This window comes from Trachinotus anak, unplaced genomic scaffold, assembly GCF_046630095.1.
Source record: "Trachinotus anak isolate AG129_WGS33_773 ecotype Australia unplaced genomic scaffold, CSIRO_AGI_Tana_v1 ptg000009l, whole genome shotgun sequence".
Taxonomy (NCBI): Eukaryota; Metazoa; Chordata; class Actinopteri; order Carangiformes; family Carangidae; genus Trachinotus; species Trachinotus anak.
Window position 1 is genome coordinate 6,318,417 of NW_027273860.1, and position 60,948 is coordinate 6,379,364.

The window sequence follows — 60,948 nt, forward strand, 5'->3', positions numbered from 1 at the left end:
CATGGGCATTCACATCATACAGAGAGAGACGCATGGAACTGGAACCACAGAAGACAACCTAGTTTTGTTAAAAAAAAAGAAAAAAAAAAAAAACAGGGCTGAGGGCCAGTTCCAAATCTGCCTCTGGCTGTCCTTGACGAACCTCCAGGCTAGATCCTCCTGGGTGGTCTAAGCAGCGTGGAGCTCTGAGAAGATTTATCTGGATGGTTGACAACTTCTGCACCACTCATCCAGGCTGCTGGTGTCCCAATAGAGAGGACATGTCAGTGCCTTAAAAGCAATGCTGGTTGACAATGACATTGCAGGGTTGTTTTTATCTGGTATTCACTTCAGTTTGGAGCTGCTTTGAGGAAGTATGGTTTGGATTTTTACATTTGTTTGCTAAGCTATAGATTCTCCTGTTGAAACTGAGGATTCCCATTTACAAAGTGACAATGGCCAGAAAGTAAATAGCATTATAATTACCAGAACTATTATAATTACACATACTAAAATATTTGTTGAAGTTTGAGTTTTGAGCTGCATAAAATGCCCTACTACCACAGTGAGCCCCCCCCCCCCCCCCATATCCTTTTATTTATGTCTTGTTTTAATGTAATCATTCCTGTGTCTGTTGCTTTTTAATGTACTCTCTGCCTTGACTTGTACAGTATAGTTAAAAAGTGTGGTAATACTTAAATACTTACTTTTTTCTTACAAAATATATGACATCTTTATCAGTATGATATTACAGCAAAAAGCTATCTTTACTATTACCTGGGATCTTCCTGTATCAAGAATTTAAAAGGGGCCATCTCACTCGGATCCGTGCCATCTTTATGGAAATTAAAAAAAAAAACAAAAAAAAAAACTGGCTCATTAGCATTACTGTATCTGTAGCCAACGAATCACCCCTGGGTGACACGACTATAGATAAGAGGTAATGCGGTGGGATGAAAAGCCAGCCAATTAGCACTGACCAGCACATAATTCAACTTACAAAATGTAGAAAATCTGTTAGGTCCGACACTCAACACAAAAAAGGACAACCACTGTAATTGGAGCACATTACTGACCAACTCGTTCTCTGTTAACTTCTGCCTGAACCTGTGCCTGGCTCGCAGTGACAGCAGACAGCAGATGTTGAAAACAGGAAAATTACATTCAGTGGTCTCTGTGAATGTCTTCATGTTGTCTGTTTTCATTAAAATTTCAAAAGACTTCTTTTTTTCTTTTTTCTTTTTTTAAGTGAAGGCATATCAGCACCAAGAGTTCAGTTGCATTTTGAATATGAAAGGAATCAGTTTACAGAAAATAACTGATGCTGTTAATCCAGGAGCTATGGCTTCATACATGTTATGTAGCAGCTGATCACTCTTGGCTTCTTTGTGTTTTCCCACGTGTTCCTCTAGTATTTTGCACGCAGTCGAGAAAATTAAAGACACCTTTCAGCCTAATGCAATAATAATATTTCAGTGCAGCAGCCACAAAACAGCCCTGCGTATTATTACAACCCAGGAGGTTTCTATCAGGAGTATGAACAGAAAGCCCAGAGGGGTTTGTTACACTTGGTTGTTGTGGTCCTTATAAACAGTAATAGCCCTCCAGCGTGATTACTGCTTGTTTTTAAATGTGTTCCTGAGCCATCTCCTATCAACAAGAATATATTTTAAGAGATTAGTTTGCACCTCTGGGTCATTTTATACCAAATAACTGCTCACAATTATGTTTTCCTAATTATGATTATTTCATGATTACATTACAGAGCTCCCTTGTCGAAGAAAACACAACATGGTCTCCAGGCTATTGGGGGAGAGAGGTGACAGTGTCACTGAAAGCAATTAAAAAGCTATCAGAGGGAGCTGAAAAGAAAACATTTCCTATTAGACTGCAAAGTTAACCACTGGCCTGAGCCAAATGCGGCCACAGGAGCACTAAGATGTTATTACTCTCTGCAGGCGCTGTGCTGTTATTCCTCCGTGGTGTTGGATGCTAAAGTGGGCTCAGTAATGACCACTAACAGCACTCTGCTCTGCTGTTCCAAAGGAGGAGCACATCAGGAGCAGTCGTCTCTACTTGACTTGTCATTGTTCACACAAACTCTCAAAGGCAGCTGGTAAATTTTAAATGCATTATTTTTCTCTGGTGCTGTGGGGACGCTGGGGTGAGTGCAGGGAGGGGTGGGACTGTCCTCCCTAGGAATCTGTCACCCAACAATTAAACCCACTCAAAATAAAGTCTTTGTTGTTCTTGTCAGAATAAAATTCTCCTGCTTTTTCTCAAGTTGAAGTCACTGCTACGTTCTTCGTTGTTCATCGTAAAGTTACTTAAGAGCACAACTTAAAACCATCAAAATATCGACATGAGCTGTCGTCAGTGTATGTCAAATTTACGCTGGCGTTAGACATTGTCCTGATGTCACAACCTACATCCAACCAAATATCAACATCTAAAAACACTGGCAGCCTGCTGGGTTAAATATGAGGCTAGAGTCAGGAGACAGTTAGCCGAGCTTAGCTCATCCTAGCGTAAAGACTGGAAGCAAAGGGAAACAGCTAGCCAATTTTTCAGAAGGTTGGAAAATCCTCTAAAGTGTAAAGACATCAAGTTTGGTTTGCTTCAGGAAATCACTGCACCTGGCCAAGAAGTCGTCCGGCACAGTTTCGGGCAGCGCCAGGCTATCTGTTTCCCCCTGCCTTCAGTCTTTATGCTAAGCTAACCATCTCCTGGCCGGTAGCTTCATGTAACAAACATACTACAACAGTATCACTTCTCATGTAATTCTCAGCAAGAAATCAAATAAGTTTATTTGCTGAAATGTCAAACTGTTCCTTTAACTCTCCTTTGGAAGCTTGTCAAGTGCACACAAAGTAATTTGAGACAGGGTGTTTTATGTTATGATTATGTGTCACGCTGAAATAAATCTGGGTTTGTGTTTTGATGTATTTTTGTCTGTCTTCTTGTTTTGTGAATATCTGGTCAAGTCTGTTAGACTTTAGGGCAGAATCACATCAGATCACATCATGTACTAACCAGATAAGAAAACTAACTCTGACACATAAAACACTGCAGCTGCTATAAAAGATAAAAGGGTTGAAATCATCAAACGAGCAGTAAATAATTGAACACACCAGTGTGGGTCCAACCCCCAATTAAACCTATAGCGCAAGTCCAATACACAGTTTCAGCTACAACTACTACTTCTACTCCACAATGAATATGAGATCACTGTCAGAAAATAAACTGATCCAGCTTCATATCCTGCTGTAGTTTATTTATTTAAGCACAACCTCTAAGGGTTTATTTGCTGAGCGGAGTATTGAAAACATATATGTATGAGAATATGATGTGTAGTATACTCTATAACAGGCAGCCCAGAGCTTGTGGCCCCACCCATTCAAAATGTTCTAGACAGGCCCCTGAAAGGATTATAGTGCAAAAGCTCTTAACTTAAATAAATCCCACTTTCTTCACAGAATATTGCACTTAGCTCATGCCCCAGTAGCACCTCCTGAGATATCCAGTTTTTAGGGGTTAAAGGGATTCAGAGACCGTTCCCACAAGTCCTCCCAACTCCGCAGTAAGTTGCCTGAGTAGGAAAAAGTGCTCACATCAACGGTGTGAGTTCATGAGTGTATTTAAGTGTTGTGACTGTACCATCATTAAAACCCAGCTGGCGACAGTCACTATAAGGGGGCTTGGAAGTAAGCTCCAGACCCAGCAGGCGAGTCACGTAACGATCCTGAACATCTGTGTGAAAGGAGCAAGGATCAGATTAAACACAAGCAATCAAGGCTGTGGCACACACACACACACACACACACACATTCTGCAAACACTCATCTATGTGTTGATGAACCTGTTGTGGTCCTTGACTGTGAAAGTTGATTTTTATGCTCTTTGTATAATCAGGCTGGAGGATGGAAATTGCCTGTGGCACCAGTGGGAGTGACGGCATCAGCAGCTGCGCTCAGGCACACGTCACCTCCTCCAGAAACAGTTACGTCTCAGGTACTGTAAGTCACCCTGACCGCCCTGAGGGGACAGGTCCCTTCAGTAAATGATCACGACCCGGGCAACATCATTAGGCAGCTGCTGTGTGGCAGCGGCTGCTTGGCAGAGTGATAAGCAGAAACACTCCACTGGGAAATGCTTACAGTGCACTTAGAGGTGACAGGGATAATATGGGCCGTGCACTTGTTATTCTCAGAGCTGTGCATCATTTGTGCGCTTCAGCTATAAATAAAGATTTTTCACAAACCAAGATACGGACGGTGGATGAGGCGCTGAGCTGCACTTGTCCTGAGTTTAATGATTTATAATTGACCGTTTGCTAAGCCCCTCCCAGGAGCACCACTTCTCCAGGCATAGCTTAGTTTTGGATTTCTCCACATGCGGCTCTAGAAGGGGTCATATGTATGTCTAAGAGTTTGCAGGGTGGTGTCTTTTTAGTTTCTTTCTTTTTTTTTTTTTTTAAACAATAGTGTTAGACAGTTTTCCCCTTTTTTCTTCTTCTGCCATTGAGTTCATTTTTACAGCCTATAGAAGTTTATCCATTTCTAAACCCCTCCTTTGTTATTTATTTATTTCCTCTCTCTCTCTCCTTTCTAAATACAAAACCATGACTTCCAGCGCCTCTCTGTAATACTCCCGAGGTGAAGTACCTTTTTATAAAAGGAATTACAGGTTGTGTAAGGGGCTTGGGCTGATGAGGGTTGGAGGAGTTAAAGTTGCATGTTGTGCTTCTCTTAATATGGACATGTTCTATAAGGTTAACGTAAGTAGGATACAAAGTACAAGTTGTATACTTTGGTAATAAAGTGCTACACTGACATATCCCAGGCACATTTGGTCAAAATCCGAGAAAAACACTTTTTGAGAAGGTTAATTAACAGCAGGGTATAAAAATGCAAAATTAGCACAAAGACAACGTCGTGTCCTCACAGAAAGTGCTTCAGCCACATTTCCAGTCATCCAATGGAATAATATACTTCTACTTCAATTAATTCATCAGTGTCGTCTCCCCTGTGTTCTTTGTGCGTAACCAGTGACTGTGCTCTGTAGGCAACCTTCACTGCCACTACATGTTGCACTAGGCCACAAGCACCCCACACCAACAACCTCCCCCTCCCCCTCCCTTCATGTTCCTTATCAACAAGGTTTTAAGAAGCCAAGTGAAAGCGGCTGATAAACACAAGTGCGAGGTGTACGACTGAACACACAACTCAACACAAAACACAACTTAATACCCCGTTTACACTAGAGCCAAAAGAAAACAATCTAGCCACAACCATTAGCCCATGCTAATTTACTGCCTTGATGTGTTCCACCTGTGCAGTTAGCCAGCTAGTGCTAGCAACATTTGCCAAACAAATATTGGTAACAAGTTAGCCATCGTGCCCACTGCAGCCGGTCACTGATGAAAACATGTAACATCATGTAGCCACAGGTACTTACACATGGAGGAGAAGAAAAAGCCAGTTCTGAGTCAAGGTGGAGCTCTTCAGCAGCTGGAGGCTTCCTCTGTTTGCTCCACAGTTGGACTGGTAAGGAAATTCAGCCTTGGACTGGGCTGCACAGATGACACTGATGGAGCCGGGGAAAACTTCCCCTCCTTCCCCTCGCTGTTGTGTGGCAAAAACCATCCAATGCCACTCTTTATTTTAGCATGCAGAGTCCAAATGAAGGACCCACTGTCACTCAACAGCATGAGGAAAGCTACATAACTGGGGGTGATGCTAGCAAACAGTCAACTGAAAAGCTGTAGGTTTGTGACAAAACGCTATTTGAAGAACAGCTTGAACGTGTGTGTTGTGGTGACCAATGATAATCACAGGGGAGCACCAATAGAGAGCTCGGGGTTAAACACTGCATCAAGACACAAATCACAATTAGAAGTGCAGTAAAATATTCATGATATGAGCTCTCCATTTTGCTCATTAAAATAATGAAGTTCGAATGTTTTGTTTAGATAAGCATTGTTTCCCATGTGCTAGTATCTGTTGTTTTTCAGCGGCAGGGTGCATTTTGACTCTAATGTCTTGTTACTGTGTCTTCTCTTCCGCTGGCAGTCTCTGCAGGGGTATGCCAGCGTGTTGTGGTTGTGTGTGTGCTTTTGATGATTTTTGATGCAGGAGAATTTGTAACAGGTTTCATGGGCAGCAAACGTCTTCGAATGAAGTCGTTTTCACGCGGACCTGAAGAAAAGTTTTCCAAAATGCCTGGCCATTCAGAGGAAAACAACAGCAACGAGCTCCATCTATCGACTGACAAGTTAACAAGCAGCTATTAAAGCCGGTTGAACTGTCGACGTGAAATCGCAGCATTAAGAAAAGTGAGCCAGGGCGATAAGAAATGGAAACAAATTTTAAAAAATTAAAATAAAAAAAAAAACATACAAAAGAGCAGTTCACTGATGGGAAGTGATATCTCAAAAGGGCACAAGCTCCAACAATTTGTTTGGTTGAGTTTTTTTAAATGGCAGAAAACAGATTGATTTAAGCGGCTGCAGCCATCTATCAGCTATAATGGAAAAAAAACAAAAACAAACTGCATTTCTAACAGGATCTGCAAAGACTCAAAGCTAACCAGCCATTTCTCACGAGTGACACAAACTTAGCTCGGGAAAACCTTTGAATTACAAGCCCGAAGAATTAACTAAAATAACCATCTTACCTTGACCCTACACACCACCCTGAACCGTTAAACACCTCCCATGTTAGTCGGAGATGAGATGATTACTATCCTGCCTTAATTTGCCATCTCAACATTAGACAGACGTCAGAATGAGCAGCTAAGTGTAATTGACCTTGTCTGGTGCACAAGATTGTTGGTTCTCTGAGAGAAAAAAAGAGACAGCAGGCCTCCTTCATTTGCCACACGATGAAACTCATTCTCAGAATATATGGCGAGGTAATTGAGCGATGAATTACTTTTTGCATCAGCACCACTCAATGACACCGATTCTGATGTAGTAATATATTATCTCCCCCTTTGTGGTAATTTATCCCCGAAATGACATCCAATGGAAAATGAACGTTCTCCTCCTTTGCCAAACCCGCAAACAACCAATCAAACTTCCCAAAAGCAACAGACTTTTTTTTTTTTTCTAACTCTCATACAATGTGAGGGCCAGGCTTTAAGAAGTATACTGCGACATTGTGCTTTTTCATTATGAAAAGTCACGTTTCTGAGTTTGACTTGTGGGCGCTGTCATTCCCCTAAAGAGAAGAAATAAATGAGTTTCACATCAAGTAATGCAATCAGCCGCGGTTAAACCTACATCTCCAAAAATGTGATTATATCTGCCATAATTGAACAGACACCTCTCCCTAAAATCAGACAAAAAATATATATATAATAATTGGAGATAGATGTAGAAATAGATGTCAAAATGGAAGACAGGCAGGAAACAGAGCTTGTATATCGGACATGACAAACGATACCAGCCAACAAGAAAAAAAGAGGACAATCTTTATTTCAATCTTCCAAACCTGTAATAAAGTGTGACACTCTCAATTCAAACCCAAAGAGGAAGTTTGGCAGAGAATGATAGGCAACTACAAAGACCAGAAGGCAAGACAAGGGTATGGTTTCCTTTAGTGCAGTTTCACAGTAATAATACAGATAAACTCTGTATAAAAGAAAAGAAAAAAAAAAAAAAATAGGTGTGCTTAGGTTGAGGTGCCTAAGTCAATCAAGTTACAAGGTATACTGAGCTGCAAAAGCACAATGAATAAGTAACAGTGAAAAACAAAACCTGAAGCCATCTTATTACATAACTACACTTTATTTAAAAAAAAAAAGGTTATAGAGCAGGGGAAAGGATTATGGTTTACTCAATAACATAAACAGCTCAAAACATTCATAACCATTTGAAAATATCTTAATTCAGGGTCCACTTAGTGGTTTGCTCGGCTGTCACTGCTCCACATGCAGCTGAAAACTGAAAAAAAAGCAAAGCGGACCTCTTGAGTTAAAATTACTCAGTAAACTGTTCCCAAGGTCAAGAATGAACACTGACGCTCATTCATCACCACATATTGATAGTTCCCTTTAGGCATATTCTCTTTTACTCTTTTCAAACTTACACTTCCTTTGGAGCTCTGTACACATCTGTAAATTTATGGAAGTTCTTTTTCGCTTTTTTGCCGAGCCACATTGGAAGATCGACTCCGCTCTCATGTCTGTACAACAAGCAGATTAGCTTTGCTTAGTTTAGCATAAACACTGGAAACAGAGGGTGACAGCTAGCCTGGCTCTCCAAAGTTAGAGAATACACCTTCCAGAACCCTGAACCCTCACTAATTAACATGTTACATCTTGTTTATTTAAAGGGGCTATTTGCAAGTTTTCCCAGTTTTCCCAGCCACTAAATGTGGTTTCCTGCTGGCAGCAGGTGGTTGTGATGGTCACTTGCCAAGAGCTTCAGCTGTCATTGCTTTTACAATATGAGAGGGTATAATACGCCTGCTTCTTCAGGGCAGACAGACACTACAGTGACTCGCTATCAGAAAGTAGCAAGATGGTCCAGCCGGACCAGGCTCAGCTGATTAGCATGCTAACTGTAGCAGAAGAAGTGATAGGAAATAGAAGAAAAACAGTTAAAATTGGCGTTGCTTTCCACTGCTGGAGCTGAGTAAAGAAATGAAATTTGACACTAACCTTGCAACATTTCTTCTAGACTGGTGCATAAAAAGCTGTTAATCCTAACCTTAGCCATGCAGCAATACCAAAACCTACAAATAGCCCCTTTAATCTGAACAAAAACTAAAGAGAAAACCTGATTTGCTATACAGACATGAGAGCGGTGGTAACTTTATCTTCCAATACTCAGCAAGAAAGTGAATAAATGTATTTCCCAAAAATGTTGAACTATTGCTTTAAATTAAATGAACCTCTTAATGTGAGCGACAGGGTCCAGCATGTTTACAGCAGCCAGATATAGAGGCAAGGTGGTTATTTAACACAAAGATTTTTATAGTAATTGTGTTTTGACACTGCTCTTTTCACCACTTTGTATAGGAAAAAAAGGCGATTTCAGGTATTTCTATGTACCAATCAGTAAAATCTAACATTAGCTATTGGGAAATCGGCACAGACATGCCAATGTAAATCAATTCAGAGTTTTTGAATGATGATGATGAATGTTGCTGATGCTGCCATTGAAGCATCACTAGACCCCAAATCCAACTGTGCATTTTTCATAAAAACGGTATTAGGCTCGCTGTAGCAGATATTAGGAGCACTTTTCTCATGAAATAAGTGGCCAGGTAGATTGAGAAAAAAGTAATAACCCTTACTTGATTTCAGCTATTACAAACACTTTAGTCACAAGGGCATGAAAGAAAGATGGGAAGGATTTATAAGCCTGTAGCTAACTGACAATAGTGGATTGTAACAAAAAAAAAAAAAAAAAAGGCAAAACTAGGTAGGAAGACAGTCCTTATATTTTGTGTGCTTAGTATATGTCTCAGTGCATCAGGATGTAAACCTCAACCCGCCGAGTGAATTCAATATAGAAACCAGTGATGGGGGAAAGATTGAAATATGGAAACAGACAGAGCCAGTCTATCTGAGGAATATGAGTTGTTAAGAGCTGCAGGAGCTACTGATGCATGTTATAGGAGCCTGCTATATGGGTACAACCCGTTTGTAAGAATCTTTAGCAGGTTGGTCATGTTGGGTCGAAATGGGTTTTAAAAAAAAAAAAAAATGCATTTGCCATCTTCTGGTATCAGACTGAATGATAACAATTACCGTTCCAGCTTTTTTCCATCAGCTGTCTACATAAATGGACATGACATGAGCAATACGTTGAAATGCATGACTGTCTCGGCACTTAGCACCTCTACAAAAAGAAGAAATATTTTTAGGCAATAACAGACAATAGAAAAAGCACAATTCATTTATGGCAGATTTTCCTTCGTGGGCACTTCCTATGCTTTCTACACACATCAATCACTATATATGATAAGTCTACACTTTGGGTTGGGGGGGTAGAGGTATACAAAATCTAGCAGTGTGTTTATGTTCTATCCACTTTGAAGGCAAGATTTATTGGTTTCTACTACTGTAGGATATTATGGGAAATTAAACCAAAAAAAAAAAAAAGCAGAAGAGACTGGGATATGACAATGAAAAGAAGATATAATGAGGGCATTAAAGTGGTTTCAAAACAATGACCTAACAACGTCCGAGAAAGGGTCACACATCACATGGAATAGACCTCTGGTTGGTTGAATCATAATAAATAAGTGGTATGTTTGGTTCACAGCCATCCCTTCTTCACTCAACATTATCAAGGTTAGTAACTAGAGGTGACAGAGTATTCGCTGCTGAGGCCCCTCGACTTTCAGACAGGCATTTTTATCTTCACAATCTACTTCCTGCCTTTAGCCGTTTCTTGTTGATATTACTTTACAATTACTGTACCTTAATGTTTCTATCCTATGTTTTATTTATTATGACCTGTCGGTATTCCATTGCTCTGTGAAGCACTTTGTAACTTGTAACTTTGCTTTGAAAAGTGCGAAACACAAATAAAGTTATAATTACTTGTCTACGCTCCTTCATTAAAAAGGCTGTTAGTTTTAAACATGATTCGATGGCTTCACTGAGCAGCTGACCTTACACACTGACGCGCACAACTCAGAGATAGAGGAAAATTCTGTGCTAGAGGGGCTTTGATGGGAAGTGAGATGAAAACCAAAGCAGAACAGTAATACATTGATATGTCTTTGAGTTTCATTTCACTGCATTTGACTAGGCCTATCATCCTCTATGCAGAGCCCCTGTGTTAATCTGTTTTCTTCTCTCCAGGATCCTTCTCTCCAGCGTCCTCTTCCTCGTTCTCTCCGTCTTCAGGGCCCTCCAGCTCAGCGGCGCGTTGCCTCTCCTCCTCCTCCTCCTCCTCTTCGTCAGTCAGACCCTCCCTCTTGAGCGCATCTATGTCATCCGAACCGTCATCTGACTCAGCTGTGCAGATGCCATAGCACATCAGGCTAATTACACCCAGCGGTAGGCCGAACAGGAAGCAGCCCAGCAGTGGAGAGCTGCGAAACACTGACTGATGTTGGAAAGCAGACAACAAAAGATGAAAGGAAGACAAAAAAAAAAAAGGGGGGACGAGTGAGGGAGGGAGAGTATGGTGACAAAAGCAAAGTGTGACAGAGAGGAGAGAATCATAGAAATCATGGGGAAATGAGACAGCGAGACGGAAGTGAGAACAATATATGAGCTTTCTTACGTTTGTTTACTCAAACCACTTGAAGAACATGATCTCTACTTTTCTCGCTGTGCTCCTAAGGTAAATATACACACACACACATACAATTAAAAGCATTTTCATCTGCAAACATTGAGCGCTGGATTCACTGTGTGCTAATTTGCTAAAGTGGAAATAAGCTTGATAGTCTACAGAACTAAAGTGTGTACAACTTAAAGAGTAACTTAACACCAGGCTGAAGTGTCTCTGTCACAACTGTAACCACACCCATTAGTGATGTCACAGTGTACTGACCCATCCTGGATTTACCTACCTGTATTATTTCATTAATACTTTGTTTGGTGGTCTACACCTGTCTCTAGCTACATCTCCAGTTTCTTTAGCAATTCAAAGCTAAAGTCTGGCGTCTCACTAATAAAAAAAAAAAAAAACAAAAAAAAAAAAACCAACCAATCAGAGCTTTGTCGGGCCCATTAGGGGGCCGGTCACACCAGTATTTAAGACGACAAGATTTTCCTACAGAATTGATTCATTCCAATATAGTTGCAGCAATCAGGGGACAGGGTTCAACTCTGGTGAACTTTGACCTGCGGATTTGCAGTCCAAAATGGATTTAGCTATCAACGCTTATTAGCTTATTAATTCATTTTTATTTAACCACCTCTGTTGGAGCATAAACTGTCAAACAAAAGAGAAATGGTTTGAAGGCAAATACAACTGTGTGAACTTATTTCCCTCTTGAATAACTTTACAATAAATAATAACAAAAACAACAGTCACCTAACATGAATACAACATCAGGTTGAATCACTGAAGAAAAACAAAATGTAATTCAGTAGATTATATGTCCACTGGTTAGTGTTTAGAGCTCTGGGCAACATCTAATGAAGTTGCCATGTGTACTGTAAACGATGAGCACTTTGAGGAAACAGGAGGCATACACTGCATTCACTGAGAGATAGTGGCCCACAGCTCTAATGAGTCATTTCAACCCTGACCTTATTTTTTAAGTTCACACATTAATCAACAAAACACACTCACAACTCATCTCGATTTCTTTCATTCCTCCAAGCCTGTTTAGTATAACGGAGAAGCTCTGGAGAGAGTATCTGACTATTTAATAAAAGTGTTACATCTCTCTCAACAGCCAGTGTTTGCAATAGTAAAGAACCCCCCCATTAGCTATTATGTACACTAAATTGAAAATCCTGTTTAGAGGGCAGATCAAAAAATATTTGTGGGAAAAACGCAGACAGGCTTTTATGTTTTTAGCAGAGATACTGCGTTTTTATTCATTCATTTATTCATTCATTTGCATTACGCCATTAAGCTCAGCGAGTGTGTTTAGAAGGCAGGTCACAAATCATTTGCAGGAACACGAGCAGGCTGCAGTATCGTGGTATTAATTAAATTTATGTCATGTAATTTTAGGAAGCCTGTATTATGTTATACAGTTTGTGTTCTCTTGTACTCTGCTGTGATGTTTGTTTTCCATTTGGTTTATGCTGATGACCACATTGGAGAGCTTCACTCTTTTATGTACAGTCCTTTGAGTCTCTTGTACTTTTACATTGTGGAGTTTGAACTGAAATAAATAAGGAAATCTCCAACTTCAAACACAAGCACAGGTCCACCTATACGCTAGTCTATCTGAAGATATTTTCTGCATCTATCTTCCTATCATCAGCCTCACCGGCCATGACCACATGCTCACACAGTTAACTCCATCACTTATCGTACCTACATTCATGCAAAGATTGCATGCATACAGATACTTTGAATATTTCTTGTCCATACTTTTATTTACTGCATCTATATTGTGCATATAACTCGCTTTGGCATCAGACCTTTACAAACCCCTCAGGGTCTGCACATGGTGAATGGAAGTGTCTGTATGTGAAATACACTAAATTCACAACACCAACAACTTGTTCTGGAATCAATCTGCTCCCTGGCTGTGATAAAGTTACCTCTCATTCACATCCATGTCCTCAACCTACATATGAAATTGACCATTTCTATGGCATGTACCACTCCATTGCTGCAAAACCCACAGTCCCTCATTTCCTGTGGGCACAGCAGCAGCCGAGTCACTGAAGAACAACTTTATAAGTTCTTTTTAAAATGAGCTTGGTGACAAAGGAGTCATCTGGCCTTAATATAGCAGGATACATCAGAGACAATGTACCTAGAGGCGAGTATTCGGTCACGTCGTCTGTCAGCCATTGAGCTGAGGAGACGAGAAATATTCACGTTCCCTCAAGTCATTGCCACTGGAAGAGGGATGGTAATTGCCGGAGCTCTGTGATGCTAGATGAGGTAGAGATGGGTATGCTATGCTAACACAGCTGGCTATGAGTCATTGGGTCTAATGTGGCTGCTTCCTCATGCTGCTGTCAGACGAGCATTCAGACCGGCTCTCCGGGGGCAAGGTGATGGCTGCTGTCTATCTGCTTTGTATCATATCATGTCACTGTGAGCAAGACTAGCCATGGTGATGCTTGTAGCTCGCTAAATTTAGGAGCACAGGAGGAGAATAGCATTTCCTTTCTCTTACAGGTGTAAGACAAGCCCTTCACGCATGGTTACTTACTTTTAAGAGACGAATAAAAATCCTGCACACTATTTAACAGCTTATTTATATATTTTTTTGTATTAAAACCTTCAGCTATGTCTTACAGGTGTTATTGTTCCTCTCATTTCATTTAAAAACCCAGCTCTTAAAACTTGAATAAAAATATTTCTAAAAGTCTTTTTTAATCCTTTGGGGTTAAGATCCAGAAGTGACTTTACCTTCTTTGTCAGATTAAATTTTCTTTTAGGAGTTCTCTTGAGGGACATTGTTAAGGGCAGGGTTAAGCCTTACCCATGGTTACAGTACAACTGTGTCGACTGAGGAGCGTTACAACACAGCTGTATTTACATTCCTATCACACCCTTGCTAAAATAAACACCAGTTTTCCCAAAAAAACCAACTACTTAGAGTAAAAGTGGGAGGAAAAGCAAGTTCAGTCTCCTGACCCACCTTCTCCTACTCTGCTGCTAGTTTCTCTGTCCCAACACTGTTTTCTGCCTGCGTTGCATATTCTCACTTGTATGCCCGGTCTAGTCCTATGAATACCTGTTTTTCTCCCAGGGGGGACATGCAGGGAGCTCGGGCATTTGTTCTACACTGATCTGGAAATTGCAGAAGGTGGCATATATATAGTATTTAGCTTAAATGGCATATAAAGTCAAGGTGAGATATGTAATAATGAATGATTTGATTACAAAGGTAAAGAGAAACATGTATTTCTGCAGAGCTGGAGCAAAGCTATCTCAGGCTGGCAGCAGGTCAGTGGTGACAAACCCACAGGGAAATAACTGTGGTTTTCTCTCAACTCTACAAAATGTTTTAGCGTTGTTCAGCTCGTTTGAACTGTTCTTGTTCACTCTCACTGCTCTCAACAACAGTGTTTCCAAGCTAAACCCACTATATGCTACCTGTTCAGCACCAAACAGCAGACAGACAAAGGTAGCAACTAGCTGGGAAACATGGTGGAGCATTTAGCAGCTAAAGAGCCAGATATTTCCCTCAGGAAACAGAACTGAAAGCTGTGTGAATATTGAACTAAAAAAAAAATCTATTAATGCAGGTTTAAAGGAGCTATTTGTAAGTTCTGCTATTGCTACGGTTAGCATTAACAGCTCTTTACTTATCACTCTAGAGTTCTGCATCAAACTTCATTCCTTTACTCGCCAAGAACTGTCTCCAGCGGTTAAAGGCAACCTTTTTGTTTTTCTTCCATTTCTGTCACATTTCTTCTTTTCTCCTACTGAAGTTAGCACGCTAACCAGCTAGCTCCGGTTGTTGCGTCCAGGCTGCTCCGAAGAAGTAGCGCTGCTCAGATGAAGTATTATAACCTCTTGTCTTATAAACGCAACAGTGGCTGAACCTCTTGGCAGGACTGGTAAGTAAACAGCTGTTTATGCTAACGTTGGCTATGTAGCAATAGCAAAATTTACAAATAGCTCTTTTAACTAAAGCTACAGTATCATATCTACTTGCAAAAATAACCTCACAAACTAAAACTAAATAAATCTGAACAATTTGGATTTTTGGAGCTCCATTTTAAGGACAACAGCATGAAGCACAACAGGAGAGACTCAATCTTGGTTTTTCACAGTTATGAAGGCAATACCCGGCAGACCGTTTTTCAACAATTTTGCAATTATTTGTTATTAAATGGTTTAAATTTAACCTGATGTGCATTTCATTCGAGCCACCAAATATGACATATTTATATGCCACAATACTATCTGACTATATGGAATCTGGAGCTAATCACCCTTAGGACATTCTGTAGTAGTGTCTACATGCAGCAGCCTAGAAGGAACCCTCAGCCACTTACCATAACGGTGGATCTGGCATCAAAGGCCACACGTTTGATCCTCTGAATGAAGCCATCACCTCCATGTGCCTGCAGGGAGACGGAGCATTTAATGACGACAGAGGAGCTGCTATTTTTAGTCTATCCCAATTTTATATTCACCACCCATGTTGCACATGGGCAGGTTTGATCCATCCTTAAGTTTGCCATCTACAATGTGTTGCAATTACTTGAGGACAATCCCTAAACAAAATAAATGGTTAATAAGTCAATAAAAACTTCTCTGACTGCTTATACAGTACCCACACTGAATAATCTAAGTCTCAGGTATCCAGTTATACGCTCACTACATCCCAGACATTTAAAATATTGTTTCATTAACCGCTTCCCTGCACAAAATTATCTGATATGCTTGACTCTGGTTTGTTCACTGTCCAGTAGTTCTGCTCTGTCTGAGCTCATTTGCTTGCAAAAGCACCTGGGCGGTCAATGAGTGATCTGTCCTGACGCTAATTCATCAGGATGGCCAATTAGTGAGCTCTGGCTAAGCAGGGCTCGTGTGAAGGAGCTGAAGGTGGGTATGAGATGATTTTTGTGGAAGCAGCTGTTGCGCAGACTTGCGCCGTGCAAGGACTGCATAAGCAGTTTGAGAAGTTTTATAAAAACCTTTTCATAGCATGTTGCTGGAGTTCTTTCTTAATTGCAAATGACAGAGGACTTTCTGAAATCTGAAGTTGGCATATGTACCACAAGAGCAGAGAGTAGGGATTTACTTAAACTTCAATTAAAGAAGATTCAACTGTTCCCTAAAAATCTGCTAGAGAGATGCCACAGCCTGTCAACTCTGTCCCCGTCTGGCTGGTTCATGCTTCATGCGTGGCTACACACATCGTCTGTGTACCTTAGTAATGAAAAACACTCGAAAACTCAACAACTTCGGTCATGTGTGGAGAAAAATTCAGCTATACACATTCCACTGTAAAAGAGAAAGAGACAAAAAGAACAGCCTCAAAATCTGCTGTTACTTTTTCGCACTGTCTGCATTATTTTAAATGTAATTCATGGCATGTAACAAACATTACTCTCTGCGTTTCCACATGGAGCACAAACCAGGCTTGAGGCACCTCTTGGCAGACATTAGCAGCATGACGTGAAGAGGATGAAACTCTCCAGGATTTGGCCAGAGCTGGACTGCAGAAAACATGGTGAGGTTTCTGTTGCTGTTTATTTGGTGGGAGGTGGTTTGTTTTGCCAAGCAAAAAATAGCCAAGACCTTTCCTGGAAAAAAACAGGACAGGACCTCTGGCTGTTTGGCTTATGGTTTCATACATCTGGTGACGTTAGTGTAGCGCAGGGTGAGCGATGACATTTCTTTTCCAGATTAGTGTGCTCACTACAATGCAAAGTCATGTAGTAATCTCAGTGTTTGACTTCAAAGACAGAATTATTGTAGATTATCTGTTCAGAGGGGACAGCAATATGAAATCTTAACATGTAAAAGAAGATTGCAAAAATACCTCATCTGGTGAAAATATTTTCCACAAGGGACTTAAAATGCAAGGCAACATGCTTGATAAATGAGGACTACCGGTGTGATTACAATGGTACAACCCCAGGGGATGAGGGAGGGGGGGTGCACTGAGCTGAATCCCTAAACAGGAAGCAGGAGGGGGACAGGAGGGAGGGAAGAGGAGAAGATGTGGACCTGTGCAGAGCCGTTCAAAACGCTGCTGATGAATTGGACCAGCTGCTCCATGGTCTCAATCGGCTCACTGGGCAGGAAGTACTGCTCGTTGGATGTGTTGAGGATGATGACAGAGGGCACCGTCACCTCACTGAGAAGAAGGAAAAAACAGGAAGCACAGCTTTTAATCTCCTCAACCTCAGCGGCGGCTTCGGCCGCCATTATCAAAGTGCATCATTAGATGGGAACAAACTGTGGTTTCTTAAAGAACAAATAGTAACATTATAGCGCGATAAACAAACCCTCTGTGCTGAGAGCACCCTAACTTTTCCCATGGGCCTTCTTTCAAAGAGAGGATCTTTTTTTTTTTTTCCCCAGGAAGGAAAAAGGCAGTGCAGCTTGGCCTATTTCAGAGTGGCATTTCTTCTATCTTTTATGCAAACAGTGTGCAACTCAGGGGCTTTATGGGTCTGTGCCGGTCACATTTAAAGAGACCTTTACAAATTACAGCTGACAAGCAAATCGCATGGAGTCCAGACGAAAGCAACTCTGCATCCATGCTGAGACACATAAAAAACCATATACAAAGCAGATCAGTGGTTCGGTGATCATTTGAGGAGAAAATACAGAAACGGAGGCAAACACACTGTTCATTCTCCAGCCCACTTATTTGGACAAATCAGCTGAGGAATTACAAAACTCGGTGAGATAACAAACAAGGTCACATAAACAAGCAACCCCTCTTCCACATGTTTCACACAACACCAAAGCGTTGCTTAGATAAGGTATCCTAGCGCTTGGATACACACACACACACACACACGTGCACAAACAGTCCATCACGGTGCTGCCACTTCACATCCCCGCCGTGTGACTGAACCCGGCAACAAATTGCACACACATGCACACGTATCCATCACTGTCCCAGTCCACCACCCAGCTGAGATCAGGAGCGCAAACACACAACACCCCACTACTCTTCCCAGCTGAGATTTGCAATTACACATATCCTGTATACACACTCGCACGTTATGAATGTGTACTTCCATCTGACATCCAGCTTATTCCAACAGATGGCACCCATTTAAAATAAATATGGATTAGCCCATTCACCTCTGTGTGCGGGGACTGCTGGGGTTTTGCTGCCCATAATGAAGGGCTATATACTGTACTCTATAGAATTACAACTGGCAGAAGGCACGCATTTCACGCCCTTTCTGCTGCCCAAAACAGCTGCCATATAATTACGGCTAATATTTTTTTTCATTTAAAAACCATACAGGAACTTCATCCGAGCCTAGTTTAGCATTAGCCTAAAATTTAACTTCCACATTTCTTTACAGCAGTGAGACAAGGAGAATGACACCACCCTTTTGAAATAGGTCTATAAAACTCATTCAGTAACTTGTTGTGTCTCTTTTGTTGTCTCAAACGGAAATTTGTGGACTAAGAAGGAAAAAAATTGTGGTTTTAGGGGAAGTTACAAGACAACAATGTCTTGGCGAACGTGCTATTCTAAGCTAACTGTGTGTGGCATCCGCGCACAGACTCGTGCATGGTATCAATCTTCTCATCATCAACTCTGCACAACAAAACAAAGTGTTGGAAATATTAATTTAAAAGCACAGTTTCCATTGCTAACAATCTGCACCGAGTGCTTTTCACCAGCTGCAGCAGTGTGTCTGCTACTGTTTTCACCTTGTGTGTCATCATGGGAAAACGTGGCCCATCACAAGATGCTCTCTGGTTGTTGTTCTTTTTTTTTTTTTTTTTTACTAATTAGGGAGAGTCCAGCTCATTAGCAGCAATTCATTACTTATTTTTCCCAAGTTTTCTTTTCACTTTCTTTAACCAGAAGCCTTTAATTACTGTAAAAAGCACTTAATTAAAAACCTAACTCTAAACTGTGATAATGTATTCACAGTGTGTGCAGGAAAAGGTTTTTGAACACATGGAGACATTAAATCTAGACAATCAGTTGAAACTTTTATCTTTTTAACCTGGTATTTTTACATTAAAAAAAATGAAAAACAACAGAATTGTGGAATTGGCCTTAATTATATATTGAATACTTGGTCCAGAATAAATTTCTCAGAGGTTCCACCAAAGGAATCAAATGACCTCTTGTTTGCATGATAATAATGATCCTTCGATTCATTCACCTCTTGTGATCACAGGTCTTCCCTCCGCACACAGACTTTTCAGTCAACATTGCTTTTAGTTCTTCACAGCCCACGATGCATTTCATATGAGGGGTTAGCAATAATCCTACGTTTAAACAGAGGCAGAGACAGCCTTGGACTTAGAGTGGTGCTCATGTTGTTTGTGTGTGGGTATATATATGTGTATTACTGAGTGTGTGTGTGTGTGTGTGCATATATGTGTGTGTGCCTCTGGTGAAAGCAGGGGCAGCCTTACGCCAGACAGACCGCTGCCAGAACACAGTAATCGCTGTGATGACAGAAAGACGGATAAAAAGCCATCAGATTTATTTCCATGGCCCTCCTAAGGGAGAGGATTAGTGGACATTGACAGGCCAGGATTTCATTCCTCAAAGGAGGGCAATTAATCCTGTGCTGCAACGGCCAAATTCAGTCCTGTAAAACCCTGCGAAATGCATATTGTATGTACTCATACAAAATTAGGAAGGCTAATCACCTCTTTTATCCTTAAATGTAAACAGTGTCTGTCTAATTTCAGCCGTGGAGCAGGGGCATGTTGGCCGAATATGGATTCCAACAAGACTTCTACTGTAGTCACTGACACATTGTTAATTACACAGGACTTGGGACGCCATGTCTGCTATAATCTCTCTCATGCAAACAATAACACGCTCAAATTAAAACAACATCCTGCAGAGCTCGCAGATTCTCAACACAAACATACACACAACATTATACAAAAGACGCACATAATTAGACGCTGCACGTCGGTAGACATAAAACAGACATGCCCACTGCTACAGCCCTCGCTGACTAGCAGGGCTCTGTCTAATTAAAAGTGTAGGATGTCAGTAGCAGGGCCTTTCCGAGCATGACGCCCCAACGGTCGGCCTCAGCCTGGGCTCGGCTGCAGCAGGGTGTTTCTGAATCATTAGCTCTGCTCTTTGGCTGGCTATTAGAAACACACCCCGGCTATAGATTTAATCCGTGCATAGCCTTATCTGTAAATTCCTCACATTTTCTTCTATATCCTGCCCTCACATCCGCAGATTTGCATGAGCTTGTGCATCTTTGCATGTTTTTTTTCCCCCCTCCAAATGCATGTGTGCACGATGGCAGAGGGTTGAAATTGCCAAGAGCTCTAAGAAAAAAAAAAAGAAATGACACTCCCCAACTGTGTAATTGACTTCTCCACAAGAGAGCATCTTTTAATGGCAGAGGGTGGCACTATAAGTCAGCGCGGACCTGGATAAGTAGCAGACAGAAGGTAACATGAAGCAGAGAAAGAGCAGGGCGACATGAGAGGAGATAAGAGAAGGCTGGAGATGAGACACTCACCCCATAATGAGGCTGTTAATGTAGTCATTCCCATCCATGTGGCCAAACTGGAAGTCTCTGGAGATGCAAGACAGAAATCAGTGGCATGAGAAAGCGAAACAACAAAATCAAAAACAATATACAACAGAACAAAATGAGCATGTTTCCCCCCCTCTCAGTGGACTGTATTACCTAGAGCAAACTGGGAGACAAACTTTGCTGAACATTAAGACACAAACATGAAATCACATCGAATGGAATTGCAGGAGGAAACCTGGGATCACTTCTGTCACTGCAGGGGGGGGGGTATCCCCAAAGCTCCATCATATGCCGTCTCCTGCTTCTCCTAATCTTTTCCAGTATAGAAAAGACTCAGGTGATTTATCTAAACGATAAGGCAGGAGGAGGAATTCAATTTGTATCTCATTGTGCTGCACTATGTCTGAGCAGAGTGTATTGTGGGTAGACTCAGGAAGGGGGTTGCACAAGTCCAGGGAAGCCAGTGACTTCCACTGAAATGACTGATTATAGAGGCCTCTACATATATATTATATTCATATTGAATCATGCCTATATCTAGCACATTTGTCCCATGGGGGCTAAACAATACTGCCTGCGCTTCTACCAATGACATGATTATGAAGAGTCTGAACTACAGTATATAATAAATCCAGCAGATGCAGTATGAAATCCTTCTGTGTTGGTGATCATCTTGCTGACAACAGTGGGTCAGACTGGGAATAAAGCTCATCAAAAAGTCACTTTGTAACTTTTGCTCTGAGGGGCTGCAGCGCTGTGAGTTATGGATCAGAAATACTTGGAAAATGATCAACCTAAATATTTACAGATTTTTCCCATGTATGTCCATCTTCCCGCTGCTGGTGACACTTCTTGGCCGCTCCACTGAGCAGGCCGGCCAAAAGAGGGTGAGTAACTGGGTGAGTAACTGACTGAGGAACTTGTATATGTGAGAGGAGGTTTGGAGTGAACTGAGGGCAAGAATGTGTAACTGATTTTCTGGCAAATGCTGTCAGATTTTGCAATAAGGGGAGATTTTTGCTTATGTAGTGAAGTGTTCTCTGTGGAAATGAGTAAGTGCCCCATTTATCTGTTCCACACAATATTTATAAACGCATTTATTGATCTTATTGGTCGCGTCGTATGGTTCTAATGAACAAGAGAATGTTTTTTTGAAGCCACATTCCAACAGAATTAATATTCCAGAGAAAGTGGGCGTATTTTGCTTCCCGCTAACTAAACGCAACTAAATCAACATAACTATAACCATTACCACATTACAGAAGGGGGTTTATATTAGGCGAGAATATTCCACAGTAAAATCCGGCGTCACCAGCAGCTTTTGGCTCTCAGAAGTACTATAAAATACAATGTTTATCGTGGACAGGAATCAAATAATGGACAACCTATGGGCATGACAAAAGCAATGCTGGAACTATAAGTAATACAGGGCTAAGGAGTGAAATATCCATGTATGCACTCAGGACAGGATTTAAATCACTGAGCAGCACATGAAATATTAAAATCTCCAAACATAAAAGCCAGAATAAAGTGAGATGTTATGTGATCATAGCATGTTGTATGTTTTTTATTAGAAGAACGAGACCATCTCAATGAGAAGTGATACAGTATAAACTGCATGTTTATGTTTTTTGCCTCCTTATTAATGGGCAGGGGGCTGAGGTACTAGCATTCACTGCCATTTACCGTGGTGTACTAGTTCATGCTGCCACTGGGGGGCACAAAAAACAAAACTTAACAATTTTTAAATTGACAGTGGCTTTAACCCTTTTAAAACCACGGGGATCACCGGTGACACCGCGGCGCATGTGTATATCAAATTACCGTAGCTAGTTTGAATTAGATTTTTGCAATCTCAGAAATGTTCAATCTGCACTTTTCAAGAATTTATAAAAAGAAAGTTGAAGAAAATTAAATTCCGTTTTTGTACTTTTCTTCTTATAACACACAGTTTTAGGTATTGAATTACATAAGAATGGTAAATACTTGACAGATTTTGAAAGTTCTACTTCTCCTGGAAAAAGGGTGTAAATTATTTACACATAGGGCATTTTTTGACACAATTATTGACAAAAATAGACAAAAAAGACCAGGCGTTTTAATAAATATATCTATTATTATGGTGCTAAAAGGGTTAAAATATTCTTACACCATCACTAATTTATATATTTGGGCCACTAATCCACTTTGAATCTATTTATTTCATTACTTTCATCATTTATCAGTTATTAAGAAATAACTCCAGATCACAGATTCAGCTCAGATCCCTGATCAGATGTTGTTGGGCCCGATGCCAGAAATCCTGTTTGACAGCCACAAAACAAATCAACAATAATTTATGATTTATGATTTCTGAAAGTAGCCTAATTAATTTTGACTGCAGGGCCAATATGAAAGTGAGCTGAGCATCAGATGATCTGAAATATTGCTTTATTTATTTTAGCCCCTTTTCTACAGAGATCCTGCCGTTAAGAAAACCCCTCGTAATGACGCTGTTGCTTGTTTACACCGAACCAAACCAAGCCGCCATATTGCCAACACAGCGCGTGATTATAGACGGTTCGAGAAACAGAGGCGTGAAGTGTAAGACGTCACTGTCAGCATCTGTCCCTCCCAGTATCAATGGACTCCCTCCTTTATTCTGTGACATCATCACTGGAATTTCCCTCCTTTATTCTGTGACATCATCACTGGAATTTCCCTCCTCTATTCTGTGACATCATCACTGGAATTTCTCTCTTGTTCTGCGTGACATCATCATTAGAATTCCTTTGATGTCGGATGTGTATATGGGAACTTTTGATTCATCCGGCTAAAACACATTTAGTACTTCGGAGAACGAGACATAACACGACAGTGCAGTGCACAGTGAAATCACTCTGCTTGATTAATTAATCAATTTAAAAGCTCGGTGAGGAAAATAACAACACCATGGCACATGAGATGTATTTCAAGTGTGCACCTCAAACTGAGGACGAAGCAGGGGATGAAAGGTTCGTGAAAGAAATCGAACTGCTACAAAGCACCCTGCAACGTGAACGGGCCTCGTGGGCTGAGGAGAGACTCAGGGCAAAGGAGAACGAGGATAAACTCAGAGACGAACTGAGCAAGGTGAAGAAAATGTTCGTCATGTATGATGAAATGCTCAGGGAGAAAGAATTACTGAAGAGGATTGAAGAGCAGCAAACAAACACCTCCATTTCCTGCATGCAGGCCTCGCAGTCGGAGAAAGACACAAAGAAGGAGGAACTGCTGCTGGAGAAAATCAAACAACTGAAAAACGTCCTGCAGAGCGAACAAACCTCTCGAGCCGCAGAAAATATGAAGGCAAAAGAGAATGAGAAGAAGCTCAGCAAGGAACTACGGAAGGTGGAAAAACAGCTCATCGTCAACAAGAGGTGTGTAAAGCAGTGTGAGGTTCTGGAGAAGGAAAATCTGGAGCTCAGCCAGTCATTGAGACAGGAGAAGAGTTTAACTGCTGACCTTCAGCTCGAGGCCTCCGAAACAAAGAAGATGCTTCTACATTTACAGGAGGACTTGAGAAAACTTCAGCAAAATCACACGGAGGTGACAGCACACCTGGAGTGTGAGAGCAAGACAAATGCTGACCTGAAGGTGATGATCCAACACCTTGAGCAAAAAACAGAGAGGCAGGGGAAGGCCTGCCAGACCACTGAAGGACAGAGCAGCCAGAATTATGAGGACAATAGTGAAGCCTTGCACGCAGATATCACTGCTCTGCAAGAGGACAACTCCCAACTCCAGAGACAACACAGCTCCAGTCTGGAGGAGGAGGAGCCAAAGAAGGAAGAAGTGAGGACGGAAGTGGAGGAAGTGAGGGCTGAACCAGCATCTGAGTCTCCACAGGTGAGCTGTGAACTTAGCAATGAGTTGCCTGCAAAACCTGTACAGAAAAGGAGGAAGCCTTCACGGTGGAGGAGATTCGTTAACTTCTTCGCTTGTGGTTCGCACCAGATGGAGTTAGATGGTGAGAGCGATGCATAGAATGTTGCAGGTTGAGGACTTACGACTAAAAATGCACTGAAATAGCAATTTATTAGGAATTTTAACTTCAGTCTTGCAGTAAATCCTCCTTCATAAAGGTTAAAATGACATGATGATGTCATTTTAACCTGCAACTTGACAAACACAAAACAGTCGCAACACAAAGTTATATTCGCGGGCACCTGCGAATATAACTTTGTACCCTCAGTTGGCAGTTGATTAGGAACACCTTGATGAAACCAGTGCAATCCTACAGTCCTGCAGGGGCCATTGACACAGCAGGTGAGTACAACCAACTGAGACATACATCTGATAATTAATTAATAAATAAATAAATAAATAAATAAATAAATATATAGAAATTACAACACAGTGTGGCAATTTATGATTTGTTCTTCTTTCTCTACATATATTAATGCTATGGATTAGTACTGTGCAGTCTCTCAATGTTTTTTTGTTCAAGTTTTACCAATGATTTTTCAGAACCTAATATGCAGTACAAAGAAATGTGGTAACAGTAATGAGTTGGCAACACAACAGACTGGACACAGCTCCAAGGCTGAGCGATAGCAGTATTGGCGAACTTGTTCTGGACAACAGATCTTCAGTTAAATCTCTGCAGAATAAGGTGGGATGACGATTCATGGTTTCCAGTGAAAATAGGAGGCTTTGGATGTTTGATAAGAACGGGCACCAATCAGTGCATCGATCGGGGCTTCAAGCTCGACAGCGACCAACTCAATTTCAGTAGCGTGGTGTTACTGTGCTCGTACTGCCTGTCACAGACACGGATAAGGTGTTTTTACATAGGTAGGCAGCAACTCTGCCACCAACTTCGTGTAACGTGAGGATAGCTTGTGTATGAAATGTTTGTTACGTTTAAACATGCTGCAGCCCTCTACCTGGAGACTTTGGGCAACAACTGATCCTCATAGGTGAGTTTCTGATTAGAAAGAAAGCAACAGCAAGATACATTACACGGTGACATCTGATATCAATGATGAAAGATGGCAGTCCGTCTGTGTTGTGATGGGCAGACGTGTATCTGGTCCATTTTGTTGCTATAACATCTCAAGGGCTGCAGTCATTTCAGGATGGGCAAATATTTTTCTCTCATCCATCTCCAGAATATGTCATCTGCTAAGAAAGGTTACTCTAGTAAGAGCTAAATAAAACGTGCCGGGTTAGGGTTAGGGTTAGGGAAACTACTGCTGAGGGAGCGTTATACCTTCGTGTGTTGTACATACAAATGCAAGCTTTTTGGGAAACTGTCTACGGACCTACCTTTTGCCTTAGATTCTCTTCCGAACTCTCTATGTACACAACAGCTGCACCAATATCACTGAGTTCATCTGCAATATTGTCGCGTTCTAGACCAAAGTGAGTGACACTTTGTTCCTTTGCAAAGACCCAAGTGCACATTCACGTTTATGGAGACCATGACATAAGCACCTATGGCAAACTTTATTGTGTCAGTTAACTCTTTGTCACATCATTCTACCACTTCTGGGATCTTTTCTTTATAGACTTCTGCATCTATTTTTATGTCAGAGTAAAACGACTCAGAGCTGTGTTCATTAACCTCATTTATTTGTAGCATAAACATGCAGTCTGTCTTTTAGACGGTATGCTGGCTCAGTGACGGCGCAGACACAGATTCGGTTCAGCATCTCAGTCATCTTTGTGACGGATTATTTCAGTCAGTGTAGTCACCAGAGGTCAGGTCATATACGCATAAAGGTTCAGCCTGTCTGACAGGTGGTAGCTGATAGAAATCTCCAGCAGTGAGAACCGACATTTCACCAAAAGGTCTCTGAATTTAAGAGTCGGTGCAAAGGTGTACCAAGGGTGTACAAAAAATAATGACCACAGCATGTGCATGCTGTATACTGTATCCAACTGGTTGTGAGTTCAGATCACTCAGCTGCTGATAGAAATCTCAGTCAGAGAAGAACCCGGTTTTAAACTGCAGGTTTCCCTCCTGCTGCAGACACCTCCTTGTGTTTGTGTGAGATCGAGCCTGTTACTAATCCGTCTGAATGTAAACTGATACTTTAAGTGGCTCTTACTTTCATTTCATCATGTCACTGTGTGCATATTAACTCTTAACACCTGGTTGATGCAGTTTGAACAAATTAATATTAAATGTGACATTCAGGTTGAAACATGCACACGTGACGAAGCAGTCCTCTAGAGCAGGTTACAGAAACAAAACTGTTTGCTTAGTGCTGGGCAGGGTTCTCATGATAACCTAACACTGACAAGCCAACCACAAGCAACTGCCTTTATGGCTAAGTTCACGTTTTTCTTTTTTTTTCTTTTTTTTTTTTAATGAGGCTAAGCCCTGCTTGTTTTAAAGGTCAATGCTCATGTAACAAATTAAAACACATCTATAACAGATTGACAGATTGAAACTGGTATTATATTTGGATGGTTATATCACATTATTAAAAATCATCACTACCAATCATTAACTGTAATGAACCATGCATAAAGAGCTGACCCAATGGTGGCACAACAATTTACAAACAGGATCGGAAAGGCCTTTGCTGAGTCCATAGCATTTCGAAATCTAGTACAGCACAGAAGCACCCTTCAGAGACTAAATGATCCGTAAAGATAGCAATCTGAAAGTTGTGTGTGATGTCGTGCTCTGCTGTATCCTGAATATCCCCAAATACAAAGCAACAATATTGCTAACAATAAAGCTTATTTATAAAGCACTAAAATATGGATGAATGAAGTAGTCTGCAGAAAAAAAAAAAGGCACTAATACGCATATTACCGCGGATAGCGCTAGTGTTGAGATCGACTGTATTTTATCTAATCTGAATCCAGTAGGACTTTGTGTCAAAGCATATCTTATTGAAATATTATCACCTTGTTTGATATATATGGCTAACATGTTAGCAAACAGCTGCCCATTTATACAACCAGCAGACACAGAGAAACACTAGTATTCATCTGGAGTTGTGCTTCTGGTAACCTAGCAACAGTCATCCTCTGTTTAGCTCTGTGTTGGTCCATCTCCTGGGAAAAATATCTGGCTTTTTAGCTGCTAAATGCTCCGCTGTGTTCAGGAGCTAGTGTCTAACTCGATCTGCCGCTTGTTGCTGGGCAGATGAGAGCGGTGAGAGTGAACCTGAAAAGTGAGGTTGTGGGTGAGAAAAATCGAAACAAGCTGAATGCCAAAACACTCTGGAGTTGGTGATAGTCCTCTGTGGGCTCGTAAACGCGAGCAACACCTTTCAAACCGCACATGGAAGTTTTTTCCATTGATCCATTGATTAGTGCAGCTTTAAGGTGTTTTTGAAATATTCAAAATGCTGCTTCTAGTCTCATTGCTTTGAGTCCAGTATTATTTATGGACAGGAAGTCATGGGTCAAAGGTTTCAGTTTGTGGCAAAGCACCCCACAGGCCTTATCCATGATAAACATTCAAGCCTAGTCTTGTCATGGTGCAGAATTTCAACCCAACTCACACCCACCAACTGACAAAAATCAAACTTTCCCACAAGTACATTTTGGACACATGTAGGCATATGCCTCCCCCACACACACACACACACACACACACACACACACACACACACACACACACACACACACACAGAGACTGGTTCTCTCTCAGATCTGAGATTTGCATTCACTGTTCTGTCAAAATGCTACAAATGGTGGGTGAGCTGAATACCTCGACATTTATTACTGCATCAAACGGCGTCAGCTCATTCAAATGTCAGTCAGCACCTATGATCTGTTGAATGCGCTGCCTCCGCCCACCACCGGGGGCGACAGTCGAGCCTGTGACTTGTAATTATAAGTGCCGTTTAGGTGTGTCAGGGTGCCGCACACAGCTCTGATCTCAGCGGGGATCTCAAACCCAAAAGTCTTCAAAAAAAAAAAAGAAAAAACAGCACTGGGTTGTGTGGCGGATACTGGTCTAATTGATGAAAGGGAGCTGTGTAATTCACTCAGTTCTAATGGGAATGCCTGGAGAGGAAGAAACACTTTGATCATGGTGGTTTGAGATGCAGAAATCTGATGAAGCAACATGGTCAATGATGGGGCAGAGTGAGGAACTTAAGCACCACATAACAATGAAGGTGTGTGACGTTTTTGTATTAATCTTTGTGAGGAAAATCCTGTCGCCAGTCACCCTACCGGGGGTGATCTGAGGTAAGGATCAGCTACAGAACAGCGACCTTGGAGCTGATCTGAATTCAAGCCACTTCAGCAGAGCACATGTGTGCGTTGACCTGAGTTCTCGTGCTGACGGATGACCTACCTACTGTACTCACTAAATCATCCTGCTGCACACATACACCACGTTATTCGGGACCACTATGTTAAACATCTGGGTTCCTGTGCGCTCAGTATCCACTATCTATACATTGGTAAGAAAAGCAACTGTAATATCATCATCAAGAAATTATACATTTTAAACTGTATTCCCTGTGTGTATGTGGTGCCTTGTCAAAGCAAAAGAACAGGTCGAACATGGCAGCACACAACATAAACATCATCTCCAGTTGTTATTGCCCAAGCGTAGCTGGAGAAAACAGAAAATTATGCATTAATACAAGTCATGCTGAGTTTTTGACTGACAGCTGAAAAGAACACCTATATTTGGAAGCTGACATTTTGCATAATTACCTTTCTACTGAGCCTCAACGAAAACAGACGTGCCCTGACAAAGGCATAAACTTGCTTGTGAATAGACAGACAGCATTCTCCCGGTAAGTGCACCGTCCTAGAATAAATGTAGAAATTGGAGATTCATCTCTGACCTCATCGTGTTTCCGTGCCTTACCTGTTAAAATGTTCTCTGTACTCCTTCGCCACCATCTGAATCAAGCTCTTTAATCTAAAAGCAAATGAGAAGAGAGTGATATACCACATGAGTTGGAGTCTAACCTTTTTTTCTTCGCCGGTGCCTGCAATTTGTGGGAAGATCCAAACAATGACAGCAACTCTTATCTTTATTTGAAAGCCATGCACTTAGGCACAACTATTGTGGTAAGTGTGGGAGTGTATGGGAGTCATTTATATAGAGCCATGCTTTTTAATTTCGGTGTTCTTTGTACCTGCCACTCTTCTCTGTGGGGTCCTTCTCGTCGATGACTGCAATCGCCACCAATTTGCCTGAGGTGTCAGACAGGGATTACAAATCACAATCACACACACACAAGAAGAGGATGAGAAGACAATGGCAGGCAGATTAAGAGGCTCTGGATGAGACGCATCACCTCTCAAAGGGAGGAAAAAGAAAGGAAGAGGCACCGAGAGCAAACATTAAACTAGCTTAGACTTTCTACTTGGTTGAACAGGAAACAAGTGGTCACTTTCTGGTAGAGGAGCTATTTCGGTGCCATTCAAAACCCAAACCCACGACATGACAAATAGGTCTACTTAAAAAAAAAAACTAACACCACTTAAAAGGTCTGTTATGCAGACATGTATGATTTGATGGTAGAAACCCCTTGTTGCTTGGATGAGAGTGCCAGCCTGCCCCCTGCTGGTCACTCATAATGGTTATAAGTCAAGGTTAAGGTTATGTGAAGATGAAGTGGTCAGCTGGTCAGCTAATATTTTACATACAAATGCAGCTTCTAGTGGCATTAGTGGGAAACAAAGAGGCAGTTCATCCATTAAAGCAATTTCAAAATGTATGTATGCATGTCTTAGCATCTAATGTATACTGCATATGGGAATATTGATAGCCTCTATATGTGCCTCAACTTATCATTCCCAGAGTAACCCTGGCCTCATACTTCTGTGGTTGTTTGGAATGCAGAGAAAACGGTTTATTTATAGTTTACTTTGTGTGTGTGCTTTTTCTTTCTCTACACTGCCTCTTCATGGGAATACAACCTGTAGAAATGTGCATAATTAACTCTGTAGCCTCCTGTAGCATCTAACTAGGTGCACAGACTCCACTGTGGATGTAGCTGAATTAACTACAGTTCTGGATAATCAGCAGAGCCATATTCATTATTGTGAGAAAGACCAGAGCCACTCGGCTCTGCTGCTGTTTAGTATCAACCTCTTGGTTTCATTGTTTTAAGAAACACCACAGTTTCAGGGGCTTACGAGTTGTAACGAATGTCTTAAATTATGGTCAATTAACGTTTACTCATGCTTTACACATCAGGTAGAAGCCTTTCCTAAGAACAAAATTTGGGTTGTCAAGGTGTTAAAATGACTAAATGGCCAATTTCATTAATTTCTCCATGGTAACAATAAAGTTAGAAATGTTGATAAACCATTTATGAATACTTATGTTTTCACTTTCTAATAAGATGTCAAGTCTACAAGGAGAAATGTTCAGAAATGTCACTAATTAAGAGGCAAAGTTTTCTCATGTTCTGCAAAGCTGATCGCAAAAGTTAGTAAGGCCTGTGCAATTATAAATGCAAGTATAAAAGTCATAAATAAAGGATTCTTTACATAATCTATCAAGTCTGCATTTGTGCAGATGTTCTACATCTCCTCTCTAGAAGATACTAGTTCAGGCCGTCCACTGGAGGAGTCTGTATGATGAACTAAAGAGCTAGAAATGCAAATATCAACTGTCATGGTGGAGGAGGATAAAAAACAGCCAAAGGGATTTTTCATAACCTGGCAACACCAAGTTTTTCTTATTCATGGGGAATAACTGATCTACAAAGCATTAGATTTATTAATAAAGTCACATATAGCTTTATTTATAAGTGATCCCAAAAAGGAGGAAAATATTTTCTTCCACTGTCATCATTATTTAGGTGTTCTTTCTGACCCACAGGTGAAAAACAAATAACTGGTGTGTTGTTGTTTTCTCATCCTCCAACCTGAGAGGAGAACTCGAGCTCATTGAGCTCTATGGGCTGATTACTGCAGCACTCTGGTTAAGATGTTTAGGATTCGTTTTATCTCCTTCTTCAGGATCAGAAAGAAGATCTCGCTCCATGGTTTAACCACAGAAAGCATTTCTAAGTCACTCAGTGCTCGAGAGCTTTATGGCTGTGAGGATCAAGGCTCAAGTTCTTCTGGTAAAAGCTTAAAGAAAGAGCTATTAGCTCTTCTGAAGTGATGTAATCAAATTTACAAGACATCCATCTACCAACCTGCGTACGTCATATCTCCTGAAATCTGCTCAGTCATATTCACAAACTGGACCAGCCCTTTGGATTCTAACCCGTTTGTTTGGTTGTTGTTTCTCCAGCTGACTTTGTTCATTAAATCCGGTCATGTTGTGCAGCAAGTTTTGATGTTTATGGATTAAAAGGTGACAGAATCTTTGAGCTTTTGTTGTAGTCCTGACATTATTTTCTCTGTACAATGGAGCAATGCACGAGGTTCAGTTGTTGTTAAAGGCATGCAGCTTTAAAGGGGTTGTTTGTATTGTGCCTATTGGACATACTGTCCATTCTCTGCCCCTGTAGAACAGCATGTACGCCACGGAGAAAACAAAACTGCTCTACTCTGATTCAGTCAAATAGATTTTTCTTTCAATCTGCTACAAATCCTTTACTCCATCTCCATTGGTATTTAGACATGGCTACCAAGTTTGGTGTTAGTCTGATTTCCAATGTGTGTGATGGGGCTTTTAAAGCTTTAAAACTCAACCAGCCCCAAGTGTATGAAATCTGATACTTGATTGAAATGTCTTTAGAGACAAGGCTTATACTGTTTTCACAAATTCACTTTGATGGAAACTCTGCTGAGTTAATTCAGCAGACTGAAGCCACAGACGGCGTCGTCTTTAATCAGTCAGACCCAATTAAGATGCTTTAGTGACTATTTTGTATGCAGACCCACCCGTACCAGGCAGCGAATTTAGCATAAATGGGTTAAAAAATGAACTTAAGCAACAGCTGAGTGTCACTGATCTCACAGACAGAGGTAAAATACTGCATGTAACAGTAGAAAGCCCAGTTTTCTCTGCACTGCATCAATTTGCTGCTGTTTAAGAGACAGTTTGTATTTCAGTCTTGAGCTTAGATTTCCTACGGGAGGAAAAGTGTATGAACATCTGTGCAAGTAGAAAAAGAGTGTCCCTTCCCTCCAGATAGACCACGTAGCCATCACAGCCCCAACGCACAATTACAGCTTGTATTTTTACAAGCAACTCTTCACAAGACCCGTTTGAAAATGTTTGATTTTTAATTATAAAGTCACCATGTGGTTGATTGGATATTTGGGGGTGGGGAGCTAAATATTAGGGTTTTTAGTATGGCATAAAAAAAACGAAGGGAACAGACTGAGTAAAGGTGTGAGCGAAGTGCTGATGGACTACAAATTAGATGTGCTGGTGCTCATTCTGCAGTGTACAAATGTTGTCTATTGTTCGACACACACACACACACACACACACACACACACACACACACACACACACACACACACACACACACACACACAGCTTATGCTCACAGTTAACAAAACAATGCCATTTGCGCAGAAAATGGAGCTGAAATGTTTTGTTGATTAATCAATTAGTCACCCAGCAGAAAATGAATCTGCAACGATCTTGATAATTGCTCAGGTTATTTTTCAAGCAAAAAGAGAAAACATTTCATAGCTCCAACTTCTCAAATGTGAGGATTGGGCTGGATATTTTTCAGTATTTTCTGACATTTTATAGAAGAAGCGATTTATCAAAAATAAATAAATATATAATAATAATAATCATCGGCTGAATTTATAAAGAAAATAATTGTTTGTTGCAAGTCTGAAATAAAACTGTGCCTACGTGTTATGGTATTTGAAATAAGAAGTCATAATAATGTTCACTTTGGAGTCCAATAACACATATAACCCAAACTTTTAAAATGTCAAATACTTTCTTTAAAAAGAAAAATGTAATTTGGGAGAAAAGAAAACCTTATGGATGACAAATGTTGTGCATACGCCACCTGTTTCTCCGAGCTCATACAGCGTGAAGCCATCGATCTGCAGGTACCCTTGGAAGCGCTCCTTGTTCACCCACGATGACAAACTACCATCCTCATACTCTGCAACAACAGAGAGAAAGAATCTTACAGGAGGAGAAACGTAAAACAGCTCATCGACATTCACCGCACAACCCCTCTATATTAAAAATCAAAGCAGAGCAGTGTATTGATGCCTGGGCTGTAAGAAGATCACAGGTGTTTACCACCTGTGGGCTCTCTCTGGGGAATAAAGAGCGGGACACAAGCTGAGCATGCAGAGACACAGGTCAGCTAAACAGCAATCACAAATTATTGTGACAGAGGGCTGCCTGTGGGTGAAGTAGCCAGGGAGGCTATTATGGGTCTGAAACGGAACAATGGAGTGAGTCACAGCGAGCGGCTGGGAATCAAGCCAGATGTAAACAATCAAAGGTAACAGTTTGGTTGTCAAGACAGAAATGAAAGAACATTTTGTTCAGGCAGGGTTGTCCACAATGATCATGTTGTAAAAGATTAATTTGCAATTTATCAAATCACTGGTTTTCAAGAATATTGAAAAAAACAAAAGAAAAAACCCAGTAATTTTCATTCACAATAGATGCTGTTTTTTTCTGGGATTCTGGCTCACCTGACCTCATTTTCACAGCCATTATGCCTCTCTGTCTTCAAAAAAAAAGGCATTTGGTTTGTAAATGACTCTCCACACATACATACATTCATTCATTTTCAGGACACAGTTTTGGCAGACTTTTACACATTTGGAGAGCGAATGCATAATTCAACAGAGGCATCAGGAGAAAAAAAAAAAAAAAAACACCATCAAGTGCAACAAATAAATAAAAAATAAAATGAAGTAAAATTAAAAAAAGGATGGTTTCCTGAATGTGAGCCACATGTTGTTGCTTTCCCTAACATCTGGAGGCAACATGGAAGCGGGAACTGTCCCAGGAGGGTAGAAACAGGGTGTAGTGAGGCTGCTTAAACAACACTGTTTTCTCCGGCTGAGAGAGGCTACAGGATGCTCGTAATTGGTGTCAAATGTAGCTGGGACCTCATTATGACATGTTAATAAGTTATCATGACCTTTCTGCTACTAATACAGTAATTACAAGAACACTGATGACTTTTACATGGTTCTTAGGCTGCAGGGCCCCAAAGGAGGTGGCAGCATAATACCGAACATGACAACCTAAAACCAGGAACACGCTTTTAAAAGCCCAAGGTCGTAGCTTATACTAGTACTCCAATCAAAATGACCTTACTGAAATGCAATCTATTCCTCAGTGCTGCTGCTGTGTGAAGGCAGAGCCGTGCTGTTGTTAAGGCTGCTGAGTCAGTCAGTACGGTAGACATTCCAGAGAGTTCTTTCCACAGATGTTCTGGCTTTATAGACAGCAGGCAGCGGCCCGACACACTTCTCCCAGAAGTGGGGGGAGAGCTGAAGGGCCCCATACTGGGATCATACAGCCTGATGAACCTCTACATGGACTGAACCTGCTTCACCTTGAAACAAATTAGAGCTGCTCTCTTCCTGGGCGCCAGCCGCGTAATCTCCATACTGCCCTACAGGAGCCTGTCAGCCCAGAGTTCACACAGCGGGAGACAAGAGAGAAAGATGAGGGGCAGGAGGGGGAATAAAAACAGTCAGTGGGTGGAGTGTGGATGATCCGGTGTCGGGAGTTTTGAGGGGAGGGAGGAGGCAGCTCTGACACATTTCAAGGATGAAGGTTAATGGCACAGAAGACCTCCAAGACAATGCAAAAAGAGTTGAAGCAGCAGAGGGAGACACGTAGAAGAGAGGGGGAGAGTGATATCATCAAAGATAACTCAAACTAGGAGCGACGCAGGAGGTGGCAGAGGATGAGAAGATCAATGTATCAAATGGAAACTGAAAGCCCGTGTCTCTTTCTTACTCTATCGAAGAAAGAAAACCTTTAAGATTAAGAATAAAAACGCTTCGGCTAGTTGCCAAAAAAAAAAAAAGCTATAGTACAGTGGGGGATGGTAACAATGTGAGGTTCCCTGGAAAATATCTGTGGCTCAGTTGGAGAATCCACTCTTTGATATGGAAGAAAGCAGACGGACAAAAAAAAATGTTATGGGATAAACCATTGTCGGATCTTGGACAGAAGACATTTCTTTCCTTTGTTTCACAACTGCAGGGTTGGTGGGACTGAAATGTCTCCACATCTGTTGGATGGCTTGCCATGAGATTGTTTGGTTTTTTTTTGTTTTTTTTTACAGATGTTCATGGTGAAGACATTCAAGCCACTCAGGACTGTGATGATTCCATTGATTTCCTCTAGCGCCACCATCAGGACAACATTATAATCTGTCCCTTTAGTTTACAGCCAAATACCCGCAAGCCGTACAGTGTGTTTAGTGCTATTGGAAGCTAACACACTAAACTACAACTTCAATACTTGTCAAGTGACGCACAATGTCCCAATCACTGACAATCACTGGGAAAAGATCAACTGCAAAATGATGAATATGTTTTCTCTAAGCATCAAAAACGATGTGAACGACTCTTTATGATCAAAATTTGATCAATTTGGTCCAATGAAAATTGGAACATTTGGAAAAAGCGGTATAATTAAACAATCACTCAGCGAGAAGTCTCAGACTCTATGGTCCCAGAAACCCAGAGGCGTGAAGAAGCCTGCAGAAACATCTATGAGCCCACTAATGGGACGCCATTAACTAGTTACTTACAAAAACTCCAGGAGATGAGAGAAAAGTCCTTTAATCCCAATAAACTTTTCCTCCTTAAATTCTTCATATAAATATTTTATTTAAAAGAGCTGTGTACAGATGTGCACACAAGTGTTGTAACTGTCCTTTAGTTTTGTGTTACCAGAACAACTTTTCATGTTTTGTTGAGGTTTGATAAGCAGCAGTGTCACGCTGAATGTTTGGCAGGACACGGATATAAGGACAAACACTCCCATCTTATGATAGAAGGAAAGTGAAAACACTTCTGACCAGTCACTGTGCTGTTCATTCCCATATCATTCATGCCCACCTCGTCATCTCTGACGATTCAAATAACCACTGGAGCGAACGCTGTGCCGTCACAAAATGTCATCTTTGTGTTGTCACCTTTTTAAGTGCGATCTCATCTTGTCATCACGTTCATGGGCTGTTAACAGGCCAAAATGCAAAATAGCTCTGCCTCACAGCTGTCAGTATGTGGAGTACTTTTCCATAGAAGGAGTGCCAAAGCCAAACCATAAACCACCGTCACAGAAAGCCTTATGTGGAGCTCTGAGTATTAACTACTGTGTAATGACACTGGGACGCATGTTTGAAGACTTTGCTAGTAGCGTACTGTGTACAAAAAACATACATCCTAATTATATTTTTCTATTTTCTTACAGCGCTAACATGTGGCCCAGTAGCTCTCACCGCAGACACACAGTGATCAAAAAGATCTCGGCTCTTCAAGCACAACAACAGTGCAAACCTTTGTAGCAGTATGAGGCTGAGGATTTGAGAATTAAATATGTATGAGCCTCTGTGCTGTACTATATTTTAACAGTGTTCTTCAAAAGGGATGCTTGTGTTTGTGATGCACACTAAACCAATCAAAGCGCAACAACAATATGTCAAATATCATCTTACACAAAGCGAGAGGCCATATTTGGACAGTGTTGCTTTGATCGGTGGTATCCATTCTTTAAAAAAAATAACACACACACACACACACACAACACAACAACACAGACCTACACATCAAGAACCGCACCAAATTTATAACAAGTATTTGGAATCTGCATCTACACAATCTACAAACAAGGAAAAAACCAGGGGGGAGATGATAAAAGTTGCTTGTATACTCTGGGAACTGCCAGTTTCTGCAGCTGGTAGATACAAACAATACAGCTCGTGAAAAATATAAGGTGTGTGTCATATTGCATAAGGTGTCACTGGGTGCCCATGCAAATGCGTCTCCGAAGTTCAGCCGAGTAACATTCGATAAAAAGTCTCTGACAGGACATCATGCAAAGTGAGCATAATAGAAATCCATATAAGGTGCCAAACCCTCATCCAACATCCAGTCAGTGGATGTTCAGTGAGACCAGTCTACTGAGAGAAACACGGCACTGCACAGCTGGACAGAAACCAGATGTTGAAGACCACAGGTGGTGAAAAAGGAAGACTAGGGAATTTACTTTCTGGTGCAGAGTGGGGAAATTTCTTATGCTGCCATTGTAGGTAAGTGCTTAATGAGCTGCAGCCCATTCATTCCGCCTACAATACCTCATAACAAGCACTTCACTTCTCCCATTTCTAGAAAGGAGTAATCCGCCATGTGACGAAGGACACAACCATGTCATTTTGCCGCGCCGCTCCCCTTGCCAGTCCTTGACAAGCTTAATACACCGTCACCATGGCAATGCGAGACATTCACCACATCCTCCGTTTCAGGGTCCTGGAGGACTCTGGAGAGTGTGGAGTTTTTGTCATTAACGTCTGCTGTGGCGAACCTCTCCTGCTGTGGTTCTGGAGCAGGAAGCCCGCCTTCCGCAATGGTCAGGTCGAGCAGACAAATGTGAAGTCGCAGGCGGCGGCGGGGATGGATTTTGTTCTCCGGGTGCTACACCGTGCACCAAACCTACCCAACAGCCACTACTGGGGGCCGTTTGTGTTGACCCTGTGCCTCGATGCTCTTCACTTCCGCTTCCGCCTCCCGGCTCAGGCCCACAGCAGCAGCAAAATACAAGACATCATGGAGGAATGTGGTGAGCTTACATTGTTGCGGTGAGGAGCTTCAAATTAGGCAGCAGAGGAAAAGCAGCTCCTCTGAACTTTATATGTCAAATACGATTTTTTTTTTTTTTTTTTGCTGATGCTTGATGGCTGCTGCAGGGATTCAATTCTTGGCTTTGTGTAACTCTATATGCAGCACCAGCTTTGCACTGGTTTCTTTGGCCTGAACTGTGGTCTATCACACCCACGTGGCCCAGTCCATCCACCCTGGTTTGTTATGTGTGTCCGCCCAAAGACAAACCACCACAACATCACTGGCCTCACCGCACACACAATAGTGGGCAGAGCCCTGGGTGCTTTATGATGGGCCAGGCATGCCATAACTCAGTGTGGTGAGGGAGATGAAAGAACAGAAGCCAGGACGGGAGAAGCACGGCTCCGGTTACAGGGATAAGACGAGAGGAGGAGGAGGGAATAGACGGAGGGAACAGTGGACGGCTCTGCACCCTACTGGCCCCTAAAGCAAATCTTTATTCCACACTAATAGAAGAAAACACAATGTGGTGACACAGTACTCACCATCATAGGTGAAGTAGGCTCCATCCTTAAAGACTACAACCGCAGGAAGTTCTGGCAAGGTTACTGTCTGGTGAAAACACAAAAAAATACTTCATTTAAAACCAAGTTCCATAAATCATATTTACTCTTTGAGTGTTTGTGCACGTGGAAAATATAAGACTGATGGCAGTATGGCACTGCAGCAAACTGTGAGTCTTATATAGCTCTCTGCATACATGCAAAAGACAGCATGCAAGCCTGGGCTCTGTGTGTGCAGTTATAGGAATATAAATATGCTAAAAGAATGTAATTATTTACTTTACTTCAAGCTGGAAAAATAGCAAGAATAGAAACAATACTTAAGATTGTCAATAACATATGATGAAACTCTGCACAAGTAATTTCAGTATCTTTCAGAAATCCGTTACATAAGACGACGAAGACAAAAAAAAAAGAAATATAGTCAAAGTGTTACCTCTGGCAAGACTTCTTCTGAAGCCGAGAAGAAATAAGTATAGACAATGAGCTCAGAGGCTACATCGTTGTACTTCTCCTGCAAAGGCAAAAGGGGAGTCTTTCAGCATTTACACAAAAAGCTTTCAATAAATCAGTGTTTAAACAGTTGTAAAGGTTGATTCACTACGAGGTACCGCACACCACCTATTCTTTGTTTTAATGTTACAACAGCAGCTGAGCAGTCTTTATCATTCAGTCAATAGGCTGTGTGCTTAGAATTAAAAGGGCAAATCTTGCTTCATGTCCTGGTGGCAGAATCGGTGCTTACTTTGAGGGGAGACTCCCCACCGATGTACACGAACAGCACATCATGTCGTTTCATCATGTGCTCAAACATCTGCTTGCTGGGGAGTGCACGGACGGCCGGTCTGCAGGAATAAAATCCACAGAGGTTTAGTTTATTTTAATGAGTATTCAACTTCAAACTTAATACAGCACAGAAAATGGCACAGTAAAGCAATGACTAATGTGTGAAGTCGTCCAAGTCTGCTCTTCATTTGTGTGCTGATGGCACCACCCAGTGGGGATTCGACAACTTGCAGCCCCAGACTCCGATCGGAGCCAAGCTTTTGATCAACCCCTCTGTCACGGATCTAGCTTGATTTCCCTTAAGGAGGAGAAAATCTGTCAGGCTCAGCTGATACAGTGGCTAAACTGGAGCATCAGAGGCAGAAATCCACTGAGCTATGAAACAAATATGGCCTGCATCAATAAGCTCGCTTGGATGCTTCTCATACCGTGTGTTCCAGTGAAAAGAAGTTCCACTAATTTATCAGTTTTGTGTCGTCTCTTTTTGAAGTGGTGGTGATCGAAGGCTGCGACTTACCCTGACACCCTGTTTGCAAACTCCACAATATCATCTTTTGTCCTTGGTCCCTTGTAATTATAGGCAAGATCGCCCTTCAACCTGAGAATGACAGAAACAAAATGAGATCATTTCATTGTTCTCTGCTGTTAATTCCCTGAAGAGTGATGACAGAGTCTGAATTTTTTCATGTTCGATGAATTATCTAATCAAAGGAAAATGTCAAATATTAGCAGCTTCCAGCTTCTCAGAGGCGAACATCTGCTGATTTTCTCAGTTTTTATACAACCAATGGCCACTTTCTCAGTTCCACCTTTCTCTTTCCCCCAGAACAGCCTGAATTCTCCACAGCACAGATTCAACAATGTGCTGGATAGAGATTCTGGCCCATTTGTCGGCTGCGCGGTCACGCTGCGAATCTCTCGTTCCACCGCATCCCAGAGGTGTTCTACTGGATTCACATCTGGTCACCGGAGGCCACTGGAGTACACACATCCATTTCTTCCCCTTTCTCATGTTTGGTGTGAACAGCTGCTCTTGGCCATGTTTGCATGCTGTCGTGCACTCAGCCCCTGGCACATAACGGGCTTAGCATATACTTGCATTAAGCAGGTGTACCTAATAAAGTGGCCAATGAGTGTTTCACTGTAAGCTCAATATCTTTCAGACAAAATAAGACACTTTCAAAACTGGTTAGTGGCATTTTTCATGTCTTTTTTTTTTTTTTTTTACATTTTATAGACTAAACAATTATTGAATAGTAAAAAATAATCACCACAGTGATCAATAATGTAAATGATCATTGGCTGCAGCCTGACTTTAGCCCATTAAACACAGCACACGTCATTGTCTGTCTCGACATCTCTGCATGGCAGTGAGAACCTCTCTTCCAAGATGTTGTGATGAAACCACAGATCTATCAAGAAAAGCTCCTTCACCGCAAAGGTCAACTTAATCTAAATCATCACACCTCCAAATGGGGGGAAAAAAGAAAAATAAATGACTTTCCCTAATTGAGTTCCAGCCGAGGAAAAAGCCCGAGTGGAGCTCCTGCAACAAGCAGAATGCATTAAGGATCGCTAAGGTTGCATCAGCCCACAGGGCTTAATGAACTCAGGGGGAAACAGAACTCTAAATCAAGTCTCCCTCTGTCACCGGGGGAGGTATCGCGTGTTCTTCGATGGATGTTTCATCACTTGCTTGGTTTAATGTTATGAACCCTGCCGTGATCCTGTGGCAGTTTCCCAAATGAGCTTGATGAAACTAAATGGGGAGCCCATTATGGCAGCGTGGAGACAAATGATTCCGTTTCAAATATATGGCGTGAACTCTGTATGTGTAAGATGATAATTTCTCTCAAGTCAACGTGAGCTTTGCCGCTGAGCAGCTGGCATCTACCTAAAATCATTAATTTTATACGCAACAATGTCACCCGCACCCCAAGAAACCATTTGTAAAAAGTTACATGAAGAATATCAGTTGAAACAGTTCACAGTTGGAAAAGGAAATCATTTGTTGATCCATAGATAATAATACAAACTGAAGTGATTTTGGGACGCACCTGAGAAAAGTCAAATATACTGACAAATGTAAATTTAAATGACTAAAGCTAGTCTTAAACACCCAAGAAACGAACCATCCAACGGTGACAAACCTAAATAAAATTTCAGACCAGAAGGTGTTAACACAGTTTGTCCCTTAGATATGACTTAATTTAACAGCAACAACACCTTAATCTCTCCTGAATAAGTCTTCTACGGGCAGCTCAATGGGCCAAACCTCAAGGGGAAAAAACACGACAGTGGGGAAAAGGATGCTGATAATAACAAAATACAAACTTAAGTAAAGACACTGGGGGGGGGGGGGGGGGGGGGGGGGGGGGGGGGTTGGGGTAATAGCTACAGCATACACTGCAGTGCAACACCTAAATCACAAATTACAGCCTCAACTGTGACTTCAGAGTTCAATCAAATCCTCTCTGGGATAATTAACAAGTACTGAACATCAGAGGCTTCACAGAGATAGGCTTATCTATAGAAATACTGTATTGGACAATTTATCATACTATGACCAGACCCTGTAGGTACAAATTTCAATGAGCCCTTTAATCTCATATGGATTTTTTTTAGGCCTATTCAAAGTTTCATTGACTGTTTAAAAATTTGACAACAATTTGTAACTTTGTCATAAATGTAATTTAAGCGAAATAACAGGGACACTAATTGACTTCCTAGTTTCAAAATTATGTTTACACATAAATGAAATGTTCCACTTTAAACAAACCAAGTTGAGAGAAACCTGTTGTCTAAAACTTCAGTGACACTTACAGTTTTATCGTGGGGTAACCACGAACACCGAACTCCGACGCCATTCCTGCAACACAGAAAAGAAATGTAATATCCCAAAGAAAGAGAGACAAACATTTTTCTCTTCAAAAGGTTTTAAGTATCCTGTTGTTCCTTCTACTAAAAACGTGCTTGAAAACAGTTGTGATTAAAGGAACAGTTCGACATTTTGGAAATGTTTCCTGCTGATGGTTGTTCAGAAGGTTGACACCAATGACTTTCATGTCGCTGTGGAAAAATATGAAGCTGGGGCCTGTAACAAGTTAGCTTAGCTTAGCATAAAGACTGGAAACAGGGGGAGACAGTTGCTATGCTAAGTTATGCTCATTGGCTATCAGTGGTAGCCTTATATTTAATGGGTAGAGAAGAGAGAGAGTCTTTTAACTCCCATTTCCCAAAATGTTGGAGTATTCCTTTAAAAGCCCAGTTCAATATAAATAAGGTGATTGACTGACATATTTGATTGATACGATAACTGTATCTTTACTTTACTAGCACTTTCACAAAGACCATTTTTCACTGTACAATTATTGTGGCAAAAATATTACAACAACTATTACACAAGATTTTGTGATAATTTCATAATAGACATAGTTAAATAATCATCTAAATCCATCTTTAAAACTGTGAACGCTGCTTTTAATGAGACCTTAAGCCCTTTACATAGAGGACATCATCATGATGTTGTGCAACACAGTCAATTATGTTGAACCTTTGTCTCTAGCATGTGAAATAATCACCTGGGGACAAACAGGCTCCAAGGGGAGACATTTAACTGCTTTATCATTTACTCACCAGAGTACGCAGTGGCATCCATCTTTCCCACACGGACCGGCGACCCAGAGCTCTTCAGCTCCATTCCCACATCATGCCATACTGGCTCTAGTTTTTTACAGTAACCGCACCACGGTGCATAGAACTGGAAATGACCAGGAGCAGAAACAGTCTTTAGATCATGTGAAACATATTGTCAACATGTCAATACCACATGTAAGTATAATCCTACAAAAGAATAAAAATAAATTTTATTTATGATAAAACAACCAAATGCTTAAACTCTATATACATTTAAAGAGCTCATGAACCCAATTAAATATTTGGTAGTTTTGTTCTTTAATGTTGTGTGCGTCTACTGCAATGGATTCAAACTCCTGTCTGCGATGTGATATGACCTTAAAGTTTATAAAGAGTTGTGTTGTTTCCACTGATGTACTCTGAAAGACTGCCTGACATTGTGCATGACCTCTGGAAGAGATTTGTTTTTTTTTATAATTACCAAACAACAACACGGGAATGTTTTGAGATGACAAACGTGGATAAGAGTCACAGCAGTAGCTGGGTTCATTTGAGGCTCCGCTGGTAATTACGAGCAAATGAAGGGCTGTTTAAGACACATCTTAACCCTGTCTCACGAAGCAGAGAAAGTAAGCACACGTTCTGTTGCTGAGCTCGATGTGAGAGTTAAAGAAAACAAGAATTCTGCTTTATGACTGCAATTTAGGGCAGTCCTGCAGTAAGTATGAACACTGAATCACTAGAATCACAAAAATAAGCAAGTTCTTTTGTAAATCAACTACTGAATTCTGAGGGTTCATCATTGGAAATGACCCCTTTCATATTCATATGATGTATTATTATTATTGTAGAAACATATTATAAATATTGATTGGTGGAGCTCTGAAGACACACTCATAAGTCACTGGCAGTAATTCAAAATTAGTTTGAATTCAAATGAACAAATTTAGAATAAATTTCATTTTGTGAACTGAGTTGTAATAAAAACCCCTCACACTAATGTGTTTGTGAAACAGCCTGTATCTATATAACCTCTTATCAATACACTGAAACGCCCCAGTGTCACAACTCACTCCCAAACTAGCAGCGAAAGCAGCTTTGAGTGTTCGAGCTAGATTTGCTTATATGCACCCAGACTCCTTTCTGATATAAACCCCTCCGAGCCCCCTGGCTTTGCCCGGCATGCATGACTTCTCATTCACTAATCACAAACACAGAGAACAGTCTGCACACACCCTGCGGCCCCCGCCCTCCCACATCCCACCCTGACTGCTGCCGTTTCCGCAAGGGATGATCAGGACAGTGGCTGGACATGAAGTAAAGCATAGCTGAATGGACCCAGACTGGTGTGTGTGTGTGTGTGTGTGTGTGTGTGTGTGTGTGTGTGTGTGTGTGTGTGTGTGTGTGTGTGTATAATGTCAGACTTACATCAACGAGCCAGATGTCGTTCACTCTAGTGTCTTTAAAACTGCAGGAAAGAAAAAACCAGACAAAGTGAATCATATTCTGTGTACTGTTTACATTACAAGGTGCTTGCTACATTTAAACACTACAAAATTATGCCACAGGACAACACTTATTGTATCAGCTATGTTGATATAAAACACTTAAATTATCATTAGGGCTGCAACTAACAATTTGTTTCATTATCGATTAATATGCTCATTATTTCCTTGATTATGTGTTTGGTCTATGAAATGTCAGAAAATGCTGAAAAATGATCATCCTAGTTTTCCAGAGTCCATGGTGATGTCTTAAAATATCTTGTTTTGTCAAACCAACAGTCCAAACCCAAATATATTAATGTTTATTATCATGTTTTACAAAAACATATATCAGCTTCTCACATTTGAAAAGCTGGACCCAGGGAATGTTTGGCAGTTTTGCTTTAAGATCCACTTCCAACACATTTTTATGACATGTCCTTGTTGAAAAAACAGTATGGATCTGCAAATGTTTTTTATTTCAAAAGCTCAGAGAGACATTCCCCTTCAGCAGATGAATATAAAAAAAAAAAAAACAACCTTCTGGTGTCAAACTGCACAGTGAAGCTCAAACATCCCAGTGATGTACCAATAAGAAAACCATATTTCTGAGTGGAAGAGGACTAAAATTATTGTTCTATGAGTTACAGCTGCAATTATCATTAGTATCAAAATTGCAAAATTGCAGGAAAAGTCTCCCCAAGTACAAAAACATGTAATTAGAAGCTCCCACAAACACAAATACACACATACACACAAGAGACATAACCATAAGAGACCTCCCACTACATACATCCAATTAAAAGGCCCTGTGCAACTGGAAACCTGAGAAGAAATCCACACTACCCCAAATACTGAGCCTAAGTATAGTTCTGAGGTACTTGTACTTTACTTTTGTATTTGCATTTTATGCTACTTTGAAATTTTCAGTGGGACGTATTCTACTTTTTACTGCACTACATTCATCTACAGGCTAAAGTCACTAGTGGCTTCGCTGATTAGCATTTTCACAATAAGCAAAACATTTGACCAACTAACGATGCATCGTTAGATTTAACTACCCTGCAGTGTTTGCAGTTGAATCTAAACCTGCTGTTGTTGAACTGTATTGCATTACTGTCTACAGATAGGTATTCCACTTATTTTGCCTACCCTCACTGATATGAATGGGTTGGATAAAATAAAAGAGACACCTGATAATAATACAACACTCTACTTTTACCTTTGATACTTTAAAAGACATACTGCTGATAATACTTTTACACCTTTAGTAAAAGCTGTGCATCCCCCTTTTCTAACCCTGTGGCCATTTGAAAATGTGATGTGCCCTGAAAAAACTGGTAATGTTTTGGCGCCCAACAGGAAGCAAGCAAGCAAGCACAGAGCTCAGACTATGATTTGCACCCACAGAAAGTGTGTTTGCGTTTGTACACTCGGAAGTTGCATTTCATGACCATGTTATACAGTGTGTGAGCGGCAGGAAGCAAATCATTCAGGAGTGCATCACTTACGTGTCATCTAGATCCTCAACAAATGCGAGCACCGCAGAACTTAGGAAAGCCGCTATAACTGTAATGTTAAAACAGACACGAAATCAGCCAGCGTACATGTTAATGTCCATGTGAACAAGAGCCTCACAGTGTTTTCTCCCCTCCAGCCTGAGACCTCATGACTGGAGCATCACCAGCTAAAGCTGCCGTCCCGGCTAACTGTGCGTCCGCCTGCTCCACAGTTTGCTTTAACAGCAGCTTTAACAGATGCCGTGATAACATGCGTAGCTTTGGGGTGAACGTACATGGAATAAAAAAAAACAAAAAAAAAAACAACTTACCTCCAGAAATCAGGGAAGCTTTCACTTCTGCCATCGCTTCGAGTTGAAACAGCAAGCAGGAAATACAGCGGCTAAATCGAGTGGGTCTGCGCATGCGCGGGGTTACGCAGGCGCCTCCAACGCTTCAAGCACCAACAGCTGCATATTTTTAGGATTTTATTTTGAAAAATTAAGTAAAGACGTCTATTCTTTTTCAAAAAAAAAAATCAAATGGATAGGATAGCATAATAATAAATGTAATATATTTAAATTCAACGTAATCTATAAGACTACAATTAGTAAACCTACTTTTGTAATTAGTTTACTAATACATACTGCAGTTTTTTTCGTTTTTTCTCTCTCTCTCTTCGAAAATATTGTAAAGATGTTATCTAATTATTTCACTTAAAAAATAAAATATTGGTTAAATGGATTTAACTATAACTCAATTTTTTTGGGACTGAAATACTGAAAAAAGCTGTGAGCACAACAGCCTCGTATTATGTAATTAGTTTGCTCTGCAATTTATTTTTATTTTACATATTTTTGACTTTTTATCTATTATATTTCCTTACTGATGTATTTTTAGTTATATTTATTATATTAATATATATTATATAAAAACAATAACATGAATTTCACTGCACTGAAAAAGATACTGATGATGATCACCGATACTCACCACAAGGTGGCCCTCTAAGATCATTAAAATGGGCAGCAGCCCAAACCAGTCACTGCCTGTTGATCAGTTATGGATGAAACATTTTGACCATGAACTAAAAAGCCATACTACTTCTACTACTACTAATATTGTATTCATATGGTGCGTATTATTCTAAAAATCACTGCATGTTTCAAATTACCACTCCAACTGTAAAATTCTCAGCAGCTCATTTTAGCCAAGGCGTGCAGTACAACAGTGTGCTGTACTATGAGATAATGTGTTTTGTATCAAAAAAAAAAAAAAATCTACAAATTAACTCTACAGTTGAATGTACTTTGTGCGATGTTTCCAACTGAAAGAGATATAAAGGAATCATCAAAATAAACGTACCTGAGTAAATGTACTCAGTTACGTTCCACAACTTTTCACCAATAACTGTATTCTCATCACAAAAAATGCCATAAACATTTCTTTTATTGAAAACATATTTATTTGTTTTGAGAAGCTTTGAGAATAATAATTGGTATCTAATACTGTCTGAATAGCTTTAAAGTTATCAAACATGTCGCCACATACACTTCACTTTCAACGTTTATAATTAATCTTCCGTCCGTTCCTTCTGACACATTTACACACCAGAACATCTCACATCACACATGAGAAAATATACAAAGTGTTACAAGGCATAGGCTGGTTAGTTTCACAGAGTGTGGCTGTGGCTGGAGTTTACAAAATAAATAAAACCTTTTCAGAGATATTATTTTCGTATTATCTGCTGTATTCTCCTCCTCTGAATCCTCACAGCCCCGGCTGACTATGATGGGCATAGTGATATGTTTCAAAAACATTCACTGACACTGGAGTACCAGCATTTTGTTGCTCATTCCTGTCACTGCACAAAGTCAGCTGAGTACCATTTTAGTCATAACTTCATGGAAACAGTGGCAGAATATTTATAATGCACTGACTGAATAAGCTGACAAAGGGCCTTAAGGCAGACGGAGAGGTGTTAATATTCTAATATAAGTATGAGCTCATAGGAAACATCAAGCAGTTCTTTGCCGAGAAAATTTTACCTTGATATGAAAAATGAAATGACAAATTCCAGTGTCTTGTTATTAAATCATCTTAATCAATGCCTTTATGTATGCTGTTTACAACAGAGATGTCGAAAGAATATCCATCAATTCAAGACCTCGTGCTTGAAAGAAAAGAAAGACCAAAGGAGAAAAAAAAAAGAGCATGAAATAGTTTCACGCCCTGAGAAAGAGCTGTACTTTCTCACGGGGTGAATAGTGATCATGACTGTGTTACTAAATAGACTCATGTGGAGGACCGTCCTGTTGAAGTCTTGTGTGCCAAGTTTGTGAGGGTTGAATGCCTTTGTATTTAGGAGGGAAGAAAACTGGACACAAGCTGTTAGCCTACATTGTAGGGCCAGAATGCAACCTCTGCATTGACTGAACTGTCAAAACAACGAATACAGATGGACTTCCATACAGTTAACCCTACACAAAAATGTATTTTCTACATCTTAGTTGCCTTCAAAACCAATGCAATGCTCCACTGAGTTCCACAGTTTAAGATGCAGAAGTGAAAGCACCCTCCTTACTGCGGGAGGACCCATAAAACATACAAAAGGCATGAATTTTAATCAAGTGTTTGCCTGTTTCACACAGCTTTTCCATGCAAAGTACAGCCATGTTGTTTGTCTTGTTCAGAAAAAGAGAAGACTTGTTCCCCCCCATCGTAGGCCAAGCTGCAGACTCCCACGTTCACTGTAGTCAGCTGTCTGACTGAACCCACTCACGTCATCTTACAGGACGGGTCAGAGATGACCTCAGTTGACCCATAAAACAAAGCTTTCTTTGCCCTGTTTTAACACTCATCAGATGGCGACAATGCCGGCGAGATGATTCAGTTCTCCACATAATGGCAGCACTCATCCTCTGCTCTGATACATGAAATTATTTGTTTATACACATAAAACAAGCAACATCACATGCTACGCTACTTACATATTGCATTCTAATTTATTGTTCAGACAAAACTTCTTTGAAAAAAAAAATCTCACCAACATCCAAAAAGGCAGCATTAAGCTCTCGCTTTGGAAAGACTGTGTTGTCACAAAATGATAATGGCACTTCATATTTATGTTTAAATTGTATATAGCTGTCCGAGAACCAAGTGAAACAGAAGCACATATCTATAGCTATAGAAATGTATCTATAGCTTGCACTAGAAATGATTTTGTTTTTTTTGCTCAACTTAACAGCAGCTTTAAGTCACAATTTTCTTCATTTTAAATTTAGATGGCTAAATTCTTATCATTTCTATTCATTTAGCTTTGAGGTAGCTAAATTTTCTTATGAGAACATATCACATCTGGTTTCACCTGGATCTTAGAGTTCTCTCATGCCACAAAGAACCCACTGCATTATCACAGCAACAAAATAGGAGTTTTAAGCCGGTACACACACACACACACACACACACACACACACACACACACACACACACACACACACACAAAAAAAATCCTAAATGCTGGTGGAAACTGCACCATAAACAAAACTCATACACAAAGCTTCACAACAACTTCCTGTATTCCCACAGCAAACCAAACACCAGTGGTAACACTGGAGGGGGCAGTTTAAAGGAGATGCATCGCAAATCTCCAAGCAAGCTCAACCAATGCTATTATGGAGGTCCACTGGTGAATTGGCTGTGTGCAGCACACACACTAAACATAAAGGAGCTCAGTCGAAAAGAAAGAGTGCAGGTAAATTCAGCAAAGGTACAAGTAACAGTGACCGGTCCAATACACTTGATTCGGTTTCCAAATTTCAGTCGCAGTCACACTCCAAGCCACAGACACATGAGGCATTCAATTTCAGTTCTTTTAAAGTGGGCCATGGGGCATGTTTCAAAACATAGCTGAAGCCTCTGACCATCACGCTGTGGCTGCCACAGGTTGTGTCATGTCACCTGAAGGCCTTCTATAGTCAGTCTGAAGACTTATATCATATTCAGTTTGTTTTAATACACTCAAATAAGGCTCTGGATGAGGCACACTGGTGACGTCACATAAAAAGGCAAAAGAAAAAACAAAGTGGTGCTGCTGTTGCATCCTTTCAATATTTTGGTTGCATACTGTGCACCTGCGCCACTCCAATGTGAGCTAGAAAACTTGAAGCAACCCCTTGAGGACGCTACGCTAAGCAGCAGCATTAACTCGGAGCAGCTATGTGCGGCATTGCATAGCTTGGATCCATTTAAGAGAACGTACTCCTCAGCAATAGCATCAACCGTCCGCCGGGTAAATCCCTCATTCCAGGATGTCAGTTTCAAATGGGACCAGATGGTAGTAGGAAAGGTTGGTGACATACGCTTCTGTTTCCTCATCGCACACGTCTGCTTCCATTGGCAAAAACTCTGTTCCATCCTCATACCTGGAAACAAAATGACAGATACATCACTACAAGGACAGGATGCACCCATATAGTCTAACCTAGGAATCCAATGTGTTTGCCTTTTATCAGAAGCCCTGTGTTAATTGTGTAGATCCTCCCTCAAAGACTTTTTTTTTACTAATACAAGGTAAGAAAAATTTCAGCTATGTGAGAGTGATGTAAAGTCTTGTTTTGTGTGAAGAACCAAGAGGAATGTGTTCCTCTTTTGTTTCCTACACACACCCAGGGAAGGAAGAGGTGCACAGACACACTTCCTGTGGTGCATAAGGAGGGGTGGAGGGTCCTGGGGTTGGGTCACATTCAAGGGCCTCTTCACTCACCAAAGCACTTAAAGAGCAAACATGGAAATCCTTACATATGTGGAAAACAAGAAAAGGAACTTGTGTTTGTGTTGTGCTGCAAAAGGCTTTATGCAGCTTTGCTTCCCTCAGGTTATCATCAGGCTCATGGCATCATTTTTTGATATATTTGGAACCGATCTTACAGAAAAACTCATGTGAAGTCCAATATGATGTAATACTGACTGAAACTGAAGAGAGACAGAAACATTGGGGAGTGATCTTAATACTTACGTGTGTTCCACAGAGTCAGTGGATGCAGGTCTCTCCTTTTCCTCAGGGATACTGTGATCAAATACAATGGTTTCTGTATTGGCAAGACAGAATCCATTCGATCGCATGATTTCTGAAAGGTGCAGAGTACAGCATTACATCACCTGTTGGGTCACCGTGACATCCCTAATGTCTCCATTTATGTGTTACAAAAGAAAGAACACCAGACATGCACCTGATATCTTGATTGGACTCTGAAAGCACGGCTGGATCCTGTGGACTTTGTCATTCCTCAACACCTGGTCCAGTGGCGACCGCTCGAAGAACGTCAACATCACCTCTGACCTGGAATACTGCGGAGCGAGGGTTTGGAGTCATTTAGTTGCAAGTTTCCCAACATGCACCTTTCAGGGCGCAGCAAGAGCGAGGTGTCCTGACAATCTTCTAATGCACAGTGAAGGGTAACAGTTGAATAACCTACTTTGCATGGCATGTTGATAGCATTCTTCAGTAGTCTTTCCACCTCGTTCAGTTTCTCCTCAATGTCATTTGCCTCTTTGATTTTCACCAGCCCTGAAACAAACAAATAAATACAGTATGGGCATTTTTATTTATCATTTTATTTATAATTCATCAGGTACAGCTGTCAAATTGTACCTGATACAGCTCTGCAATTAATCCCATCTTTTTGAACGTCTATCATCCAGTACCATCATCAGATCATAATTAATTTTATTTGTTAGATACTTTGGTTTATGTCTAAATACCCGCAAAATTAATGAAAATCCCATCACATTACTTTGTGTTTAGTCCTAATTAAGAAAATGTTAGAATGCTAAAATGTTTAACTATGATAAGGAACCAATTACCATTACACCTGCTAAATATCAACACATTAGCATTGTCATATCAATATGTTAGCATGCTGTTGTTAGCATTTAGCTCAAAGCATCGGTGTCTTGTTATGGTAAAAACAAATGTGTTTTTTCAAATGTTTTTTTAATGGTCTGTCCACAACCAACGCCTAGCAACATATTCAACAGAAAACCTCCACTAACTCCAACCTGAAAAATAACTACAAAATACATACATAGAGACCAATGTACAAAGAAAGTTTCAAACAATTAAAATGTTAAGTATAACTATTTCTGTACCCAGATGATAAAAAAGGGCAGCTGCTCTGACCTTTACTGCCAATAAACTATTATCTATCCATAGGTCAGAGCACACATAGCCAGACAGGGTTGAATTTATCCCAAGTCTTGAAAAAGGTTGCTACAAATGCAAGAGAAAAGGTGGTAGTCTGTTAAATACAGTAACCTTTTCATTAACAATGCCCCCTGATATTTACCTCAAGTAGAGGGAGGAAAAAATAGACCACTTATCACTGTCTGCACAGGGCTTGGTGTAAAGTGATAGAGTCAAACTGCCAGCGTAAATGCTGGTGTTGGTACAACAGCAGTAATAGCAGAGGAAAGTAATAACAGAGGGTGGAGAAGCTACACAGTGATGGGTGTGATAACACGTTAATCCTGCATAAAACTAGGAACGTAATTTCAGAGGTAGTGGGAGTGTAAAATCAGCACTTGTAGCAATAGGCCTGCAAGGCTGCCGCCCATGTGAGTCAGCATCATTTACTGCCCTGCTGACAAAGAGCTGCGGCGAGGAGAATAATGATGAAGACTGCAGCCAGACTGATGAGCCTCTGTCTGATGTAAGTGCTACAGATGAAACATACTCACACAGCGGTTATGGTTACATGGAAGCACTGAGTAAGAGAGCCTAAAGCAACACTATGCACAGTCACAAGCTCATCCATTTATAATGGCCCACAGTGATGACATCATATCCACGGGGATGTGAAGAGATTGGGCAGTTATATCATCACTAGGCTCCCACCCAGTCTGAACCTCACACTGCCTCTGGATCATCCTCTGTCTTAAAGCCCCTTTGAGAAATAACACCGGTGCAATGATTTATTTATGTCAAACCCTGTATGATAACAAAACCACACTCCATTGTATAAGTTGTTACCCTTGTTTCCAGATTTGTTAAGTCTTCCTGCCATGAGGGTTGATTATGTTATGGATCAAGTACAAACAAGTGCACATTATTTATTGGCTGTAGGCACAAACATCACAGACAGGGTGGGATTAGGAAGACTGTGTTATAATAAATATTCACAGGTTTTGTGTTTGGAGCTGATAACAATCATAGCAAGTGGAGAGCTGAAGCGAATTCAGCCAAATATACAGCAAGCTGTGTCTTTTTTCTAGAAACACAGAAAGTTCAGGAGTTACCATTTCTATGTGCAAGGACAATTTCATTTGGAATTAAAATGATCATACATGATTGTAATGACGTGTAAATACAACTGTAGGGAAATAAAGTCTCATCCGAAAATAGGTGTTCTTCACCTTTTATTCAAATGAAATTATTATTAAGTCTGTATTTAAGATTTGTCTGTGTCCATGTGCAGCCTTAAAGGCAACATTTCCAATTTGCAGAAGAAACAACAGCCTGTAAAAGCCTTTACATGCATGTCACTGTGTCCAACTTGCCTGATTATTTTTACCACACACTAGCAGGCTGTGGAGAATAATGAAAAGTTCTGTAACAGTGTGCCTGTTTAATATGAAAAAGAGAAGTATGTGCAGTTATTTCTGCAACAGCTTGGCGCTGGTTGTCAAAGATTTAATCGAGTTAACCACAGTGTATGTGACACACACATATCTCAGATGAGAGGCTGCAGATTCAACACGTACTTGCTGCAATCACATGAATGCAAAGGACGTTAATCAGCTGAAAGACTCACATGTATGGAAGCCGTTCTTAATGGCAGATGCTGAAAACAGCAGCCTGGTGATGTCTAGAGAGTTTCACATGAGCCGCCTCCTCTAATTAGTTTTGGAAATAGCACAGAGCATGTGTGAGCGTGCACTGCTGATTTGGCGCGAGCAGACATGCAGCACAGAATGCAATCAATCCAGACACCAAAATTGCAGTGCTCCAGTGGATTGGCAGTGGCATTCCTCCTCCCGCACCTCCCCTCCCACTGTGGCACATAGAGACTCGCCAAAATACAAAATCAACACAGGCAATGAAAATGATAAATAAATAAACACTGTGCCTTAAGACATTACCCCTGAGGTACTGCACATCATGAAGTATTCATCCGTGTGGATCTAATCTCTGGTTTGCTATGTTTTTTACAATTACACGCTGGTTCTCTGGAAAATACCTTTATAGAAACTGAGTCTAATTCCTGCATGGGCTTCCTGGCTACAGTGGTCGCTGTCTGATTAATAATTAATCAACATTTTCTGTGTTGTCTCCCGGATTATTCATTCAGTTTGTTTGGCGTCATAGAACATCAGCTTAATTGTCTGTATGCGTCTACCTAATGCAACACGATGGGTAAATCTAACGACAGTAATTACAGACACCAGATGACATTTAGTGTATGAGCCCACCTCATAGCTTTTTTTTTTCTTTTTGCAATTATATACCGAAGTCACCCATCTGTTTGGTTCTCTGACTCCATGCCATCTTGGCAAGTCTCTCCGTTTACTGTATTAGCCGAAATAACACAGGACAAGAGGGTTTACAACAGGAACTGCGCTGTGTCCAAGTCATCCTCAAACACGCTGTCAAAACAGTCATCAAATGTTGTAAGCAGCAGCAATCTTCTGCATGGATCTGATAAGCGCATGTCAGCAGCAGAACACTTTATCTTCTAACCACTAACTTGCCACAGTTGCAACACCATGTTATTTCTGGACGCCTCATCATCAAAAGTCAGTACTGCTAAAGGCACTTTATTTCCTTCATGACATTTTTTTCTCTTACTTACATTACCAGTACCTAAACGCATTTTAAGTTGTTTCCTTTTTTTATTCTTTAATTGAGCCTTGCTGCTACCCTTACCTACAGTTTAAAGGAATAGTAATACATTTCTGGAAATATGAATATTTACTCTCTTGCCAAGAGTTAGAGGAGAAGATGGATCCCACTCTCATCTCAGTGCGTTAAATTTAAACCTATAACAGCTAAAGAACTTGCAAAATTACTTGTTACTTTGCTTTTGTTCCTCAGCCCAGACGCTCCTATCATGCACTCGTCCTAACGTTGTCTAAAGTCCCATTAAAAAGTCCACATGGTGTGGCGCCGATATTAGGGCTGACTGCTGCTTCTCCTTCCCCTGGTAATCCTTAAATTGACACTCTCAATTAGCATGAGCCACATTTCTTTTGCCCCCTTTCCTCCTCATCTCTTCTCTTCTTCTTTCCCTTGACCTGTGCACAAGCGCAAACGCCCCCTGTTGCTGATCAGCTGGAACAGTGTTGTGTTAACTGGTCCAAGCCACTTTGTTTATTTCCCATTTACAGAGCCAGGGCTGTGTAGGAATGCCAGATTTTTTTTTTTGTCAGCATACGCACAGAATGGACCTGTAGCAGACCGTCAGGAAATATTCACTGAATTTGCATCGGATTAGAATCGCTTACTCCACCTTTAACACGCAGTCAACCCTACAGTTTGGACCATCACACAGCTAGCTTAATGTTAGCCTCCGTGATTACATCTCTCCAGAAGTCCCATCCCACGAACATCACATCTCCCGGGCCTGTCTTTCCATTGAACGCACAGATATCAAATACATGTCAATCAGAAAAAACAAAAGTATCACATGATCCTCCTGCTTCCCCTTTAATAGATGATGACTAACCAACATGGGGATTGACATTCAAGAGTAAAATATTGACAATTTTCCATAAAGGGAACAGTGACTACGTGTAAGAGGGAGTGATGTCAGACACAGTCTGCATCCACATTCCCCAGTGATATCTGGTTCACATTGAATGTGAGCGATCACTTCCTGTCTGTGTTGACTCTGAGGTCACATGTAAGGTAGGTGTTATGAGGATTTCACAGACCACAGGGACTAAATATGGGAAGTTCCTCGCTCCTATTCACCCCCTCTCTCAGTCTCTCTCTCCCTGTCATCATGACATAAGTCTGAAAGCTCTGCACGTCCCCTCTGTTGCCTGGGTGCAGCAGAGAAACAGGAAAACATGAGCAGAGCCAGAAACTGGAGCAAAGTGGACTGAGAAAGACCAGAGCTATGTTTCGTCTCAGGACTTTCAATCTCAGGCAATTAGACAAGATGCAAATGAAATATTGAACTGGGGTAGAATTAATGGAAGGCCAAAGAGGAAAGTTATTAACCCTGTGGTTTCATATCCATCAATGAAGTTGTCAAACCAGCTTGAGTCACTACTAAAGAAACACTGACATCTGCTTCAGCACTGATATCACCCCATTTATCTTTTAGCTGTAATGAGGATATGACCGGTGACCGACAGTAAAAAACAGAAGTGAAAATGAGTCATGAGCTCTGAAATGTCTCTTCCCAAAATGCACTGCACACCGTACTGGCAGAGGCAAAGCAGCGAGCTGTCAACAAATCCGTCAGCTATTTTCAGTGTCTGGGCAGGAAGCAGAGCTTTCCAGTCGCCACTAAAGGGATGTTTCCAAAACATTCATATAGGCTCAGTGGGTAGAGACAAAAGGGTGATGCCAAGGAGACTGTGTGGGGATATCATACACACAGAACAAGCTAGGAGCGCTGCCAAACCGTCCTGGCACTGCCAGGGCACCACAGTGTCAGATCCAAACTGTGGGGGCCATAGGTTCACCCTACATCTGACAAAACACCGCCCTCCACAAAGCACCGCCGTAAACGCTGCTGCAGAATTAAATAACATGGCAGCAGTTCATTAATTACAACCTTTCAGTCTGTCAATGAAGCTATTTTTCATTGCTGGTTGATGATAATGTACTTGCTCACGATAAAATGATTGCGGAAGATAGTCTGATGGGTTTTTAATTTTTTATGTCACAATAAATAGGAGAACTTCTATCTCACCAAAGTAAGAGACACGTACCCTGGGATAGCGCAATGAACTGTCATGTCGCTGCTGGGTCTACAGTATATCACAGCCCTGGTCTTTTCTGTGCAAAGCATGCATGTTTCCCCTGTGCGTGTGTGTCCCTCACACACCAAGCACCTGCATTAGTTATTATGAATGTTTCCGCCTTTGCCTTTGATCAATGTAGTGGCCTCAGAACCGGGGTCGGGTCCTAAAAGCTGCCCAAATAGCACAGTAACATCCACTGTTCCTAAGGAGTTTTGATGCTTCAAATGCAGAGAGCAAATTTCCACATGGAAACCAGTGTTGGTAGTTTTGGTATTTTCCTCAAAGAGATGACACAACAACAACAACAACAAAAAAAAAGGCAGACCGTACAGATCCCACAGTGTTCTAGGTCCTAAATATTGACAAGGATCGGAAACATGTCATCAGCGTGGAGGTCTTGTGGTCTACAGGCTATGTGATAGGTCTGCTAATGTGACATCTGAAAGTGGACTTTGTTAATTATTAAGCTGTCCAAACAAAAGCATGTAAATCTAGGCTGTGAAGCAAAACCTTATTGATTATGTTGAATGCGTTTTCCTGCTTTCATTTAGCTCCCTTAAACACCACAGCTTACATCATTTTAATACTTAAGTCACTAGTTATGACGTGATGCCCAATTGCACCATCTGCATAAGACCCATAGCTAAAGTATCTGGCAAGAAATTGCACATTTAGAAATGTTTTACAGTTTTGCTTCACACAGCTGTTCTGAAAACAGGATCTGACAGCAATCCACAAAAATGTGAAGAGAAAAAAAAAACCCCCACAAAAAACAGCAGCTGTTGTGCTGTCCGAGGCAAAAATGTAAACAGGAATACAATTTTGCAGGGGTTTTCCTGTGTGTGCAGACAAAAAGTTTTCCTCCCCAGAATACTGAGGAAATCTTCTTCAAAAAGATGAGTCAAAAAGAGCAATCGGCAATTGAGAAGCATTTATGTTGCAGCAAAGTGGAAAAAGACTTTAGCGATGAGCTGGAACTATTTGATTGACAGAGACTTGATCATCAATAATTTTGATGTTTGTTTTTTTTTTTTTATTGTGTAAAAATATGTTAAATGAATGTGAGGATTTACAGGTTTTCTCTGAAGAGTGTTGTCAGGCATTTTTCACTATTTCTGACTTTCTTTTTAATTAAACAAACAGATGATTATTGCAGGAGAGGGATTGGGATGGGGGGGGGGGGGCTCCTGTGCATATGGCCCCATAATTTGTAGCTATGCCCCTGATCATAATTTAAATGTCATTTGTGATCAGTCTGTTCCTGGATTAAATGCTCTATCATCACTTCCGGTCATAGCTGTCTCTTTCAGTTGTTTCCCTTCATACCAACCTTCTATCAGTGGAGACTTGGAGAGGTCTCTTCTGTCCTCAGGAAAGGACTCTACAAGTCTTTTAAACAGCCGGCCCAGATCGGAATAACTCCGATGCAAGTATAAAATGTTCCTGTCAGACCACTCAGTCCTGATCTCGAAGAACTCCTCTTCCTCTCCCCGCTGGCTGATGATGAGCCTCCGGATCCCGTTGACCCAGCAGTCCCGGACAAACATGTTGACCAGCGACGTCCCTTCAAACACAGCCGATGCCATTCCTCAGACGTCAGTCCAGGTCCAGCATGCTGGGGCGGGCCGGGGGACGGCGGTCTGGGCGCAGGAATGTGAGAATAAAAATCCGGCAGCAGAGGAGAGGCAACTTGGGCAACTTTTCGGTGTGTCAGCGGTGTGTGAAAGCGGGAGGAGGACGATGATCATTGCGTCTGCTCAGCCCATCACAGGCGGAATCTCAACGTGGCATGATTTAGAAAAAAAAAAAAAAGAATAGACTTTAGAGTCTGTGATAACGCCCCAGCGAAGTTGGTTTGGCTCAATAACAGCTTATTTTTCCATCATCATCGGAAAGAAGTGCAAACATTAAAAAAAAAAAAAAAAAAAAAGGTTCATAAAATTGATATATCTCTGAAATCAAAGCTCTGCTCCCTTGTCTGGTCTGTTTCCGAAATCCAGAGCTTTTCACTTCACTGACTGGATAAGCAGTTGCTTTTCTTTCAGCACAGTTTCCTCCCCTCTCCTCTCAGTCCTCCCTTCTTCCTTCCTCCCTCCTTGACAACAGGGTAGCCTATTATTATGCAAAGGCTGCAAAGGGCTGCAAAAACAAAACTGTCCATCTCTTTATTTATAATCAGGAGGGGGGGAGAAAGTTCTTTCACTCCTCTTTTCTTCTTTGTCTTTCAACGAGAGACCCTGCATTGGATGCCACATCTTCCTCAAATCATTTAATCTTGAAATGAGATGTTTGGCAATAACCACAGGAAAAGAAAATTCTGAGAAAAGGCCAACAAATGAAATTCATCAGCTTTGCAGGATTTGCAGTTTCTGACCTCATACAACTCACGTCTGCACAAAAATACTACTATTTTAGCCAAATTTTACCCACCGAAAGAAACATACACTGTAGGCTATTATTTGTCTCCTGTCAGGGTGACTGAAAAAGGGGAAGATTTGCTCTAAATTGCTCCAGTTGAGCAGTAGACTAATGTTTCCACTGAGTGAAGAGGTAGAGCCCAGTGAAAGGGCTTTACAGGAAGCCACGACGATTCAGCTGTAATTAGCTACTGCACTGAGGGCAAAGGACTGTCTGCAAACAGTTCTGATAAAAGCAATTCATAACAACACGGTGCAGGAAATATCATGTTAATTGCAAGTAAAAGCAAACTGTAAAACACTACATATACACAAATGAACACATGAATGCAGAAAACCTGCGCATAAAACTGGAAATGGTACAGCTGAGATCAGAGAAAGCAATCTAGCTCTAATGGGCACATTACATTTTACGAGACAGAGCAGATTGTAGGTGCAAAAGTCTGCTTTCATGCCCCTTTTGAGCTTGAAAGTGCACCTTAGTGAGTGTTTCAGGCTCACTTCGGCGAAAGTAAACGCTCTGAATAAGGAAATGGAGCCAGTCAGGAAAATATAAAGTTTCAATTTGAAACATTTTAACTATCCAGAGAGATCTCCTTAATGTCTGACAGTTTTATATTCATTGGTCCTTGTGGCCAATATAACTTCTGTCGACATATTACAATACATAAGTAAATATTCTTACAATGTGGACTTAGTGAGGGATTCCTGTCTATACAATGTAAACCACTTACTGAAATTAAGTTTTTTTCTATATACACTACATTATATGGATCTGCATATTGGAAATACCCACCCATTGTAAAATGAAAACCATGCAGAGCAACCAGTATGTTTGAGTGCTCCTTTTCTTATGGTGGTGACTGGTATTCATAATGGAGATGGCATAAATAGTGTAATGGAAGAACTAAATCTTACTTTGAGAGTGGTCTCTGAAGTAACATGCTAATAGAAAACACAAGTTTCAAACAGGCTTTCAGTGTAATTTTAAAGTCGTTAAATAAATTACATTTGCACATTCAGTTTTGTGGTACTTGACCCCCCCATTGTACTTCATGACAGTTGAGTGTACTGAAATCTGGAAAATGCCCTTAAGGGAAACATTGCAAAAGCTATGGAGTACTGCATGAATGCAAAATGACAT

At 41.0% G+C, this 60,948-nt stretch overlaps 3 protein-coding genes across 10 annotated transcripts; 1 reads left to right on the forward strand and 2 right to left on the reverse strand.

Annotated features, from left to right (window-relative positions):
* Positions 1-7,438: 7,438 nt before the first annotated feature.
* tmx3b (thioredoxin related transmembrane protein 3b) lies at positions 7,439-46,864 on the reverse strand. 8 transcript variants are annotated; one of them, XR_011691840.1, is made up of 17 exons: positions 46,743-46,862; positions 46,423-46,480; positions 44,856-44,895; positions 43,428-43,551; positions 42,615-42,660; positions 40,309-40,389; positions 39,751-39,850; positions 39,442-39,519; positions 38,988-39,054; positions 33,678-33,776; positions 29,868-29,925; positions 29,594-29,647; positions 20,761-20,817; positions 17,282-17,411; positions 15,598-15,666; positions 9,161-11,047; positions 7,439-9,049 (listed from the first exon to the last, which is right to left on the reverse strand). XR_011691840.1 is itself a non-coding variant. In XM_071484801.1 (17 exons), exons 1-16 carry the CDS (start codon positions 46,834-46,836, stop codon positions 11,238-11,240), a joined length of 1,200 nt encoding a protein of 399 aa, XP_071340902.1. In that variant the 5' UTR covers positions 46,837-46,862; the 3' UTR covers positions 10,945-11,047; positions 11,228-11,237. The 8 variants fall into 8 exon arrangements, 7 of the variants coding, with proteins under 7 accessions (XP_071340900.1, XP_071340902.1, XP_071340901.1 ...); XM_071484801.1 differs by lacking the exon at positions 7,439-9,049 and adding an exon at positions 11,228-11,282 and having other exon boundaries at positions 10,945-11,047; XM_071484799.1 differs by having other exon boundaries at positions 7,439-11,047.
* On the forward strand, positions 22,567-27,235 carry LOC139625130 (trichohyalin-like). The gene has a single exon (XM_071484806.1). It carries the CDS (start codon positions 23,710-23,712, stop codon positions 24,781-24,783), a length of 1,074 nt encoding a protein of 357 aa, XP_071340907.1. The 5' UTR covers positions 22,567-23,709; the 3' UTR covers positions 24,784-27,235.
* A 979-nt stretch (positions 46,865-47,843) lies between the features above and the next one.
* pxdc1b (PX domain containing 1b) lies at positions 47,844-59,434 on the reverse strand. Its single transcript, XM_071484807.1, has 5 exons — positions 58,718-59,434; positions 51,891-51,982; positions 51,645-51,762; positions 51,431-51,542; positions 47,844-50,837 (listed from the first exon to the last, which is right to left on the reverse strand). The coding sequence occupies exons 1-5, from the start codon at positions 58,971-58,973 to the stop codon at positions 50,714-50,716; spliced, it is 702 nt and encodes a 233-aa protein (XP_071340908.1). The 5' UTR covers positions 58,974-59,434; the 3' UTR covers positions 47,844-50,713.
* Between the last annotated feature and the right edge of the window lie 1,514 nt (positions 59,435-60,948).

Bases quoted from the DNA above. Each gene is read 5' to 3' on its own strand.
- LOC139625130 (XM_071484806.1), top strand. From the start codon at position 23,710: ATGGCACATGAGATGTATTTCAAGTGTGCACCTCAAACTGAGGACGAA.
- tmx3b (XM_071484799.1), bottom strand. From the start codon at position 46,836: ATGCGCAGACCCACTCGATTTAGCCGCTGTATTTCCTGCTTGCTGTTT. The intron at 40,390-42,614 runs GTAAGTGTCACT...TGTCATTCTCAG, and splicing joins GGTTACCCCACGATAAAACT to GTTGAAGGGCGATCTTGCCT. The intron at 11,048-15,597 runs GTAAGTGGCTGA...TTCCAACATCAG, and splicing joins ATGCCAGATCCACCGTTATG to TCAGTGTTTCGCAGCTCTCC.
- pxdc1b (XM_071484807.1), bottom strand. From the start codon at position 58,973: ATGGCATCGGCTGTGTTTGAAGGGACGTCGCTGGTCAACATGTTTGTC. The intron at 51,763-51,890 runs GTAGGTTATTCA...CTCGCTCCGCAG, and splicing joins CTATCAACATGCCATGCAAA to TATTCCAGGTCAGAGGTGAT. The intron at 50,838-51,430 runs GTAAGTATTAAG...TTTTGTTTCCAG, and splicing joins ACTGACTCTGTGGAACACAC to GTATGAGGATGGAACAGAGT.